At 47.7% G+C, this 65,904-nt stretch overlaps 27 protein-coding genes across 27 annotated transcripts; 12 read left to right on the forward strand and 15 right to left on the reverse strand.

Moving 5' to 3' along the window:
* Positions 1-921: 921 nt before the first annotated feature.
* Positions 922-1,776, reverse strand: LHYA1_G006689 (uncharacterized protein; the record flags this gene model as incomplete). The annotated part of the gene is made up of 1 exon (XM_031151624.1): positions 922-1,776. One exon carries the CDS (start codon positions 1,774-1,776, stop codon positions 922-924), a length of 855 nt encoding a protein of 284 aa, XP_031002522.1.
* Positions 1,777-3,024: 1,248 nt separating this feature from the next.
* On the forward strand, positions 3,025-3,444 carry LHYA1_G006690 (uncharacterized protein; the record flags this gene model as incomplete). The annotated part of the gene is made up of 3 exons (XM_031151625.1): positions 3,025-3,087; positions 3,192-3,279; positions 3,389-3,444. The coding sequence occupies 3 exons, from the start codon at positions 3,025-3,027 to the stop codon at positions 3,442-3,444; spliced, it is 207 nt and encodes a 68-aa protein (XP_031002540.1).
* A 978-nt stretch (positions 3,445-4,422) lies between these two features.
* Positions 4,423-6,291, forward strand: het-6_23 (Heterokaryon incompatibility protein 6,OR allele; the record flags this gene model as incomplete). Its single annotated transcript, XM_031151626.1, has 1 exon — positions 4,423-6,291. One exon carries the CDS (start codon positions 4,423-4,425, stop codon positions 6,289-6,291), a length of 1,869 nt encoding a protein of 622 aa, XP_031002539.1.
* A 1,068-nt stretch (positions 6,292-7,359) lies between these two features.
* On the reverse strand, positions 7,360-8,392 carry LHYA1_G006692 (putative GPI-anchored cupredoxin; the record flags this gene model as incomplete). The annotated part of the gene is made up of 3 exons (XM_031151627.1): positions 7,360-7,733; positions 7,784-8,021; positions 8,072-8,392. The coding sequence occupies 3 exons, from the start codon at positions 8,390-8,392 to the stop codon at positions 7,360-7,362; spliced, it is 933 nt and encodes a 310-aa protein (XP_031002538.1).
* Positions 8,393-9,712: 1,320 nt separating this feature from the next.
* LHYA1_G006693 (uncharacterized protein) lies at positions 9,713-10,487 on the reverse strand (the record flags this gene model as incomplete). The annotated part of the gene is made up of 4 exons (XM_031151628.1): positions 9,713-9,834; positions 9,898-9,997; positions 10,202-10,345; positions 10,401-10,487. The coding sequence occupies 4 exons, from the start codon at positions 10,485-10,487 to the stop codon at positions 9,713-9,715; spliced, it is 453 nt and encodes a 150-aa protein (XP_031002537.1).
* A 676-nt stretch (positions 10,488-11,163) lies between these two features.
* On the forward strand, positions 11,164-12,231 carry rrp4 (Exosome complex component; the record flags this gene model as incomplete). The annotated part of the gene is made up of 2 exons (XM_031151629.1): positions 11,164-11,351; positions 11,406-12,231. The coding sequence occupies 2 exons, from the start codon at positions 11,164-11,166 to the stop codon at positions 12,229-12,231; spliced, it is 1,014 nt and encodes a 337-aa protein (XP_031002536.1).
* Positions 12,232-13,492: 1,261 nt separating this feature from the next.
* Positions 13,493-14,546, forward strand: adh_0 (alcohol dehydrogenase; the record flags this gene model as incomplete). Its single annotated transcript, XM_031151630.1, has 2 exons — positions 13,493-13,675; positions 13,737-14,546. The coding sequence occupies 2 exons, from the start codon at positions 13,493-13,495 to the stop codon at positions 14,544-14,546; spliced, it is 993 nt and encodes a 330-aa protein (XP_031002535.1).
* A 663-nt stretch (positions 14,547-15,209) lies between these two features.
* ylo-1 (Beta-apo-4'-carotenal oxygenase) lies at positions 15,210-16,921 on the reverse strand (the record flags this gene model as incomplete). The annotated part of the gene is given in 3 exon segments (XM_031151631.1): positions 15,210-15,325; positions 15,345-15,647; positions 15,748-16,921. The coding sequence occupies 3 exon segments, from the start codon at positions 16,919-16,921 to the stop codon at positions 15,210-15,212; spliced, it is 1,593 nt and encodes a 530-aa protein (XP_031002534.1).
* A 1,218-nt stretch (positions 16,922-18,139) lies between these two features.
* Positions 18,140-19,309, reverse strand: RSM24 (37S ribosomal protein, mitochondrial; the record flags this gene model as incomplete). Its single annotated transcript, XM_031151632.1, has 3 exons — positions 18,140-18,448; positions 18,495-18,784; positions 18,844-19,309. The coding sequence occupies 3 exons, from the start codon at positions 19,307-19,309 to the stop codon at positions 18,140-18,142; spliced, it is 1,065 nt and encodes a 354-aa protein (XP_031002533.1).
* A 396-nt stretch (positions 19,310-19,705) lies between these two features.
* Positions 19,706-20,496, forward strand: alg13 (UDP-N-acetylglucosamine transferase subunit; the record flags this gene model as incomplete). Its single annotated transcript, XM_031151633.1, has 3 exons — positions 19,706-19,994; positions 20,045-20,183; positions 20,355-20,496. 3 exons carry the CDS (start codon positions 19,706-19,708, stop codon positions 20,494-20,496), a joined length of 570 nt encoding a protein of 189 aa, XP_031002532.1.
* A 2,583-nt stretch (positions 20,497-23,079) lies between these two features.
* Positions 23,080-24,622, reverse strand: LHYA1_G006699 (putative choline-phosphate cytidylyltransferase; the record flags this gene model as incomplete). Its single annotated transcript, XM_031151634.1, has 4 exons — positions 23,080-23,268; positions 23,324-23,711; positions 23,763-24,113; positions 24,168-24,622. The coding sequence occupies 4 exons, from the start codon at positions 24,620-24,622 to the stop codon at positions 23,080-23,082; spliced, it is 1,383 nt and encodes a 460-aa protein (XP_031002531.1).
* A 1,126-nt stretch (positions 24,623-25,748) lies between these two features.
* Positions 25,749-27,647, reverse strand: ptc2 (Protein phosphatase 2C-like protein; the record flags this gene model as incomplete). The annotated part of the gene is made up of 7 exons (XM_031151635.1): positions 25,749-26,142; positions 26,185-26,440; positions 26,495-26,701; positions 26,757-26,841; positions 26,893-26,966; positions 27,025-27,349; positions 27,612-27,647. The coding sequence occupies 7 exons, from the start codon at positions 27,645-27,647 to the stop codon at positions 25,749-25,751; spliced, it is 1,377 nt and encodes a 458-aa protein (XP_031002515.1).
* A 1,143-nt stretch (positions 27,648-28,790) lies between these two features.
* On the reverse strand, positions 28,791-32,081 carry AXL2 (Axial budding pattern protein; the record flags this gene model as incomplete). Its single annotated transcript, XM_031151636.1, has 1 exon — positions 28,791-32,081. The coding sequence occupies one exon, from the start codon at positions 32,079-32,081 to the stop codon at positions 28,791-28,793; it is 3,291 nt and encodes a 1,096-aa protein (XP_031002514.1).
* Positions 32,082-32,964: 883 nt separating this feature from the next.
* Positions 32,965-33,768, forward strand: EFM6 (Protein-lysine N-methyltransferase; the record flags this gene model as incomplete). Its single annotated transcript, XM_031151637.1, has 3 exons — positions 32,965-33,206; positions 33,257-33,424; positions 33,477-33,768. 3 exons carry the CDS (start codon positions 32,965-32,967, stop codon positions 33,766-33,768), a joined length of 702 nt encoding a protein of 233 aa, XP_031002517.1.
* Positions 33,769-33,872: 104 nt separating this feature from the next.
* On the reverse strand, positions 33,873-34,658 carry SHB17_1 (Sedoheptulose 1,7-bisphosphatase; the record flags this gene model as incomplete). Its single annotated transcript, XM_031151638.1, has 2 exons — positions 33,873-34,522; positions 34,610-34,658. The coding sequence occupies 2 exons, from the start codon at positions 34,656-34,658 to the stop codon at positions 33,873-33,875; spliced, it is 699 nt and encodes a 232-aa protein (XP_031002516.1).
* Positions 34,659-40,684: 6,026 nt separating this feature from the next.
* On the forward strand, positions 40,685-41,308 carry cwf18 (Pre-mRNA-splicing factor; the record flags this gene model as incomplete). Its single annotated transcript, XM_031151639.1, has 1 exon — positions 40,685-41,308. The coding sequence occupies one exon, from the start codon at positions 40,685-40,687 to the stop codon at positions 41,306-41,308; it is 624 nt and encodes a 207-aa protein (XP_031002519.1).
* Positions 41,309-41,513: 205 nt separating this feature from the next.
* Positions 41,514-42,758, reverse strand: LHYA1_G006705 (uncharacterized protein; the record flags this gene model as incomplete). The annotated part of the gene is made up of 3 exons (XM_031151640.1): positions 41,514-42,144; positions 42,301-42,635; positions 42,663-42,758. Coding segments are annotated over 3 exons (1,062 nt in total), but the record flags the coding sequence as incomplete, so codon positions are not given.
* A 933-nt stretch (positions 42,759-43,691) lies between these two features.
* Positions 43,692-46,564, forward strand: R3HDM2 (R3H domain-containing protein; the record flags this gene model as incomplete). The annotated part of the gene is made up of 7 exons (XM_031151641.1): positions 43,692-43,742; positions 43,813-44,657; positions 44,826-44,864; positions 44,939-45,259; positions 45,317-45,402; positions 45,451-45,782; positions 45,836-46,564. 7 exons carry the CDS (start codon positions 43,692-43,694, stop codon positions 46,562-46,564), a joined length of 2,403 nt encoding a protein of 800 aa, XP_031002520.1.
* Positions 46,565-46,862: 298 nt separating this feature from the next.
* Positions 46,863-47,990, reverse strand: LHYA1_G006707 (Eukaryotic translation initiation factor 3 subunit F; the record flags this gene model as incomplete). Its single annotated transcript, XM_031151642.1, has 2 exons — positions 46,863-47,831; positions 47,883-47,990. The coding sequence occupies 2 exons, from the start codon at positions 47,988-47,990 to the stop codon at positions 46,863-46,865; spliced, it is 1,077 nt and encodes a 358-aa protein (XP_031002521.1).
* Positions 47,991-48,435: 445 nt separating this feature from the next.
* utp25 (U3 small nucleolar RNA-associated protein) lies at positions 48,436-50,733 on the forward strand (the record flags this gene model as incomplete). The annotated part of the gene is made up of 3 exons (XM_031151643.1): positions 48,436-48,635; positions 48,684-49,388; positions 49,437-50,733. 3 exons carry the CDS (start codon positions 48,436-48,438, stop codon positions 50,731-50,733), a joined length of 2,202 nt encoding a protein of 733 aa, XP_031002513.1.
* Positions 50,734-50,844: 111 nt separating this feature from the next.
* On the reverse strand, positions 50,845-51,518 carry mrpl8 (54S ribosomal protein, mitochondrial; the record flags this gene model as incomplete). The annotated part of the gene is made up of 2 exons (XM_031151644.1): positions 50,845-51,219; positions 51,303-51,518. The coding sequence occupies 2 exons, from the start codon at positions 51,516-51,518 to the stop codon at positions 50,845-50,847; spliced, it is 591 nt and encodes a 196-aa protein (XP_031002512.1).
* Positions 51,519-51,899: 381 nt separating this feature from the next.
* Positions 51,900-53,021, forward strand: LHYA1_G006710 (uncharacterized protein; the record flags this gene model as incomplete). Its single annotated transcript, XM_031151645.1, has 3 exons — positions 51,900-51,920; positions 51,975-52,939; positions 52,976-53,021. 3 exons carry the CDS (start codon positions 51,900-51,902, stop codon positions 53,019-53,021), a joined length of 1,032 nt encoding a protein of 343 aa, XP_031002525.1.
* Positions 53,022-55,133: 2,112 nt separating this feature from the next.
* LHYA1_G006711 (NADH-ubiquinone oxidoreductase 19.3 kDa subunit, mitochondrial) lies at positions 55,134-56,129 on the forward strand (the record flags this gene model as incomplete). The annotated part of the gene is made up of 4 exons (XM_031151646.1): positions 55,134-55,176; positions 55,254-55,455; positions 55,565-55,988; positions 56,103-56,129. 4 exons carry the CDS (start codon positions 55,134-55,136, stop codon positions 56,127-56,129), a joined length of 696 nt encoding a protein of 231 aa, XP_031002526.1.
* A 3,146-nt stretch (positions 56,130-59,275) lies between these two features.
* Positions 59,276-60,088, reverse strand: LHYA1_G006712 (uncharacterized protein; the record flags this gene model as incomplete). Its single annotated transcript, XM_031151647.1, has 2 exons — positions 59,276-60,020; positions 60,078-60,088. The coding sequence occupies 2 exons, from the start codon at positions 60,086-60,088 to the stop codon at positions 59,276-59,278; spliced, it is 756 nt and encodes a 251-aa protein (XP_031002523.1).
* Positions 60,089-61,009: 921 nt separating this feature from the next.
* Positions 61,010-61,683, reverse strand: LHYA1_G006713 (uncharacterized protein; the record flags this gene model as incomplete). The annotated part of the gene is made up of 4 exons (XM_031151648.1): positions 61,010-61,372; positions 61,436-61,510; positions 61,567-61,605; positions 61,660-61,683. The coding sequence occupies 4 exons, from the start codon at positions 61,681-61,683 to the stop codon at positions 61,010-61,012; spliced, it is 501 nt and encodes a 166-aa protein (XP_031002524.1).
* A 671-nt stretch (positions 61,684-62,354) lies between these two features.
* On the forward strand, positions 62,355-62,827 carry nrf1 (Vacuolar transporter chaperone; the record flags this gene model as incomplete). The annotated part of the gene is made up of 2 exons (XM_031151649.1): positions 62,355-62,388; positions 62,469-62,827. 2 exons carry the CDS (start codon positions 62,355-62,357, stop codon positions 62,825-62,827), a joined length of 393 nt encoding a protein of 130 aa, XP_031002529.1.
* Positions 62,828-63,265: 438 nt separating this feature from the next.
* Positions 63,266-64,092, reverse strand: LHYA1_G006715 (uncharacterized protein; the record flags this gene model as incomplete). Its single annotated transcript, XM_031151650.1, has 2 exons — positions 63,266-63,317; positions 63,374-64,092. 2 exons carry the CDS (start codon positions 64,090-64,092, stop codon positions 63,266-63,268), a joined length of 771 nt encoding a protein of 256 aa, XP_031002530.1.
* Between the last annotated feature and the right edge of the window lie 1,812 nt (positions 64,093-65,904).

Genomic DNA, 65,904 nt, shown 5'->3' on the forward strand with positions numbered 1-65,904 from the left:
GTGAGTAGAGGGTTCCTTTGCCGACGCCTGAGGGGCCGGATATTACGACTGGGCGGAGGGAGGTGGGGACTGGTGGGAGGGGAGTTAGAAAGGGGTGGAGGAGGGGAGTGGGGTGGGGAGGAGCTGGGGAATGCTGGGGAGAAAGGGGGAGGAGAGGGATGGATGGGATGTACCTGGAGCCATTTTGTATGGGCGACGATGGGGTACGAAGTTTGGGATATGGGTGGGTATGAAGGAGGTAACGCGTTGTCTAAATAGAAGCATGTAGAGGGAGGTTTAGGTATTCCAAGAACTTAAAGATGCGGTGTGGTGGGGAGAAGACGTACTAATCTAGACCCCGCGTCGAAAGCTTGGGCCCGAAGCAGAGTGACTGATGTAACTTCATTCCTTCAACTCTCTCAATATTGTACATTTGGGGTTCTTGGAATGAATGAAGATCCGATACCAAAGTCTTTTAAGGTCTGGAGAATTGAATGAAATGACAAAGTGTGGAGAAAGAGAACGTAGAGGGGAAACCCTACTCTATAGGTTGAACCTACAAGAAGTATATTTTTCGTGGATTATTATTGAGTTGTTCTATCAAGGATACGAATCGAATCACAGTTCAGGTTCCAAAGGCATGGGGCATGTGTTCGCGGCTCTGCAGCCACTTCCGCCTGAATCATGCTGGGGAATTCGATACATCACATTTTACATCTCCACTTTAGGAACAATTCTTTTAGTTTATTATTTTTCATTGTAATACAGAATCATGTTACAATGTGTACAAAGCGCCACGCCTCCCATCCCATTCACGCCAGAAACTCCTCCCTTGAAATAAGAAACCAGTGCTTCGTAAGGAGCGGGTATTTTCAAGGAAAGACCAAAGCAAACTCCCAGAAACGCCTTCTAATGCAATACTCAATTGAAGTCTTGACCGCCTTAAAATCTCGTCATATTGCTGACCACGCTGTACCGTGATGACGGTGGTGGGCATGCTGGCCCTGCAGCGTGCATTGGGTGCAAGGCAGTAGGTGGACGTTGAACCTCTGGCACGACGGGCGAGCTTCGGTCATCCCATTTCGAGAACGGTTCGCTGCCCTGAGGTTCGTGCTGGGGCTTCCCGATCATGGACATGCGGATGGGAAGATGGAAGCCGAAGCGGGACTTTCGTCGTTCCTCTTGAGGTGGGCTCGGAGGTGGTTGGTACCTTGGTAGGGTAGTGCTCTCAGACTTGCGTGTTGAGCCACTAGACATGCTGAAGTTATCCTTGGCATTTTTCGGGAAGGTGGTTGCGCCATTGCCACGGACTTGACGGCCGGTGATGTTCAGCTTTGAGCTCGAGAAGATGTAGGTGGCAATGATGTTGAAGAAGCCGATCAGGGATGAGAGAATACCGGACGCGATGACTACGCGCCAAAGGGGCAAGCCGAGGTTTTCGACGCTGGTTGCTCCTTTGTTAAGATTCCCCAAGATGTTGAAACCGAGGACGATCATTGCGACTCCGAGACAGACAAAGCCAGAGTCAGGGCCCAGATTTGGCCAGTTCTTTGCAAAGTAGTTCGTCCAGACGTTAAGCTCGGAGACGACGAGAAAGAGTGCAACGACGCTTGTGATGAGATGTGATACTCCGTCGAAGAAGAAAAAGTTAGAGGTCTTGACTGTCATGACAAGCATGACCCAACTAGCGACGGCAACCAGCAGGAGAGAGATGATGTTGAGTACTCGAATGATGTTCAACGTAATGTAACCACCACCGGCCATTTTGTTTCCGGTATTAGGGGAGAACATCTTCATGGTGTATTATGATATGTGGACGTGGGTTCAAGTCTACACTGTCAGGATGATTCAGATGATGTTTCGAGGACTTGAAGACTTACGGTATTGGGAAGAAGTTTGTAGTAGTAGAATGAAGTTTACTGCCTGCAGTAGATAGGGGTTGAAGTCGATTCAAAAATGGTGGTACGGTGTCTAAGATGAAAGATCGTGGGAGGGAATAAAAGTTGTTAAAGTTATAGAAAATATGAGATTAGAAGAAATATAGAAGCCTGCTATTGTAGCGCGAACCTCATTGTTATGAATAGAACAACGAGGGAAAAGTCTTTTGTCGTGAATGGACAATGGGAAGACAATGAAAAGGTGGGCAGAACAGTGAATATGAAGAAACTGACAACGCCCATGCTTTGAGACCGAAGTCACGTCCGCTATTCTGGGAATCATTGTGGGGAATCATGCCTCTGTTCCAAAGTTCCTAGCGTGAATGTTGTATAAAGAAAGCTTCGAGGACATCCAATAACATTCTAGTGGAAGGGAGGTTCTTCGACCATACCATGCTTCAGAGCGCGAACAAAGGCACGGTGGGTAGAGCGAGTTTCGCAAGAAACAATTGGATGAAGCTGGCTGTAGCACGGACTGAGGGTGAACGTGTGTCTGGAACTCCAAAGGCCTCATCGCGAGGCTATTGACGCTGTCCTCAAATGTCCCAGAAGCAAGTCCAGGAGGTTTGCATGCGAGAAATGCGTGGACAGCCATCATCCAGGGAGTACATCGTCCATTCGCGCCCAATCAAGCCTGGGACAAGCGCTTGCATAGGTGCCAAGACAAGAGATCTTATGCGGCGAGCTCCCCTTGAAATGTTTCAACGACAGTGACTGCCGTGAAGTTATTGGATATGGGCGCTTCAAGAAAATGTTTCAAGTTGAAAGTCCAAGTCCAGCCTGATCTCTGTGGCAAAAGTCATGACTCCCGATGCCAGCACGGAAATAGCAAGTCCCTAAATTTGAAAGCTCTCACCTCGTGATTAAATTAAAAGTCGTTTGTTTGAACCTTCTAATGAAGAGCGAGAGTGCGCGCCAACAACATTGGCGGCAAGGCGCGGCTACGCTGCGCTACAAGATAAAGATGAACGACTAATCCCAAATTTCTATTTCGAGAGCCTGGCCTGGCCCACCCAACTTTTTCTCAGCCTTGACCGAATACCGAGCCACACCCACGCCGGCGCGCAAACAACCACGAACCTCTCTCACAGAATTGCAGACACTCAAGATGGCCAGAGGTAATCAGCGTGACAAGGCTCGTGAAGCCGAACTGAAAAGAAAGCTTAATGGGGTACGCAAGCCCCACCCCTTCTATCTATCTTAATGCCCCATGCGCGCGCATGAACGATAGGTAAGTCGGTGTGTTGTGCTGCGTTGTGCTGACTCGTTTTGTAGCCTAGACAAGGCAATTCCAAGACCGGCTCTGAGATGCAGCGCGAAAATGAAAGCAATGCTGAGAAGATGAGGAAGAAGCAAGCTGACGGTACATACATATTCCATCCCACCCTCACACGCCCAAAATCCCCATGTTTTCACGCCAACCAGCAATACATAAGCAACACATGTTCTAATAACCTTTTTTTTCTATCTAGCCGATGCAAAGAAAATCGCCGGCGGCGGCGCTGCTGGTGCACCCAAGAAGAAATAGACGACTGTCGAACGGAAGCGCCGACGATACGATGGGAGAATGTCATTACGAGACGGGTTGGACACGTTTTATGAATCAATATTGAGCGAGAAATTGGAGCATGGCGAGAGTTGGTTTGATACACTTTTAGAATGCGTGGTTTGGGAGAACGAATGTCTTTACCAAGGAATTTTCAATGCCCAATTTCTGCCTCTTGGTGAAAAAGGTCTATGGAACAAGGAATTCTAGCAAGCGCCGGCATTCTTGGACATAATACCTATAGACTCAGGAGTATTTTTCCCTTTTGCTAGTTCCGTTCTAGTCTCCGAACGTAAGCAACTGCTGTTTTGACCTGAGCTGGGGGTGAGCATGCTGGAGTAGAGCCTGAGCATCCCTGAGCCCGATAATACGGAACCACTTTTGGCTTCCTGTCTGCCTCGGCTGCAATTTCCTTACCAAACTTTGCTGGGAATCCGTTTCTGGTCTCCTGCTGGAGCAAATGTTGGATCCCTCATTTCTTGGAGCACGTGACTAATCATTTGACCAAAAACGCACCAAATAAGCTTAGACTCTATACTAGAGGATTGTTGGGTGGTGGTTATAATTGGTCAGTTCTATAGTGGCCCTATATTATATATTTTGGCAGGTAGGTATGTAAAGCTCCAGATGGAGTCTGATTTATAAAATGATGATGGATTGCTCTCCGTGCGAGTTACGACTCTATTAATCATATCCGTCTGCGTTGTTATCTCAGCTTCCTCAGACTCTACACTGGAAGAATTGGGGGGGCACTCGGGGGACCAATAAGAATCCGTGTAGGGCCAATTCTCCCAGAGACGTAGCTGTTGGTTGGTAGAGAATCGGCGCTTACTAAGCTAGTAAGCCGCTTTGTTGTCTACGACTACGTAGTGGAGAGCTACAAACTGTTCTGCTACACCGGTTACCAGTCGAGCCAGTCCAGCGCCCATACTGCGGAGCGGAGCTCGTATGAGTCATACCATGTACTCAACTCTGCCACGATCACTATCGGGCAAGTCAAATACTATTCGACTGCTAAAGCTCCGCGCTGCCCTCGAGCATACTATGATCGAGTGCGACCTTGAAGTTGTTGATCTTGAGACGCGTCCTCGGCTGGAGGCTTTATCATACGTGTGGGGCAATCCAAATCCACCCGAGGCCATACTATGCAATGGCCATCAGCACTCTGTGACACCGAACTTAGCGCTTGCGCTGAGGCGGATCCGATCGCCGTGTACCACTAGAACCGTTTGGGTTGATGCTATCTGTGTGAACCAAGAAGACCTCGAGGAGAGATCGCAACAAATTCAGTTGATGAGAGAGATCTATAGCCAGGCTTGGAGAGTGATTGTCTGGCTTGGAGAAGATAACGGGCTCGCTGAAACAGCAATTCAAACTATCAAATGGTTTGCAGCAGAATGCTGTGCCAAGATCGGGAAGTCGCTTGACGCGATTGATTTAGATATGAACTCTCCGATGGATCTGCAACTACGGAGTTATACCTCAACTACCGCAAGACTACAGCGCCCAACTCCAATACAAACTCCCAATGAATGGCAGGCAATAGAGTGGTTCTATGACCAACCTTGGTTTTCAAGGGCCTGGGTTGTCCAGGAAGTGGCATTTGCACCACCAGTATTCTATATTGGTCCGTTCGAAATTGGCTGGAAGGAGGTCGCTGTTACGGCCACTTGGATCGGTTGGAATGTGACTCACCCTTATAACACCAAGCTCGTGGATGTCTATGAGAGGGCGGAGGAGATATTTAAGCAAAGGGGAAATTACAGACCCTATTTGGAGAGTCTTATCGCTGGAGGCTTGATAATGTACTCAAAAGCGACTGATCCAAGAGACAAAATCTATGCCTTCCTGGGGCTGATGCATGAATCGGACCGTAAGGGTGTCTTGCTCCAGCCAGACTACTCAAAATCAGTCGTACATGTATATGGCGATGCTGTCCGCCATATGATCCAGCAGAATGAAGACGACGCTAAGTATAATTTGACCGAAGCCTTTGCTAGCATCGAAAGCTCTAATACTGGAACCGAGGGCTTTCCATCCTGGATACCTCGATGGGACAACCCATCGATGTTGAAAAATCCCTGGTACCGGCTTCGCACCGGATTCCTGGACCGAGGATGGAGTGCGAGTCGCGACAAAGTCCCCGAAGTACGAAATGTCTCAGATCGGGAAATTCTTGTTCTGAAGGGCCTAAAAGTAGCAAACATAAGTCGCGTGTTCCCATTGCAAAGGAAATCAGACGACGCTGACTGGCTGACGCATATCTGGAAAGAAATATCGGTTCTACTTGATGCTAGTCCGTGGGCAGAGACAAAGGAACTCGTCCTTCTCAAGGCCATAGGCTCTCTTTACTCGGATTTTAACGCGAATATTGAATCTGTACCCGTAGAGGGTTACAAGTTCCTCTTAGAGATGGTCCTTGTAAGTTGCTTTGTAAGTTGCGGTGGTGAGCGGGACGAGGAGGGTCACTATATCAGTGAGTCAAATATACAGGAAGATTTGGATGCATACGACACAGATCCTACGTTGTCAGGCATGATCATAGAAGCAAATTTGAGCGATTGTGGTGATCTTGCTCGTTTTATTAACGAGTGTCCCTTCTCTTTATTCATAACAGAGGATAATAACCTGGGGGCTGGTACCAGAGATGCAAGAGCTGGTGATCTCGTGTCCATCCTTTATGGTGGGGAGCCCCCTTTTCTTCTTCGCCAAGCTGGCGCTCAATGGAAATTCATGGAGGCGTGCTACATGAATGGTGCGATGTATGGAGAGGCTATTGAGGAATTGAAGAGAGGAAAACTAGGCGAAGAGTGGTTCGAGATTCGATGAAGCATGCCAGTAACAATGGCCCATTTAGTCTTCGAAGTTAATTTAAAGTGCTAGATTGCGCCTCACATATTCACAATACATCATGGTATCCACTTTAGATTTCTTAGTACATCAGAAATTTGACAAAAGTGAAAGAATAGACATTGGATTAAGTGCGGTTATTTAAAAGGTAGTAAATCAGAAAACTTGGTGATGTGGTAAATCATATGCGGTGTCTTCCTGGTCTTCCTATGCCTCCTTTCAGCACGACTAAGAATCAATCTACACCACTCCTCCCAGAAAACCTTCCTTCCACCTCCCCTCTTCACCTCATACAGTATCTTGTCGTTTTCAGGCCTCAGCATTGTATGAAACAGCCTCCCTTTCACCCGCATAACACGGACCACGCGTCCTTATATGCATGCCGTTCAATCGATATGCAAATCACGACTGGCCAGCCCGTCGCTGTCCCGAGTTTCTAGACCGAACTCTCGGATGTGAAAGTTGTGAATAATCAGAGAATTTAGTTCATATCGAAATTTAGTTCTTTGTGGATGCTTACAAAGGACGAGAGAATTGGGATGGGCTTGTCCCGATGGATCGATCATGGTAGGTGTTGAGACTGCAAATGGAATGATAGAAAGCAAGTATTCAAATCAAGAGATGTGGGAAGAGTCACAATTAATCATCGCTATCAAGTGCAGGCATGATGCTAATTGAAGATGTAAAAAATACTGAAGGGTTATACAAGCCGTCTATCTGCACCACACCACACCGTCAAGAAAACGCCGAAATGGAATGCAATAAAAGTTTCCATTCAATCATACTATTAAAGAGCACATCCACCCATTTCCCCAATCAAAAAATAATAACGAGCCAGTCGACTACCTATATATCAATAATAACACAGGCCGTCAATGCCACACCAACTCCAGGTTCCGCGATCAAGCCTCTCAACGGCGACACGTGAACCTTTTTCTGTCTCTTCGCTTCTATTCTTGAGATCTGGGACCTAAGGAAATATCACGGCTCTATATTGTCAGAGCGGCTAATGGCATAGCACCTGTGCAGACGTTAGTATCGAGATTTCTATGAAGCTGAACCGAAGAGGGGCAAGTAATTACCTGACATTCCGCCGAAAGCACCAACACCTTGAGCAGCGCTGGGGAAAGAAGCAACGCCACAGAGGCAAGCGCAAGTGCAAACACCGGCTGAGTTGGTGGTTCCCTGTGACGAGACCATGCTTCCAGAGCTTCCGGAAGATGAGCTGGACGAAGACGACGCGCTGGATGCTGCTGGGGCAGCAGCGGCGGCAGAACTACCTCCAGTGATGGCCGTGGCGGTTCCGGTTCCGTTCTGTGCAATGGCCATTTGCGCGAACATGGCTTGGGTCTTGTTGGCAGTGGGGTTGACGGAGAAAACCATGCCTTTTCCGCAGTGGCCCTTTTGCTTGCAGTAGAACCCTGCGAGGTGTTAGCGAGAGAAAGTAGCGAAGACTAATATGCCAACTTACAAATGGGAGTAGCCACAGTGACCTGCATAGCCATTTGTGGTGCTGGGACGACAGAGTTGTTGGTGTTGGGGATAAAGCCAGAATCGATACCCCCAGTAAGCGCTTCACAGGGAGTGGTGAAGGCGGATTGAGTGGCAGTGTGGTTAGCGCTCATGAAAGTAAAAAGAACGGTATCTCCAACGGCAGCTGCAACGCTGTCAGGTGAGTAGACAAGACCTGCAGTTCCACCGACAGTGACCTGAGCAAGTTAGCAAAGGGTTCCAGAAAGGTTGTTGTCCGAGAGCTTACCGTATGGGTTGCTGCTGCTGCCGTTCCAACTGCCTGTGCGCTGTTTACGGAGCTGGTCGTAGCGCTTCCACCGTTGTTGACCCAAAGAATAATCACTTCCGTTATTGACGTGCTTGACTGCTGACCCTTGGCAGCGTTGTTGTTGGCAGCGGCGTTGTTGTTGCTGCTCTTGCTATCGCTGCTGCTCTTCTGTGATCCTGAGCTACCACTTTGTTGGGAAACCTCAACATCGACTGCCCCTCGCTTCATCAAATCGACCTGAAGAGTACTGGCCAACGCCAATGGCGCGGCGCAAAGTGCTAATGCGGCGGAGAATTTCATATTGGTAAATTAGAATAGTCGACTAAGTATCGTTATTGGAGATAATGCAAAGACTGAAAGCCGCACTGCGGAATAGCTGAACTATCAAAGTTGTCTTGGCTTGTTCGTTGAGTAAAGATTGTAAGTCTGAAGCTTGGAATAAGTATAGCCAAATGGCGAGGGCCTGCTCGGGATAGTAGATAGAAAAGCTGCTGAAATAAAATAAGGGAGTGAATGAACGTGTTCACAGCAAGACGAATGGAGAAGAAGAGACGAAAGCAAATGTGGTGTCGGGGAACATGAGATAATAAACCAAGCATGAGATTAGGGCGCCAGGGCCAGCAGCGGAAAGCTTCTTGGGACGTTCTCCTGGCGACCCCTGGCACGAAACGAGGGACAAGCTTACTCGGAGTCCTCCTCGTCCGGACTGTATCCATGAAGGTTGCCTCCAAACGGCAATGCGTTTTTGGACGACTTGGTGGGTGAAGCGGGATGACATTCTCTTCAGATCCCCAGACAATGGACGGAAGCAGGATGCACGGAGCGCAATGTGGTCAGTTGCCATGTGTGCGGCGACTGTCCTTGACGTGGAGTGTTTTGAAGCTTGTCCCAGACTCGTCTCAGACCCAAATGCAGGCGAGAGCGACAGGGGGCTCGAACAGCACCCGCGTCTCGGAAGCAGGACGGATTATCTGAAGAATGCAAAGAAGAAAGGAGGTGACAAAAACAGAAACAAAACGGACAGCGGCAGCATCAGCATCAGCGGCACAGTTAGCTTAAGGATGGATTGTTCAATTAAAAGTTGGGATGTATTTGGGGTGAGCTGAAGTGAGTGAGGAAGAGGGAGGTTCAGAGAAGCATCTCGGCTGCAGCCAAGCTACAACGGGAGCCAATGCCAATCCAATCACGCACGTCCCGAGAACATCAACTCTCCATAATTTTGAAAGCCAAACCCAAAAATCAGCCGCTTCGATATTGCTTGATTGCTTAGGTGCTTGGGTGCTTGCAATCGCCGACAATTCTGAGTTTATTTTGACATTTGCATCATATGATAGGACGAAGCCCCCGGTGAAAGGCATTAAGACCGCGCCAAGGCCAAAACCTCCAGATAGGACTGCGCCTTGACGATCTGAACTTGAAACGAGACGTCTCTTGTCCGGCGCTTTGTTTCTACATCAGCCCACCCCATGTCTTTAGCACCCGTCAGTATACAGTACGGCATCCGTGGTCTCGGACGCTGAAGTCGGATAGCCACAACTTTTAGATGGTCCAAACTTTCTTCGTCACAGATGTCCCGCAACGAATCCAATTAGCCCCCTCCCTCCCCCTCAAAGTTCCATCTCAATTTCCAGGCTTGCCATGCGAGGTTTGGGTTCCCTGTTGTTGCTGTCCCTCGTAGAGACCAGTATAGTAGCCTGCATAGTACCACGACATCAAAAGGCTCTTCAGGTTGTTGTCATGAACTGCATTGAAAGATCCACATCAGTCCATCTCCATGAAGTCTCGATGCCGGATGTTTGTCTCACCTTGACCGATGAGATGTTGTGGCAGTGCTGGACCCTTCTTCACTCCGCTATCCGGTGCCTGCCCTGGCATTTCATTGGGGCCAGAGTACTTGTCTCTCACCTAAACGTTGATAAGGTTTAACTCGGATCGCATGAGGACTGTTTCAATGCCAAGAAATTCATCGTCGAGATCCATATTTGAATTTGCAGTTGAAGCTTACCTGAGAGCCATCCCCAAGAGATCTTGTATCGTGATCAGCTGTTTCTTCTGGCAGACTTTTCTTGGCTTCAAAATCATGGTCGAGATGCTCCTCGACCTGCATACCCTCATCCTCGCTGCTAAAACCCTGTAAGCTTTTTGCGCAAACTTACAGTACAAAAGGTGAACTGACACTCCATTACTCTGCTTCGTGTGTGCTCTCAGCAATTCCTCTACGTTCTCACCTCGAGCTTGTACCCCGTGATATTTCTATTCCAATATCAGTTGTTGTTGCCTGCCATTGAATGCATCGAGGAATACTGACCTTGTACTCATTAACCGCTTCGTCCCACGAATCCACCAGGGCAGAGTCGTCCCATACCTCGGCGTGAGCTTTGCCATGAGAATTCATCTTGTACAAAGATTTATGTCACAGCATTCTGTCGGCTCAATGAGTCTGATTTTGTCAAGACAAGTAGCGTAGCCTAAGCGAAAAGGTATATCTTCAAATCACGTGTGCAAACCGGAAGACAGGTTTTATTGCTCACTTTAGCTATAGTATTCCCGCATCCTTTCAACCATTCATTCATAAGGATTAGCTTCCAGAATAAGTGGCGGAGGGCAACGACAACAAGGATATTCCCGCGGACATGTTATCACGTGTTATTGAATTACTCGCTGTCCTTTGTAGTATGCTTTTACAGAGGCGCAAGAAACCATCTTGGGGTATTCGAAGTGTTTGAAGAAGATTATTCAATAGAAGTCCAATCTACGTAACCATTACAAGTCCCTGTGTACTCCTTAACTGCTACAGTGTCTTACACTTCATAAAGCAGAACCACAATAATTAATATACTGGAGTAGACTCAATAAGGCAAGTTATTCAATTACAAATTGACAGATACATGCACGTAAAACATATACCAAGCAGTTTTCTACTCTCGGCCTTGGGCACAGCAATATTTCCTCATTGGTGGTTGGTAAACCAATTTGAGACTAGACTAAGGAGAAAAGGCGGTACCAAGCGGCAGATAAATCTATCCCTACATCGAAAACCTCTCAGCCTTGTTGACACCAGCATAACAGCCATGGCAATTACGATACTTGCGCCAGCTCCAGCTGGAGTGCCCTACCTCAGAGAAAACTCCTCAGATTCCGAAGATGGTGGTGCTGATCTGGAAGGAGATCATGACATGCGCCCTGCCAAACGCGCGCGACACAAGAAAGACGTTGTAACTCCCGGCGAAATAGTCACTGATGATCCCCAATGGATGAGGTACGCTGCTCTATTTCTCAGACATTTCGAATATGCCTGCTAATAAACTTCCAGAGGCCACGGTACATACATCGCACCTGCCTCGACAGAAATCATAGCTACAGTAGCTGGCACCGTTCAAAAAACCAACAAGCTCCTCTCCGTCCGACCCCTACGCGCTCGATATACCCCCGAGATCGGTGACCTGGTCGTAGGTCGTATCGTCGAAGTACAGTCCAAGCGCTGGCGCGTCGATGTCGGCGCTCCTGTGCTGGCAGATCTACCACTCTCGGCCATTAACCTCCCCGGAGGCATTCTACGAAAGAGAACAGAGACAGACGAACTTCAAATCAGAACCTTCTTCAGTGAAGGCGATTTGCTGGTTGCTGAAGTACAGAGTTTACGTCAGGATGGAAGCGCTAGTTTACATACGAGGAGTTTGAAGTATGGGAAGTTGAGGAATGGGGTTTTTATGAGTGTCAGTGGGACGGGAGGCGGTGGTGGTGTGGTTAGGGCTAGGAGACAGGTCTGGACGATTGATACTGTCAATGCGGGCGGGAAGGTCGATGTGGTTCTGGGTGTCAATGGATACATATGGATCAGCAAGCACGTCGAAGTCGCTGGGGGTGATACAGCAATCACCAGAATGGAGGAGAGCGTCAGCAGTACTGTCTATTCCAGTCAGAACGACGAGATTGCCCGCGAGACCCGGAAGGAGATCTCGCGGATTAGGGGGGTTATAAATTTATTGGTGGAGGAGGGGTTGAGGGTTGATGAAGACATGGTTATGAAGGGATACGAGGCTGCAATCATGATTGATGGCGAAGAAGCTGGGGAAAGCAATACCTATCTTGGAGGCGAGAAGGGCAAGAAAGTCTTGGGCTTGTTGAGTGGCCCCTGAATTACACGAGTCAGGACGAAATCTCCAAAAATATCTTCAACCTGACGGCAGTGACGGCAGGAAAGTGAACATATCTGTTTCTTCCAAAGATATAGTTTTACACCGAGCAACTACCAAACCCGGGCAGGAATCCGAAATATATTTCTAGGGAGATATCAAATTGCAGCCAGCCGTTCAGAAGTCTGTTCAAAAGTCTTACCGGTTTTTACCGCGACCGCCTGAATCCTGTCAACACCAACCGAGTGTCCTCAATAGGTAGGTAGGGCATCCTTTATCACAGAAATATATCCTCATAGTGCGACAATGACGTTGGCAGGTCTAGACTCCATATCTCAGACATTCTATTTTGAGGCAATCAACAAAGGTCCAAACTTAAAATCATCGGAGATTTCTTCCTTGTTCTCTTAAAGCCATTCGGCGATAAAACTCCCTAGCTCGCTAAGCAAGCTCTTGGTGGACGAAAAAAGGGACCTAATAATGCACCAAAACTCGCCTATCTATTAGGACACTTTTTTACCCACGAAGAGGCAAGATACGATTGCCGGCTTTTTTTTTTTTTTTGCCCCCACATATGCGTTATGCTGAGAATCTTACATCATGATTTCCGACCATGTATCCATACGGAGTGCATTTTTCATTTATTGAACCAATCAATACTGCTTATGTCGATGTGGACTCCAAAAACGGGAAGCTAGGTATCCGTTCCTGAAAAGTAGGCCGGTACCTATATTTTTAAAGTTTCCGGCAGAGATATGAGGCTAGGGATCATTATATTTTCATTGATTAATTAACTTTCTACTTGGAATGACCATGACTCATGGGATTTCTACGCTTCCTACTACAATGCAACAGGCAGGAGCCAAGATCGGTCTTGGCTGGGGACTACTGGCAGTGTAAAGTCCTACTCGTACCTACCTTCCGAAGCCCCGATTATTGTTGTCTGCTCTGCATTGTTTCCACCTCAACACCGAAATTTTTACAAGCAAAAGCCGTCCATGACGGTCCTAACATGTTTCAATTCTTCGGGGCCTTTCGGGGGTATTCTACTAGCAGCCCACATCATAAACTTGCTTATCAACAATCTATTATGTTATGAATCGTTTCTTCATATAAGAGAGTGCCATTCTCACTATTATTGCCTTCTCCATTCTCAAACAATTCTCACACTTCTCTACCAATACCATCTAGAACTCTCTCTCTCACTATCTATACTTTCAGTTTCAAGTTTTAGATCAAAACATTAGAATATATTTTCGCAGCCATGGTTGACTTTACAGTTTTCAAAGGGTCGAAGGGAGGCAAGATCATCAAATCCCAGACCAAGAGGGAACTCGGCCACGATGAGGTCCTCATCAAAGTCACACATTCAGGCGTCTGCGGAACCGACGAGCATTTCAAGGAAGCAGATATGGTTCTCGGCCACGAAGGCGCTGGTATCATCGAAGTAAGTCCCCTCCCCCAACCATACTCTCATCTATCCTGTCCCATATCTAACCCCCCACCAGGAAGTCGGCTCCTCCGTAAAAGCCTACAGCAAAGGCGATTCCGTCGGCTGGGGTTACCAGCAAACCGCCTGCGGCCACTGCAAACAATGCATCACGGGCCGCGAAACCCTCTGTCCCGAGCGCACAATGTACGGCACCGCCAACTTCGACACGGGCTCCTTCGCACACTACTCTATCTGGAAAGCAGCCTTCATCTTCGCCATCCCCGCCTCCATCCCCCGCGAATTCGCAGCGCCGCTCATGTGCGGCGGCGCCACCGTCTTCAACGCACTGCACTCGTTCGGCGCTAGATCCACGGACCGTATCGGCGTCATCGGCGTCGGCGGATTAGGGCATCTGGCGATCCAGTTTGCGGCTAAGATGGGCAATGAGGTCGTTGTGTTTAGTACCACGGATAGCAAGAAAGCTGAGGCGCTCAAGCTGGGCGCTACGGAATTCGTCGCTACGAAAGGCGTGCAAGAGTTAAAAGTGTCCGGGAAGATCGACCACCTGCTCGTCACGACCTCGCAACAACCAGACTGGAAGCAAATCCTACCCATCATGGCGCCGGGGGGCACCATCTACCCGCTCAGCGTATCGAGCGAGGACCTCAAGATGCCGTATATGCCCATCATCGCGTCGGAGCTGACTGTGCAGGGGAGTCTGGTGGCAGCGCGGCAGGTGCAGCGGGATATGTTGGCGTTTGCGGCACTGCATCAGATCAGGCCTATTATTGAGACGTTTCCGTTGACGGCGGAGGGCATTGAAGAGAGTATGAAGAAGTTGGAGGAGGGGAAGATGAGGTATAGGGCTGTGCTTGTTGCGGAGTAGGGCAGTTTGTTGCGGGATAGAACAACACGTTGCGGAGTAAAGTGGTGTAAATGAAAGGAAGGCATAATTTAAAAAGCAGGGATTGGTATGGGGATGTTTTGTTTTGGCATAGCATTGCAACGGCGCAAACAGGGAGCGAATTATTTATAGAATGCCAGTGTAGCCAGCTACATTTGCTTTTGATAACATTAGAATAAGAATAAAATCAACATACATCCCCATCATTCCAAACTTATATGCATTGCTTCGTATTCGAATGTGGGAGCTACCTCGGGTACGTAAGGATTGCCATCATCCCAACAATTAACGGAACCAGGCCAAGGAACAGGACAGGCCTATCCGCTTCCAAATGCAACAAAATATGCACAATAAAATGTACGCGCTGATTAAGAATTGAGGCTTCTCAAGCACAGAAATTAAAGTAGCGTGTGGCATTTCGTCAAGGTCAAGTTCTGACATGATTGTGCAATGTACAAGTCGTAAAAGTTCACGTGGCAAGCTTGATGAGAAACTTGTTCTCATTCTGGATATCCCAGTAAAATCATTTTATATGCAAGTCGCCGTTCCGAGGTACTGTAAGCTCATAATATACATAACTGGTGCCGCACCATTACCATGAAGTCAATGCGATTGGGGCCCTTCAAGATATTCCTAGGCAACCGCCTATCTCAACCAAGATGGCAATCGACCAGCACCAGCAGTGGCATATCGATTAGCACCAAACGCAACGGCAGCGACCAACACCCACCTCACCAAGCCCGCCTTAAAACTAGGACCTCCTAGGGCAAAAAAAAAAACTCAACCAGTAACCAAGGCCCTTGATCTCCTTTCCGTTCCTGTCAAAGTTGGCCTTCTTACCGTTCATCTTCCGGAACTTCTCGAGTTTGCCGGCGTAAGGTGGATAGCGGATGTCGAGCATCTTCTCGATCCAGCCGGGTGTGGTGGTGATGGAGCGGCGGTGCGTGAATGTGTCGAAGGAGGCTTTACCTCTGTAGGCACCCTGGCCTGAGTCTCCCACCCCGCCGAAGGCGAGGGTTGGGATGGAGCCATGGTAAAAGGCATCGTTGATCGAAGCGCCACCGGATGTTACTTCGTTGAGGACTAGAGGATTGATGTTAGTTATGCTATTGAGAAACAGTAGTCATCCTTGGGCCGGATGCGAGGCTCGACGCCGCATTCAAGAGAGAATTAGGGAACTCACTTTTTGTCGTCTCGGCTTTTGATCCGAAAGCATATAAACCCAATGGTGTTGAATGGACGGAATTGGCAGTACGGATGGCCTCCTCGATATTATCCACAGCAAGCAGAGGCATCAAAGGGCCAAAAGATTCATCCACAATCATCGAATCGTTTTGATCCTGAACGAGAACGACCGTAATCTCAATGAAGTTGTCAGACTCGTCCATCTCTCCACCAATCAAGATCTTCCCCTTCGAATCGTCAACCATCTTCTTGATTCGCTGAAAGTGTCTATTATTGACGATTCGCGCAAAATCTTCGCTGTTCCTCTGACCTTTTGGATAAAACTCCTTAATCGCGACTTTCAGCTGCTCAATAAATGCTGGCAAGATGTCCTTTTCAACCATGATATAATTCTGACTGATACAAACTTGGCCTGCGTTATGTAGCTTTCCCCACAGCAGTCGGCGGGCTGCAAGGCGAGCATCAGCATGATTGGTGACAAAAGCTGGATTTTGTCCTCCAAGCTCTAGACAAACTGGAGTAAGAGTCTCGGCTGCCTTTTTGGCAATAATAGTCCCAACGTTACCGCTGCCAGTGTAGAAGATCTTATCCCACTTCTCGTTCAGCAAAGCAGTGCTTTCTGGGATACTACCATTAACGACTGCGTAAGCATTCGGGTCGAGGTATTCCTCAACTATTTTCTTGAGAACCATTGCGCTGGCGGGTGAGACCTCTGAGGGCTTCAGAACAGCGGTGCATCCTGCGGCAATAGCTCCAATAAGGGGGCCGAATGAAAGCTGGATTGGGAAGTTGAATGCGCCAATGATTAGGACTGTACCGAGGGGCTCCTTCTTGATCCTGGGACTGAATAGCTTGTTTTGTAGATCGATGTCTGGAGCAGACTCATCCTTCGCCCACTTCTCCAAATTCTTTGTCACGAATATAATGTCGTTCATACACCAGTCTATTTCCGAAATGCCTGTTTCAAATACTGGCTTTCCCAAATCTTTCTTGCATGCCTCTGTGAGGGCTTCCATGTTATCATGCAAGCCCCACCAGAGCTTGCGTAGCTGGACAAGTCGATAGGCAACCGGCTTCGATTTATGTGTTCGGAAAGTGGTCTTGCAGAGGTTGACTGTGCTTGGGATAGACTCGACGGCCGTGGCCTCGAAGGGTGCGATGACAGGTGCCATGTTGCAAATTCTATCCAAACGCAGGTCAGCAACGCTGTAAATTGGTTCTATGTAACGTTGGTAGAGTCTCTAGAAGCCATTGAAAGTAAAATGGAGACAGTTATAGACGACCATAGATATTGAGGCTCATGGGGGTGAATTGAGTACAATCTAAGCACTTGCTCTTGTTCGCATGGCGTGAACTTCAATTCGTCACTGACTTATCAATAATGAAGCTGTTTCTCTTTGAATCTCAAGACCTGGCAAGATACACGAAAAAAGCCTAAGCTTAAAGAGTTTGGTGGTACAATACCAAACAGCTGCACCTCATACATGTAGACAACGGCGGAAATCAGGATATGATCAGAGGAAAGCATTAAACTCAAATACTCACATGTTGGTCGTAGTATTAGTCTCTCGATAGAATCAGAATGGTAAGAAGCTCAGATGAGATTCATGTCAAGTTCAAAGGAAGTTTCACATGAATGCCTCCCTCAAAGCTTCTTGGATGGTGGCCGAAGCTTCGATTCACATGCGGGGAAAGCTCTCTCAAGTACCGAGACTATTTCGGCGTTAGGCGCAAAGGATCGCATTCCATACCCGAACAGGAGGAAAGATTGGACCGACTCGACGATAGCGCTTACTGCTTTGGGTCGCGATTTCATATTTTAGAATTGATACAATGCTAACATAGAGAATTAGAAGAATTGTATAGCTTTGAATGTAATCATTGAGATCGAATTAGCGCTGACAGTTCAGCGTGGGAGATAAGTGGTTCAAAGGCTCTCGGAAGCTCGTGTAGAGCTATGAGCGGGGCACTATTCCCATCATACCTTATTTCATATAGAAGCTAGCATAAGCTCCGATATATATTTAAATATGTTTTTGTTATAGAAAATAATTAGGCATTTTCGGATTTCTAATACTATTGCAAGTAGCGGTTTTATTCTATGTGAGATGAACGATTCTACGCCCCACTGCCAGCGCCAACTCCATATTAGCAATTACGACGGTAACGAGTTATAAAAGGTAGTAATAGGATTGTTCATGGTACTAGGTGGTTCTCTTGCCATACTTGTTTCTCGTGGCACCATAGTTGGTTTCCTTTCAGAGAGCTCATAGTAACCTCTCCTTTCCTCTACCGGTGCTATAGATATATGTTCTATAGTGTACAATCGAAATTACTCGGTGTATTTACAATATCTTACACAGTCATTAGATCGTATCTCCTTTCCGCTACTACCTCCTGACAGCTACTTTCTTCCCTTTAGCTTTCCCACCCGCCACTTTCCCACCCGCCGAGACCATTTCAGGTAGAGCTACTTCAGCAATAGGTCGAGAGACGACCTGCTCAATTTGCTTAAGACCATCCACTAATTGACCTTCCAACTCTAGTTTTTGATCCTTCTGCTCCATCTGTAACCTGTATTGGGCCAATTGTTCGCGTCGTTCGTCTGTTAAAACCCACTCCTTGGGGAATCGCAGCTTTGGCTTGAAGTGATGATGTCGAATATCCAAAGGTACATCCGCAAACGTATCCGTGGGGTCCTAAAATCATTAGACGGAATATATTTTAGAATAGTAGGATACTTACTCTTGCTTCTTTGAGAAGCGTATCAACCAAGTCACCTAGGTATCGCTTGTTCTGCGCCTGCGTCTCGTACATCTCACAGTTCATTCGAATAATATCCTCCTCCGGATTGTACCTCGTGCCAGCAAGCTTTTTCAACTTGTCCCTCTGAATCGATGTAAGGTTTGGCATATCCGCTGGAGAAAACTCAACCACAACTTTCTTCTCTGCTGGATGGCTCTCGCCCATATATGTGGTATATCTGAAGCGCAATGACATGTCTCCTGTGGGCGGTTCGAATGGCTTTGCTAATTCTGTGTTTGTCTATTAGTAACCGTCCTACAAATTGTGCTAGATATGCCAAACAACGTACTCGACAGGAGCGGCAGCTCCCACGCCGCCAATCTGGCATAATGTCTCCATTCCCTATGCTGTTCCAACTCCCCATGTGCCAGTGACGGAAGATCATCATGTCCATCTTCATCAAAGTCACCATCTTCAAAAGGCTCAGGGTCTCCCAAATTCAAGAACGTATCCTTAAGCTTCTGCCTCCTCTTCCACAGATCAGGCCCCACGGGACCGAACTCAATCTCCGCATCCAGGAGATTCTGCAGTTCTTTCTTGTCTGCTGCCAATTCCTCATCTAAGTTGTAGCCCACAGCTTTTTCGATCTTTTTTAGCACATCTTTCTGCTCGGGGCTGCGTTGCGTTTGAAGTCGTAAGGTGGTAGTTGCAAAAGCTCTCCGGCGAGCAATTGACTGAGCTGCACATCGACGTGATAATGGCGCACAGGCACAGCTTCGCGCTGTGAAGCGGAAACCTTGCAGAGCTGATGCCATGACTGGTGGTTTGAACAATTCGTTGTTTGGGTCTGGAACAAAATTGTACAAATCGAGGTCGGAATTTGCTAACCTTAATTGAGACTAAGTCAGATATCTGGCGTCACAAAATTGATATTGGAACACCTTAGGAAATAGAACCTATCATTACCGTTGAGATATCTTCAAATAACACAGAGACAATAGCATAAGATAATTTTTTTTCTGTGCCGTCTATCTTATCACCGCTGAGAATCCAAAGAGTCTCACACTATTGCTGCTCAAACAACGAGAAGCTCAAAAAGTATCTCTTGAGCGTGAAGCGGACCATCACAGCCGTGGCTGAATATTGGCCCCCCCAGCAGTATCTGATTCAGTTACCATCCTACCCTCCGAGTTCCTTTCACAGGAACAATCATGCATCGCGAGATTTTTGTCACAACAGGAGCAACAGCCGATTTCCAAGACCTACTGGCTAACGCCGTCTCGAATGAAACACTTCAAGCCCTATCTGATCTCTCCTTCACTCATCTGACAATCCAAGGAGGGAAACTGGGCGACTACTTCCAAGAGATCAAACCAGAAAATACTAGGGGAATTAATATCAGATTTTTTGATTTCAACAAGAATGGACTGCAGCAAGAGATGAAAGCTTGTCAGGCGAGGGAGGGTGTTTCTGAGGAAGGGTTGGTGGTTTGTCACGCTGGTAAGATTTTTATTATAGAAGAATATCAGAATGGTATTGATGCGATGTAGGAGCTGGTACGATACTCGATGCTATGCGTCTAGGGTTACCGTTGGTGGTTGTTCCAAATGTGTCGCTTTTGGACAATCATCAAGAGGAATTGGCGGATGAGCTAGAGAGACAAGGTTATGTGGTAAAATCCGATACCAAGTATGTTACTATATCCTTCGATCTAAGACGTCTAAATGCTTCATTTGGCACCTCTTTGTCCCTTCTTTCCCTTTTCCGTCAGGAAATGAGGAATGTCTTTCGCCTCATTCCATGTCCTTTCTCCTGAAATCTATTCCTGCTCTACTTTGCAGTTTACTGACGTTGAAATAGAGACCTGGCAGCTGCAATCAAGAAATCTACTCAGATATCGAGAAAGACATGGGGTACCTCCACAAACGAGAGGGGTGGCATTGCACCCATAGCCGACAAGTTAATTGGATATGAAGAGGAGGTGAAAGGACGATTGGATTGAGTTGCCTACGGACTTTGTAGGAGTTTCGGCGTTAATTTTAGGTACTGTAAAAGGGAAAGTGATACCCCTCTGTGAAAATAAATAACAAAAGTTTCATCGTTGAATCTCTACAATCTTGTACCAAGTGATCATGGCTACTTTTTCGTTTCTCGAGAGTTTTCCGTTTCTGCTTCCGGTACATTCATTATGCTTTATTTCCAAATGGTATTCTAAACCTAGATCTCATGTCAGCCATTAGCAAGTGATGGCCTAGGAATATGCCAATCATCCCTTCATACAACTCCTTTACCTTCCACTTATCCCCATATTACAAGACACAATGACTCTCAGCTACTTAGGCTTTCGGGTATGAATCTTAGATGAATCACTTAAGACTAACTCTCTTATCATACCCCCTATCTGCACAAATCCACAGACAGCATATATCCATTGATCTCAAAACATAATACCCCTCCGTCCATCCAAATTCCCAGAAAACATGCTTAAGAAATACATACATACACTCATAAACCACAATAATGAAATTACGGACAAGCCTGACCTGGTGTTAGAATCTAGATTTCCTATAAGGGCGTCCTCTTACAAAATATGCTTGAATATGAGCAAGACCCACGTTAATTAAGAGAAGTTATTCCGCATGGTATAATAGCTACAGGTTCAGAATCTTGAAAATTATGATACTGAGATCTATCTGTTAACTTAGTTTATTGCCCTTCACATACCATATCCATATCCATAAGCACAAACGGCATTTGAAGAAGAAAACCCGAGCTTTGTTATTTAGCTCTCATCTACATTCCTCCTATACCCTCACCATTACATCAACCCATCCCAGCCCCCAACCCCCAACCTCCCCCATCTCCATCTCTGATCCACCCCTCCAACCCCCAGCGCCAAAACCCTCAAATCCACCCTCGCATTCTCACTCCCCTCCAACACGCACCGCACCATCTCCCACTCTTTGCGCCGCATGGCCCGTCCCTGTACCTGCAGCAGAATCTGAACCGTATGTGCGTTTCGAAGGGGGCCTAGGATGCTGTATGCTAATGCTTCTGCTTCGGGTACGCTTTGTTCGTTTTCTTTCCCACCAGGGCCTTCTTCTAGTTGCTGTGGGGGGTGATAATGCTGCTGCTGCTGCTGATGCGTGTATTCCTCGTCGTGTTGTTCTTGATGTTTGAGACATCTTTGGGTATTAATTCTAGACTGTGCCTGTAGCTGTGGACGTAAAGGCGCAGGCTGATCTTCCAGCGGGCGCGGTGGTTTCTGATTCCCTGTTGCCTCCCAAGTCTGCGCTCGTTTCTGCGGTCTATAAAACGTCGTTTGCAAATACCCATCTTCTCTACACACTACCCGAAAAGTATCTGTCTCCGAACTCCCTCGTCTATCACCATCCAAGCGTTCCGAAACAGGTATATGCGTATTCCTCCTTCGTCTAGCACCTGATCTCTTCAACGGCGAAGCTTGGGAGGCAGGAGCGAGACTAGTTGTTGTACGCCTATGCTCAAAAACAGTACTTTGAGCTCTTTGTCGCCCGTGATCAGCTGCAGCTGTAGCTATATCTATATCTACCTTTTCCGTCAACGTAGATACTACCAGCCTCGCAGAACCAGAACTTGACGGTGCCCCTCCACTTCCTACTGCGTTTGAAACCCCATAAATGTGCTGTGGAATATGCTTGCATACATTGCCAGTACCATCACCAGTACCCATCGTATCTGCGCCACTTCGAAACCCCTCGAATGGGGTTTCCGGCCTCTTAATCTCATGCTCAAGCTCATGCTCATAGTCGCGCTCGCGCTCGGAATCGCGCTGTGAATACCAATCCAGCGGTCCGAAATCAACAGGCGGAAGAGGTTGGAATATCCCTGTCCCTATCCCGATCTCTGTCTCTCTAGGACCTCGTGAGTCGAGACGTAGCGTTTCTTCATTTATCACTACCAAATATAACTCGCATTAGCATCGCTCACTCGAAAATTGACTTGTGCGTGCATACGTGGATTAGACGTAACCGTACCATAGCTTTCGTATCTTTGCCTATGTTTTTGTTCTCGTTGTGCATTTGCATTTGCTTCAAACGTGGCAGGGGAGCGTGATCGCAGGCGAACCAGATGGATGAACTCGGGTGGGATCTGTTGGTAATATGGCCGTGGACCTTGCGTGCTAATGGAGGAACGACTCGAAATCTTGTTGCTGTTGCTGTTGCTGTTGCTGCCGCTGTTGATGCTCTCGCCATCCCCATCCCCATACTCATATCCCGAGTCTCTACTTGGCGCGGATGGAGTAGAGCGTTTCTGAAAGGAATTAATCATCATAGCGCGTATACTGGTACTGTATGTCTTGCAAAGATGATGAATGGGGATTTGTACGATGACTCGGAGTTGAACTACAGTACCTGCGGAAATCAACATGTTTTGAGATTGTGGGTGAATTGATATTCACAAAGACCTAGCTGTTCTACGCACGGCTAACAAGCTCTCAATATTAGAAGACGTTAACCCTCGAAAAATGAATTTCATTCTATAATAGGATTTACCAGAATGAAAGTCTAACGCAAGCAATTTTCATAAAACATCAATGCCTTCATTAAGCTCCAGAAGCCTTGGAGTTTTCATCCATCATGGCCGTAATCTGGGCGTCAACCTGTCTTTCTTCCTCGGTAGACCTTTCACCCTGCCCATTTCTGCCGTGAGCTGGGGATTTCTCATCGCTGTCTTCTTCGCTGCTATCACTTTCGTGAATACTATCACGATTGGTCTGGCGGCTCCTAGTCATCTAAACAGGTTGTCAGCTTCATACCCTACACACTGGAAGGGGGAAGACAACGTACCCATGATCTAACACCGCCAATCAAACCCAAGCTATATCCAGTGGCAAAATCGCTTCCGGGGCCTGGGCTATCAGGTCTAGGGACTTCCAGACGACGAGTGAGATGCGAAAGAGCAGATGGGCTGGAGAGCGAGCCACCTTTTGAGGAATCATCGTAGCTTGCCATTCTAGCAGGACTGCCAGGTCGGCTGGCTTGCCAGAATTGTTTGATCTCTTTGCCTAGTTCCTGGCCGGTAGTACTCCAATTGGACCGAATAGAATCTCTCATCTCTGTGACATGACGTTTGAGATCAAGCTCGTTCTTCTTCAGCCATGATACGTTGAGTTCTTGACGCGAAGTTCCGCGTTTGAATTGACGGGCAATGTACTTTTCATAATCACGAACAATCCTAATTAGATGATTAGCTTGAGTAAAATCACGAATAATTCACGGCACTTACTTGGTGATTATCCCAGTAGTACTCACGCCCTCCGTCCTTTGTGTGACCAAAAACTTCCCCGCTTCCTTAATCGGCTTGTAGATATCATCGCCCTCATCAGCACCATATGGAAGATCATCATGAGCAACGTAGTCGATCTTCTTCTCCTCCAGAAATTCAGGTGTAACAATCCATGGGCAGTCATCGATAACCTCGTCGACCCACTTGCAATGTCTGACTGTCTCAGCGCGCTCTTGTCCCGAGAGTACAGTAAGTCCTTTTCGCTTATGTGTCTCTTTATCGCCCGTCACACCAACGAGAAGATAAACGTCTGGGAAGGCCTTCTTGGCTTGTTCGAGCTGGCGCATGTGCCTGTCGGGGAACGATTAGCAGAAGCTCATGATCAAGAACGAAATTTGACCATACCCAAGATGAAACAAATCAAATACACCATCCGCATACACCCGAACCGGTCTGCCAACGGGAGGTTCGTTCGTCTTGTACCCAACAGGGTCCGTCAACTTGCCAATGGGCGGTGGCGCCATAATCTGCGACTTTTCCTCATCTTCTTTCGATATGCTCTTCCGCCCTTTCTTTGTGACTCGGTTTGCAATATCAGTGCTGCCTTCAGTTGTGTCGGAGGGCTCGCCAGGGTCTTGCAACCCGTTAGAGGTCTTCTCGTGAGTCGATGAACGCAATCGCTTCGCCGGCGGGTTGGACGCGTCGATTGAGGTGCCCTTTTTGTGTTTTAAGCTGGGCTCCGGGGCTGTGGATTCGCCATCCTCACCGGATGCGTCTCGGGATGAGGCTTGTAGTTGGACTGCTGGTACAGCTTCGTTTCTCTTCCGCTTTCCCGAACCGCCCGATAAAGGAGAAGACATTGCGTGTTTGGGAGTAAGGGGAGGGCGTCGAAAAATGGATGGAGAGGATGAAGAAGTAAAGAAGGATTTCGGGTTTGGGGTCGAAGTTTCCTTGACTTTTGTTGGTTTGTAGTTGCTGAGTGTAAGAAAGTAAATGGGGTTGGCAGGGGTTGGCGAGCTAGAAAGGGGAGATTAATTGTGATGCGATGCTGGGGAAGTTGGCCGGGTCGGATCGTCTCAGGACAATTTCCGGACGAAGAGAAAAGATGTATTGTTTGAATTCTGGGGGAAAGGGAAAGGGTGAGCGAGTATTGATCTGATTCCTCATGTCGACATCAATAATCTGGTCTGACCGTGTTTCTTAAACTACCTACGGAGTACATGTGGAGCTTGGCTTGGCTTGGGAACCGGAAACGTCAAGTCAAGAAACCTGGCAGCCAATCCTGGACCTCAAGCGTCATATATCACGTGGAAAATACACTAGGTGCACGGTCCATGCCGGACAAGGCTGAGACTCGGAAGATCTCTAAGTAGGTAGAGTACTTCCACCAAGATATTAGTAGCCTTCCCTTCCCTTCTCCAAATGTCGGTAAAATACTATAGCTATCGTCTCACACAAACATATGATATGATATGCTTTTGCGAGTATTTCTTAGGTATCAATTGGCTCCGCTTGATTCGATATAATGCAATGCAACTGCTGACCATCTTCTATGCATCATTCCTGTGAACATCTCCCGTGCAAAAGAAAAGCACTACGAGTATAAGGCAAGACAAAACAAAACAAACCCGCTGCGTGATGAAGATCGTGATTCAGGAAAACATGATGAAAACCGCCGCCACTGCGGATTTCGGGATAACTGCCTGTCGATCGAGAAAGTGTTCATGATTTGCCGCCCGTCTCCCTTTGGCCTATTCCCGTCGCCCACTCAGCCTCATAAAGCTGAAACATAATAAAGCAGGAAAGCGTCAAATTTTCATTCGCGCCCTGCTATAAAAGCACAAAACTTTGCCAATTCTAATCAAAGCCCATCCGTCTAGATAGCTAGATACCGCTTTTCAAAGAACGAGCAATCGCATCAGTAATATCTCCATTGAAAATGGTGTTATGAAGCCCATTCCGTGTAAACTCCTGAAATTGTTGGTCCTACTGGCCCTTGACCTCAGCTTTCTCCGCCGTGATTTCTTTCGAGCCTATAGAACTGGTAAGAAAGCTGTTCGCAGCAGAGTCATCTTTGATATATGTACCCTCTTTCTTTTCTGCATCGGTGGATGGCTTGGAGTCGGTCTCTCGGCCGCTGATTGTGCCTTTATGGACTTGGCTGTCAAGGTCTTTATCTTCGTCTTGGTGGTCAAACATCTCGGTGTCATCGGAATCTGTGAGGACTTCAGTTCCATCACCAAGAAGAATAATACGGCCGCGTTGGTTACCACCGAAAGTCTTCGATTTTTGGTCCATGTCAACATCGTACCCGCTATCACTGTCATCGAAGTTATGGTGGACACCTGGGCCTCTGAACTCAGCTGTTTTAATCATTAGCCTTGTTTCCCTTTTGAAGAGCTGGACAGGCTACTTGCCATACTCTGGAGGAGCACATGGGCCATCTCCATTCGCAACTCGCTTTGCAATTTCTTCGTACCACTCGTCCTGGGTTTTGCCGCGCAACAGACCAATAATGACTATAGTCATGTTGTCGCAACCAACTCCGCCCGTCTCGGAATTTGAAGCCAAGCAGTTGTCCATCATGTTTTCACAGATCTTCGTAAGGTCTTGCTTGGCGGCAATTCCGCGTCTAACAAATTCGACAACTGCTTGCGAAGACTGGCAATCCCAGATACCTGTAGGTAATGTTAATATGCTGCACCATGCTCGTTACCGTTTACTGAGCTCACCATCACATGCAACAACTAGAAACTCGTCGTCGTCAGAAATATCGTGAACAGTGACGTCTGGAAATGCGGTAACAATCTGCTGCTCAGGGGCAAGCTCGGCACTCTTCTTGAATTCAAAATCGCCAATAGCTCTTGACAAAGCGAGGTTTCCGTTCACACGCCCGAAGTCTACGAATCCTCCAGCAGCAGTAATACGTGCCTTCTCGCCTGTGCATATGTTAGGGTCATATTTCCATATGTAAGTCAGCATGTGCATGTTTACCTTCATTCTGGGGTTTGTGATCGAATGAGAGCGGCTTGGCACGCCCCTTCACTCCCAAAACGGTTCGGGAGTCACCAGCATTGCCCTACATAGTCAGTATAAATACCTCTTATGCCATCATCAAGATACCACATACCACATAGATCTTTGTTGCGGAGAGAATACCAACAGATGCGGTGCAGCCGGAAACTTCTTCCTCGTACCGTGGGTCTGCAGAGCACGAGTCAGTTTCCCATCAACCCGTGTTGTATTTATCGAGCATGCTGACCATTGAGAATTGCGCGATCCGTAGCGAGAAATCCATCCTTTAATGCCTGCTCGATATCCCCCTTCTTGAAAGCCTCCTGCTTTGCAATGATCTGGTGTATATGCTCCCCAGCGAACTGGGCGACCCGGTCACCTCCATGTCCATCATAAACTCCGAAGAACGACAGTCTTTTGTCAATACCAGTCGTGGGCTTCGCAGCCGCACCATCCTCAGCAGCAGTTTGTAAATCAAGCACCGCCGCATGTGCATCCTCCATACTGATACGCCATCCTTGCATAGACGATACACCAAATATCAAGCGCTCATCGCCACCGCTGTCTGAGGTCTAGCAAGACGAATATGTCAGCAATTTCCCCAGATTTAAAACGCAAAAGACTGTTGACAATAATGTACGCAACCGCTCATCAACGACAAAACATAATATAGCAAGCCTCTTCGCATACTATGAGAATTCAATCATTTCTGAGCGTTTGTTTGTACAGCCCTCGCACTACTAGCTGACCGAGGATCGGCCATCCCGCGGAGGCGGGACATCCAGTGACATCCAGTGACAACGGCATTGTAGCAGAAAGAAAATGATTGCATACCTTCTCTACGACCGGCTCGGACAAGGTCTGACCCATATTGACGGTTCGAAAGCTCTCAATCTACGACTGAAAGCAATTTGGGATCCTAGCTGGCTCTGGCTCAAAAGTTTTGCCTTCGAAAGCGCGAGGAAGAAAGAGGTGCGGGGTCAATCGCGTGGAAGGCGAGGGTCGAGGGGTATGTGGAGGGACTATCTGTCCATGTGTAGTAAGAATGAGGGCGTATGTACTGGAATCGTCGCGGGGAGGGGATAGCTTTCTGGAAGGGTCGCGTGTGGGGGAGAGGAGGAAAATATGACGGATTTGCGAGGCCTTCTCTCTTTGCTTTGGGGAGATGTTCTGACTAGGGCCTTTTCGGCTAGGCAGGTCGTTCGTTTTTAAGGCAGCGGCGTGGGTTATGTACAAGCAGCGACGGATATTATAATTAGGAGGAGGGAGGGCATTCGAAAATAGATTCATGTGGTTCTTGATTGTGAATAACCTCTTACTTTTAATGCGGGCAGCTTAGGACTTCGTCAGGAAGATTCACGCTCATCATATCTGTGGTTGGTTGCTCTTGGGGCGGATGGAAATGTGTTGGCCTCTGGAAATAATGGCTTCATCTTCCTGAGCGATCATGAGCCAGATTCATGGTGGCGTGCCGTGCATAGATGGGGTGGGCAGGGCAGGCAACGGCGCACTGATCAGGGCACGATGGTGCATGCACCCTGATGCGTCATTAAGTTAGGGGTTGGGGTTGGGGTCTAAGCCATCCTTGCAATCATTGTTTGGATTGCCCATCGTACTTATGCAATTTACGCCTGGGGATTGTTATTACTATTTATTGTACAAGGTTTCAATACGAGTAGACAGATAAATAAGGCAAGAGAGACGAAATAACTTCAACTACCTAGGTACAAAGCAAAGCTTCAGCAGCTCTAGAGAAGATATACTTCAGTATAACGAAAATCAGCGTCTAACTTCCCTTGTGGTACCATAACGAATGTCCCAAGCCAGGTAGGACAATAGACTTTCAATCACTCGTATCGAGTCTAGGTATATCCTTGATCTATATGAACTTCAACCAGTGATGAGAAGAATGCTGCGAAATAAGACCTGCTCATAAAGCTTTGCATTCTCTATTTATCTATAAATCCAAACACTTATTCAAAAAGACCATGCACACCCCTCCACATTACGCCCCTATATATACGCCGAATAATCATCTGGATCTTCTCCACCTCCTTCATCGGCTTGTCTTTCCACCCTCGCCCTCACACTCCCCGTCGTCGCCGTCGCATCAACACTAATGGGCCTCCTCCCTACCCCCTCCACCATTCTTACACCAACGCCCATCTCCGTCATCGGGTCAACCAACAACTTCGACTTGTGTCTCCCCGTCGGCACAAAGCTCATTCTGCTTTTCGCCTGCGCTGCTTTGGCTGCTGTAGAGACTTTAGGGGATTCGTCTTCGCTGTATTCTATTATATTGCCTTGACTATCGCGGCTAGGTGGGTGCGTTTCCCAGCTTCCTTCGGAGTAATAGTCTTCATATTCATCGTCATCGTCGGCGTTTTGGGTTGGGATGGCTGGATGTTGAGATTGGTGTAATGATTGCATGGACGGTTCAGCCGACTCGAACCGGCTATCTGTAGATTGAGTAGAGCGGACACTCTCTCTGGTTTTTGTGCGGTGTAGTTCGCCTATGTATGTCTTCAGCTGGCGCGTTCCTTCGCGGGCTAGGCCGTAGGTACCATATTTGATGCCCAAAGAGTCACGCGGAGGTGTGTCTTCTTCTCGGAGGCCGTGTAGAACTACGTTCTGTAGGCTTTCCATGCGGGATTCTTCTGGGACGGTAGGGGAATCAGCGTAGGATCTGCGGGCACGCTTGGGAGACCTCAGGGAGTCTCGAACTAAAGAGCCACCGAAGAAGGGCGAGGAGCCAACGCGTCTACTAACAGGTCGAGAGCTGTGAGATGCATGGCTACTCTGTGAACCTCGTTTTGCAACAGCTATGGGCGGGCTTTTGGCGACTGCTCGAATGCTCATGCGCATGCTGCTTCTTGGGTATGTGTCTGAGTATGCGGATGTGGCGCTGACGTTACTGTGTCGATTTGAATCGGCGACTGTTAACCATGTTCTCGAGTTTCTTACAAGGGCAGTGGGCTGGCTAGAGCTTGACATCCATTCCTGACCGTTCCATACGCTCCTTCCTTTCACGCTTCTGCTGGATAGAGATGATATCGATGCTCGACCGCCATGTCCAATACCACTCTGCTTCCTATCAAACGCAGCGGGAAGCCTTGGCTGTCGCCTTTTTGACCTTCTGTTGGCTGGTCTATCCATTACATTTGAGACTTCGGGCTTCTTGCTCACACTTTCATTCCTAGAAAGCGCAGTAAAGTTCTCCAATGGTGTGAAAGAGAAGGTGCTATCCGTCAAATTCAGTATTGACCTTTCGGACTGTTGACCTGACGACGTGTTACAGCTCTCTCTAATGTTTCCAACAAGATTCGAAGACAAGACTCGAGCCGAGCGTCGCGTATGACCTTTCCTTGAGAAGTTGGAATACGTCCGTGTCAACCGGTACGAAGAATTCGTTATAGAAGACGAATCCCCCGTTGGGTGCGAGCTGTCCTGCGTAGATCTCCAACTCTTGTCCGTTTTGGACAACGCATTTTCCGAATAGGAACGTATTCTATTGCCCGAGCTCTCCAGCCCCGAACTCGTTCGCTTACTCATATCTGATTCCCGCGCTCCAAACATGGAAGTTGTAGTTCGAGACCGTCTTAAAATTCGATCAGGGATCTTACTAGGGCTCATTCGCTTTTCGTTTGTAGTGAGGGCATGGTGTGTATTATCACTCAGAAATCCAGACGTATCTAAGTGGAGGGGATCAGGGGGCGCAACCCGTGGTGGTAGTACTATTTCTTCCACGCTCGAAATGGATCCTGCTTCAAGATTTTCGTGAGGAGCTGATGTTTCACTCTTGTCAGGGCTCCTTGATCGCTTTCTTGTTGAACGCCTGCGCTTTCGGTAGCAGAAGAGCGCAAACAGGACTGCTGCAAACACCACAAGTATTGGAGTGACGATAACTGCAACATGTCTGCTCAATTGATGGCTTGCGTGGGCTGGTGCTGGGGCTGGAGTAGAGATTCCAGTTCGAGAAGTAGTAGGTGAAGTTCGAGATGACGAGGGTGTTATTGACGAAATTGATTTGGTCGCCAAGATCACCGACAGTTCGAAGGACTGAGAACTGGACATCTGTGATGATTTCGAGATCGCATTCAAGGTGATTGTATTCATGGAAGGGTTCGCGCTTGTTGGGACTTGGCCAGACAGAACGAATGTCGAGGTATCGAAGGATAGCCATGATTCAGGTGGAGTAAAGTTGGCACTCATGTATATATCAGATGGATTGGTGAGGTAAGTACTTAAATTGTACGAAAATCCGGCACCTATTGTAGCATTCAGTATGGGAACTGACATACTAAACATCGAGGTGCCTGCAGCCAGTGATATTGTTGCATTTGCTGCGTCTCCATATATATCTGTTGCGAGTACTGAGATGTTGGCAGAACGAATATTTGGCGGAGCAGTTCCAGTCAACGCCATCGTCAAATTATCAAACACTAACCAAGGTGGCGTCTGCACATCCATTGAGGTGATTTCGGATGCATTTGCAGGTCGGCCATCTATTTGGAGGTTGTTCGAAAGCCCTAAAAAACTGATGTTGCTTCCTGCAGTGGTATTGATGAACATATCTGCATTGTTGAAGGCCAAAATATGTACTCCAACCTCGATATAGAAGACAATGGACGCCCCAGCAAACCCTTCAATATCAGATACGATAAGTCGTAATCCAAAAGTCTGCGGCGGTTGAATGAGAGAAGCATAGTCTGGAGACTGGCCGCTGAACGAGAGTGAGGTCTCGTCGAAAAGTACCCAAGATGGCAAGGGGGTATTATTGGCGGTGACAGCATAGTAGCTAAGGTTCGAGCTTCCACCATTAGCGGAAAATGTTTCGGGGTCAAATTTGAATTTGAATGGTGTCGATGGATGAAAGAGAATGGTCGATGGCCCGGAAAATGCACCGAAAGAAGGTAGTTGCAAAGATGGCGGTATGCTTACGACCGGTGCAGGATTCTTTGAGACCACCAGAGTTGCACTGAGAGTAATCGACCCAGAGGAATCAGTAGCCGTCAGACCGATAGCTACTCCAGTTACACTGTCTGTTCCAACATCAGCGGTGGATGGCGTTCCAGACAGTGTGCGAGTGGTACTATCTAGTGACAGCCAACTTGGTCCGCTGGATAAATTGTAGGTTATGGCGGAGGCCGAGGAGAAGGTCGAGCTCGGAAAGGTATATGCGAAGGGTTGTGATACACGCGCAATTGTAGGTACTTGAGAGTTGAGAGGGTAGTCAATTGTCGGAGCGGCATTCGTAATATTTGATATGATGGCAGCAGCAGCGACTATCTTCCACAGTGCCATTTTTACGAGGGAGTAATTGGTTGTGTAGATTAGTTATCCACCTCCGTCGTCCAACTTGTGCAAAACTAGACGGACGAGAACAGCAGAGTTGACATGGTTTAAAATCCACAGAAGAGTTTACAATAAGACGGATACAGACAGAATGAAACGGACATAATCGAGGGTGCCATCACGACCCAAAAATTTGGAGGCGCAGGCGGAGAATAGGGAGACCCGCTTATCGATGTGTATCGCCTTGCTTAAGGAATTTAACAGCAATGGAAAAGACAGTAAGGGCTACCAGGGCTGGGGACCAACCTTCCGATACTATCGAAGCCGAGTTCCTGGGGAGGCGAAAGGCTAGCATATTGTTTGAAGGCATTCCCATGCCACATTCCAGCCCCCGCCCGCAACTTCTAAATGCCCAGTAAACTGCGGCAACTGTTCAAAATCGCTCAGACATGACGGAAAATAAATGGAAGGCAGGCTTCTGGAGTTGAATGTGACCCATCATAAAGGAGAAGACAATTTGAGTTTTGGTCTCCGGCCGGAAGTGTCGAGTGGCGGATCGGTGGTCGAGGGCAATTCGAGGCATTTTGAAGGCTGCCAAATCGGTGCATGATCCTGGATTACCTGCATGAAACGAAGATCTTGAGTAGCTCATTCATGGGAATATTGGATGTGGCATAACCACAGCCCTTGACTTGTGAACAAGCAAAGGGTTGCATTTGACTGTTCACGAAGGGGACATTTGAAGGGGTAAAAAGGACGTCACGCTAGCGCAAAAAGTGGTGAACCAACTTACGGTAAGCGAGAAAAAGGAGGCATCGGTACGTACAGTATCGATAGATATCTTTCTGATCCAGCCCCCACCTTTCTCAAACACCTCAAGAGAACGCAAGCCATGCTATCCCGGTCTCCCTCTCCAGAGTTCTCGCCTCTATCAATCGGAGAAGACTTCACTCCTGTACCTACCTATAAAGCTGCATCAACCACTTTTATCGATCTCTCAAACTTGCTTGAACCTCCGCTACAACTCCACGAGGATCTAAAATCTGGTTGTGGCGGTCAATTATGGCCGGCCGGTATGGTTCTGGCGAAGCAGATGTTACGGTATCACAGAAACTCCTTGAGAAATGCTAGAATGTAAGCCACTCCCTTTCCCGATCATCTAGCAGTCACTTAGAGTCATATAGTCTTGAATTAGGCGCAGGCGGCGGACTGGTCGGCTTAGGCGTTGCTCTTGGCTGTTCTATTGATACGCCTATCTACATCACAGATCAGGAGAATATGCTCTCTCTAATGGGAAAAAATGTTACTCTCAATTCACTGCAGTCACGTGTACTGCCCCTAGTGCTGAACTGGTATGGACCCTGAGCTATGTATTGAAAGAGCCATTTATTAAAGAGATGATAGGGGTAATCCATTGCCGAAGGACATCATTGAACAGAAGCCCAACGTTATCCTAGCAGCCGATTGCGTGTACTTCGAGCCGGCTTTCCCATTGCTTCTCGCCACGCTAGAAGAGCTTCTTGAACTGAGCAAGGATGCGGTCATTTTTTTCTGTTTCAAGAAGCGCAGGAGAGCAGACATGCAGTTTATGAAGAATGCCAAGAAGAGATTTGTCGTTGAGGAAATCGAGGATGAGGAAAGGGGGACATTCTCTAGGGAGGGCTTGTTCTTATACACCTTTAAACGAAGGCCATGATTATTGCGAACAGGAAATGAAATGAAATGAATGATACGATGTGCCATAGTCTTTCATTATATGTGCAAGCTCTTAGTTTGATACATACTTACGAGCCTTCCTCTTTACCGACTTCCACCCATGTTTACACCTAGTAGGAAAGCAGGCTCATCTACCTTGTGGTGCTCGTAGCTCAGAACTCCTACGGCACCAGGTTCTAGCATCATAGGCAGGCTCGTGCTGAGAGGAAAGCCAATCCACCTTTTCGCAAACGCTCTCAAGATATGCCCATGGGCAATCAAGACCACGTCTGCGCCTTTCTCCCCGTGCATATATGGCCCTTGTATCTCCCTGATCTTCGCAATAATGCTATCAAGACGATTCGAGACCTCATCCGCTGATTCCCCTTCCTCGCACCCATCAACCCATATATTCCATGGTCTTTCCTTATCCAACCCACGCTCTTTACGAGCCGCTCTGATATGAGCAGTCAACAGCCCTTCATACGCACCATATTCCCATTCACGAATATCCTCAGTAGTCTCCGATTTCCCTTCGATCATCTTTTGTGCAGATTCATCAAACAGAAGCTCGTACGTTCGGCGTGCTCGCGTTCGAGGGCTGATGAACAGATGGGTTATTTTGGAGGGGTCGATGATCCTTCCTGGTCCAACGATGACTCCTGCAGAGGAGGATACTTGGTGTTCACCATCGGGGGTCAATGGGATGTCACTCCTGCCGGTATAGCGTCCTGAAATAGTCCATTCGGTCTCTCCTGTGTCGAGGTTAGACAAGGTTGTTTGAGAAGTCAAGTTTGGTATACCTCTCGAATTTATTCAAGAGAATGGAGGGTGATTCTCACCATGTCGGACGAGGAAGACTCGAGGTGTACCAGCGTCTTTGTCGGGCATTTTAGCTGTTCCTGCAAAGTCTGGAATGAAGTCGGGAAAATACCTATAAACCTGGCCTGGCCTGGGCATGGATCTTCATCACGCTAGGCTAAGATAAGATAAAGGAAGATAACTACTATCAACAGCTGTACAACTCACTCGCCCGAGGCTGAAGTTTTATGGTAATTTTGAGCATTCTTTCCAGATTTGAGGTCTCATTATAAAGAGTTAGTTTTTCGTTTACCTTGGAGTCATTCAAACGGGAGGCATAATGGCTTCCCTTCCTGCGGCGGCTATCGATAATAGACGTTGGGGTCAATCGACTTCAAAGTTCAGACGAGGCTGAAGTATATGTCGAGGAAGGAACGAGAAGAGCTCACATATTTACTCGAGTCTCCGCAGACGCCATCTTTTCCCTTTACTTTCATTAACATAGAGCCACTCGTATATTATTAAAGTCACAAATATAGATACCGCACATCGGTAAAGCATCGCTTACAGGTCTCAGGCTTCAATTCCTCCTGATTCGATTCATTATTTTGACCAAGCAGCACCCGACAGCCTTAGCTTTACTTACCTCCCTAGGTACTTACAGTACGGAAAAAGTCCGAAATGAGTTCACACCGGATATCAGGTCAACAGGCTCGTAGGCATTCTTGGCCCATGGACATGCCTTACCAGGAGTGGGAAGAGCCGGAACCAAGCCCACCAATTCAAGGCATCTCAAGACAAGAGAGTCGACAAAGTCGACTTTCTCAAATTCGAATCCAAATGCTGACTAGAGATACGCCACGTTCACGTTCACTAGTTCCACTCGTTCCAACCCCACCCCGGTGCATGTTCTGCCTCGAGAACATCAATCCGGATGGCTTGTCCTACAAGTGCTCGATGTGCACGTCTAATCATGTCTGTTCGCATTGCCTGAAAGAATGGTTTATGGATGCTTGCAAGAATGAGAGCAAAATGCCCCCAATGTGCTGCTCTGTTATTCCTCTTTCAAGTGTCTCAAAGCTCCTAACTCAAACACAAGTGAGTTCTGCAGAATATCTCAGATAGTCCGGATCATTATACTAATCTTCATCAGATAGACCTCTACAAATCAAAGCACGAAGAGTGGCTTACCTCTGATAGACTGTACTGCCCCCGGCTCTCTTGTTCAGCATTTATATCACCACGCTTATATGTCTCCGAGAGAGCGTTTTCAGGATCATCGAATTCTGTATCTGGAGACAACAATAATGTCCAGCCTATTTCTGGAGGATCACCACGCAGTATCAATAGTCAACTATCATTCAGTTAGACCGTATCACCAATAGGATCCCCGCTTTGGTTAGAACAAGACAACGGACTTCCAGACTCAGCACCCAGCAATCCCTGTGTCACCTGTCCTAGATGCTCTACTTTAATATGTTCCAAATGCCATTCTTTTAGGCACGACGACGAATGCCCAAAGACGGACCTCGATCTTGAATTGGAAACGCAACTGAGGAAGTGGAAAATCAAGCGTTGTCCGAAATGCCGCACCGGGGTAAAGAAAGTTTATGGTTGTCCTCATATGCTCTGCCGATGCGGGGCACAATTCTGTTTCAAATGTCTGGCGCCGATGCTGGAATGTAATGGATGCGTTGTCGACGAAGGTTCAGACAATGAACTAGAACAAGACGACTTTGTGGAAGATGATTTAGATGGGAGAGCGGGTTTCTATGATGGCGATGGTCGTGAATTTGGTGCCGAGCCTTCTCATTATGGTAGTCATTACATTTGGCAATGCGATCACAAATTTTCCGAAGTCTGGTTTGATACAGACGTACCAGATGCCCCGCGAACATTAGAATGCCAGCTATGCCTTCGAGAAGCAAAGGTTCGAGAGCTTCCAGTATTCGGCCAGGAACACCGAGGGGAGGGCAGAGAGGATGAAATCGCTTGGGAGTGTACGCGGAACTGCGGCATGGTTATTTGCGGTGGTTGCCTGTTAATCCGTTGGTTCTCATGAGTTTCCCGGAACCAGGACGTGTTTCTTCAATGGGCGTTGGTAACGGATGGGGGATAATGTTGAACAGGGCTCACTATTCGAATTTGCGAAACAGGGTTGAGGCCCTTGTACAAAGAGCGACACCTACTAGTATCATAACTTTAAGCTTCTACAGCGTCTAGGAATAACATTACAGTATCCAGCGAATTACCTCGTTCTCATTACAAAAAATGTCCTACCAATGTCTGTATGCTTCCCCCCCCTCCAAAAAAAAACATGTCATCCGATATATCGCACCATCTCTATCGCACTCTCACAGTGGCATGCTAATGTAGCAAGTAAGATTCTATCTACGTGCGATTTAGAGACTTACAAGAATTTTTTCCATGACTAGGTCATAGATAATTATCGAGCTGAACATGATTCATGAAAATCTCCCTCCATCCTCGACATAATCCTAGCCAATCTAGGGAGAAACGTCGCAAGGCCGCACGCCTGCAGAACTCTTGTTTGCATTCTTTAGAAAGATCGGCAAGGAGTGAGGGTGCAGTGCCCTTCTTGCTTCTCCTCCAAACTCAGATGATACTCTTAAGAACATGATAGATAGATATATCAAATCGTCGCTCGGGCGGTACAGGCTTTGAAAAGAGTGCTGGGGTATAATTAGATTGGAACAGTATGTACGAGTGTTTGGCAAGCGCTTAAGCAAGGTGAAGGTACGGAGTAAAGCAATGAATGAATGATGGAAGAGCCGTTTCGAAATTCGAACCCCGTCGGAGTTTGGGATCTTTTGAAAGCTCCTTGCTACTATATATTTCTCTGGTGGCTTATCATGCAGCAAACAAAGAACCTCTCATGTACACTCAAGGTTGTGTTACCTAATAGCTAGGGTAAGAGGGAGGGTCGGGGGAGACTGAGTGTAGTAGTTTGGTTTATTTGTTATACAAGAAAATCTATGAATTACATACACTATGTACAGGTCATTATTACAAAACCAACAAGTATTTAAACATCGGCATTCCTCACAGCGCCATCAGGAGCCTTCCCTGGTATCGTCTCGGGCGATGGTGTTGCTCGGCGAGGGACAGACTTGAGGCCATCGTGGTCATTGTGATCAATCTTTTGAAAGAGCTTGATGATCCGCCATTGCGTGTTTCTCTTATTCACGTCAATGTAGGCTTCCCTAGTAGCCAAATCCTTCACCACGAGCTCGGCCCCATCCAGATCACCATCACTATCATCTTCAACACTTTCTTCTGTCTCATCAACCATTTCCTCTACCTCTCTCTGTAGATTTTCCACCGCTGCAATCTCTCTCTCTTTACGCTCCTCTTCTAACCTCTGCATACCCTCAACCAGCGCCCTGCGATCACGCAGATGGCGTAGTGTAGAAATAATTTCTTGATCGGGTGTATAGCCAGCCTTTTCCATGCGAGCTATTACATTGATCGCCATGCGCGGCTCCTGCATCTGGGCGTAGCCATTCATCAAGGTGGTCCATGTAACTTGATTAGGCTCGACGCCTCGCTCCTTCATCATCACCAGAATCTTCTCAGCCGCGCGGCTCTGGCGGTGCTTTTGAAAGATGTGGACGAGGATGGACCAGGTGGAGACGTCTGGCTTGGGTGGATGCAGAGGTGGAGGCTCGTAGATATCTGGGTCTCCTGTGTCTGGTGGACCAGGAGGTTTCGCAGACATGTCTTCGATGATCTGGAGACAGTCTTGTATCCTAGATGCGTGCTGTCCGAGTGCTAGAAGAGTGAGATTGTAGATATGACGAAAACCGTAGTCTTCTTTTCGATCTGACATCTGAGTCACGATTGGATCGTTGTTCTCCACCAGCTGTTTCCAGTGCTTGTAGAAGATCTTTGGCGTCTCTGAGTCATTAAAGCTTCTCAGGAGGGCACCAAGCATGATGACGAGAACGGGCATTTGCGGATCGACTAATTCTTTTTGGTTGGGGATTGAGTCCGAATTGGTGATGCTTTTGTAAAGTCCCTCCAACCCAGGAACCAGATGGGCTAAGGGTTCGAAACGGAAGTATCCGCAATATACTGGGAGCATCTGCTCAAAATACGTTGTTTCAAGGACTGGCGGACTTTCCCACCTTCGGGCTGCCTCTTTTGTATCTAGGCGATGCTGACGAATGCTGAAAATGAACATTGAGTGAAGGGCATCTGCAATAATGTGCGGGGCCCACAAAGATCTCTCCTTGACAGCTTCGGTGATATGGGTAATGTCAGCTTTGTCCACCCGACTCTTCGCGTCGTTCATTAGAATTGAGTATGTGTAAGCATCTGGCTGGATACCATGTTGCTTCATCATCTCATAAATTTGCCACCCCCTTTCGGACAATCCAGCTTTCAAAGTTTTATATATCAAGACGTTATATAAGATAGTATCCGGCTTTAGTCCACATTTGAGCATGTATTCGAATACTTCATTGTAGTGAAATTGTGTGTTGTCACCAGCAGCCATGAGCAAAGTCGTGCAAAGACTCGCCATTTGTTTGCTGTTGAAATCAACGCCTTGTAAATCGCCAATGATCTCCATGATCTCATATGCAACGTTTGTATAACGGCCACCTGATTTGGCTAAATGATCCGCAAACTGCATCAGGCTGTTGTGATGAAGGGGATTATTGATATTGTTCAAAGTCCTGTAGAGATTTTCAACCAGTTCTGGGGTCCGTAAGTGTTTCATCAACAGAAATATCGAAGTCTGAGATAGATATACGTGATCCGAAGGACCCTTTGAAAGTAGACGGCTGACTATCTGGAAGATCTCCAGGGCTGGAGTGTCATCCGTAAGGTGTGCGTACCGGAGGTAGTACCAAATTATATAGTCCAGGCATCCAGACAAGGCTCTGCCATCAGGATATGGTTCAATGTAGGTAGCACTCAAAACCTTCATTGCCTTTTCTGGACAATCCTTCAAAGCTGTCAACATAAGCTCTGGCCAAAGACGCACTCGCTGGATTTCGGGAATGTCTTCCCAGGCTTTACGTAACGAATACGAAGTCTCTTCGTTGATGTACTCCTGTATGAGTTCGATTGGAAATGTCCACGAGCGGTACACGGCTAGTTTTGGCTGCCTGTAGGAGAATCCAGGATTATTGTTTCGGATGATTAGGTAAAATCTCCTATGCCACTCTCCGGAGTGACAAGGGAAGCTGCGAAGCATTGAATCAATTGGGGGCCTCTGCTGGTACCAGAGAAAATTCCCGTACAATTTTGGGACTGGGAAGCGGTATCTTGAGAGGAATTTCCACTCGAATTTAGACCCTCCATTCGCCGGTTTCTTTGTCTTTGTCGCACCAAATCCAAATAATACCGCCCCCCTTGGTCGCTTTCGTAGTTGGGGTTTCAAAGGCAATGCGCCATCCTTTGGTTTTTGAAGTTGAGCCCTCCGCAGTTGTCTCGATGTCTGATATTTTGGATGCCGCGCCGACATAACTCTAATGTACTTCTGATTGAACGTTTCTGTCTGGACTGATGATCTAAGGCAACCCTCAGCTTCTTCAGATAGAGTCGGTTCGGCGCCATCTCCTGTTGTATGAGAGTGATCCGTCTTGATCTCGTGCGCCTCGTTTGAAGGCTGTTCGGCCTCAAGGTTGTCTTGCAAACTTTCCGCCTTCTCTGGCCTGGGAATGTCTTGCATTGTGCCCCATAGTCGCGACTTTGATTCTCCTGCATGCTGCCCTGTATCGCCAGTAACTTCCTTCACTTTATTGCCGACAGAATAGTTCTGGGGCGTTTTCGAACTGAAATTCCGGTTGCCCCTGGAAGGCCATGGCTGAAAAACTCTTGGAGCTAGGAAAGGAAGAATCGGTAGGTCGAATGTTGACAAACGTCTTGCAAGTAAATCCGGACGTAGAGGCATCGATATAAGGCATCAGGATGTCGTAGGAAATGTTGCCCTGCCCATAGTATTGGTGATGTGAAAAGGTGTAAATTTCTGGCCAGCATACTATAAAAATTTGAGGCTAGTGCACAAGGCTGAGAGCCGAAGTCTCGCGGCAAGGTTTACATGCAACATTCAAGAAAAATTCAACTCTCTTGACATCTCTAAAAACATGTCTACTACACATGCATCTCTAGGCGCCGCAGCAGATGAGCGGAAGGCGCGTCTCGCAAAACTCAAGTCCCTAAAGCGCAAACAGCCCAGCGATGAAATCGTGGCCCCGGAATCGACGCGCTCCCCCTCTCCCCCTGCCGAACCGGACGTGACAAAACTACACCTCTCGGGACGCAATTATGATCCAGAAGCTAAGGGACCGAAGCTGGGGTTTGAGGCGCCGCCGATGTTAGCCTTCGATAAGACATTGGAGCAGCAAGCAAGGGAGGTCGAAGAGGAAATCAGGAGGAAGGCCGAGGAGGAAGAGCAAGATGACAAGGGCGTCGATCTGTTCAAGTTGCAGCCAAAGAAACCTAATTGGGACTTGAAGAGGGATCTAGACAAGAAGCTGGAGATCCTCAACGTCCGGACGGAGAACGCAATTGCGAAGATGGTACGGGAGAGGATCGAAGGAGCGCAACAGGCAGCGACAGCCAAGTCAGGGAAGGGGGCAGTTTCTGCAAGTGAAGGCGGAGATGAGGTGGGCATGGAAGGTGTTGCTTTGGTTGAAAGCGTTAAGTTGAGGGAACGAGAGGAGGTAGAAGACGAGCGGCGGGAGAAGGAAGATGAAGAAATGCAATGATGCAGGATTTCACAGGAAGTCAGCAATGCCATAGAAGGAAAAGCATAAGGTATGGCGTATGGAGTTGGGTTCGTTGTGCAGAGAAGCGAATATTTTGGGGTATTTATCTACTCTAAAAGCAATCATCGCCAATTCAAAAAGTGACCCTTCCAAATCCTCTTTGAGGAAAGTCATCCGTGACTATAGCTAGTCTCCACCTGGTAATCTATCTCCCCATGTTCATCGATTGCGTTAACGCCAACCTTTTACTAAAAGGACTCAAACTTTTCTCTCTTGGTGGGCGTTTATTCTCATCATTGAAGTTATTTTGGTTGAGACCACCGTTCCTGCTGTCTCGACCAGGCTCGCGATCATCTGAAAATCTTCTCCTCCTTTGTGGACTTCTAATTTCAGCCTTTCTACCTCTTGCAGGAGGACTATCGTGTCGATATCTCCGTCTGGTGCTGCGACTACTTCCTCGTTCTCTAGAATGTGGCACATGATCCCCCGTATTGGACATAGGTGAGTCCACAGACGAATAAGAATCCCTTCTTCGCTTCTTCTCATGCGTCGCCTTTGGACGAGATGGCGGCGACCGTGAAATACTGGAATATCTACGGTTCTGACGACCTAATCCTGTTCGAGACGGTGACCGTGACAGGCTTGTTGGTCTTGCTTGTTGAGGTGATGGCGATTTTGATACAGTTGTAGATATGGTTGAGACGGAAGACGCAGAAGCCGATCGCATTCTTTTGGGCTTCCCGGCGCTCTCAGGTTCCTTACTTTCCCTCTCCCTCTTCCGGCCCCTTTCCCGCTCTGCCTCTGCCTTGGCAAGTTGTTTGTCGGCGACACCTTTCCTGAAAGCACAAGCATGTTAGCTTTGGTGGTACTCATTATCTTTGGGTGTTGGTTGAAAAATAGTGTGACAGAGTATGGCACAATATCCTTCAGCGCCCGTGGCTTGAGCCCAAAAAGCCCTGGACAGAGCAGGCTATTTGAACTTGAGCAAGTACTCCTTGAGTGCTCGATGACTATCGAACAAAGTCTTGCTAGCAGTTTCCACCCGACTGGAAGTCACAGCCGCAAGGGATAAACAGAACGTGCAGGAGGTGGATTCTGGTGCACGAGAAAGAGCTTGAGAAAGACATGAGAAAATGAGGACGAACTTTCTCAACAGATCATTCGGGACATCGCTTGTCAACTTCGGCACCAGCTTAGGGTTCAGGAGCTGCTGAGTCCGAGATGGGCGGGGAACGTAGGGTCTCTCTTGGGCGATAGCCTTGCATTCGTAGGAGTAGTGGCGTAATGGCAAGTCAGCGTTTGGTATATAAACCAGGGAAATATAAACCTATCTTTCTTCAGGCATTTCTGGCACAAGGTAGCAGCTGTAGCTCTGGAGGCGCCGCCGCTCATGGGAGGTCTGGGATATCGATTCATTGTCGCATGCAGGTGGTATACGCTGGCGCAGGATCTCTAAGATTTGTTGTATATAGATAGAATGGAAGTGATTTGGCACTGGCCCAGTATGGAGGGGGGAGAATGAGATGCAATTCGTCGGTAGAGCAGTGATTTTGTAAAGAGTGCCTATAGTTAAGATGTACCTATGTTGTTGTGGTTGGTTCTGCCTTCAAAAAAGGGCAAGGGCAAGCACATAGGGAGAGACCTCTGCGGGACAGATACAGACTTGTAGTGATACTGGTACTGTACAGTGGCTCGGGTGGGTGAGGTGAAGTTAAAAAAACTGCAGGGATGTGTCTCTAGCGCCAGGCTTACTCGTACCTTCGGGGGTCTAACTAGCAGGGCAAGACGCCCGGCTACTGTACTGGTTTGTACTTTGAATTTAATTCTGACCTGAGCGAGCGAGCAGAACAAGAGGGGAGCTGAACACCATGCTCTGAATCTGAATACCTACAGCTATTCCACCACCTCAAAAACTCCACTCGCACCCATCACCTCGTCCGCACGAGGGTGAACACACCACACCGCCATCACGAACGGTTTCTCGTGTTGTACGACTGCGGCGGCCGATTAAACAACTACCCACTTCCACTTCAACAGGCGTCCAAGTTCTTCCACCCCCGTCCTACAGTACAGTACGGTAGTAGGTACAGTACACCCTCTCGTGGGATCAATCAAACGCATCGTCAAAACACTTTCAATTTCCCCGCCATACAACAATACCAACTCCACCTCCAGCTTGTCTGCGACGACAATGACCAGATGTCACGTCTCTGCATCGGGCGCCCTTAACATTCTCCCTTAATTTTCCATTTCAAACTCAACATTTGGTTTCTACAGGCTGCTCTCTGGTCGCCTGGCTGCGAATCTTACCTCTTGTCCTGTCTGAACCACTACACTCATTTCTGGCGACTGGACTTTGTTTCCACCTAATATATTCTCCAATATGGCTACCGCACCAATGTCGGCAGATACTTCCAGACTCTCCTTTGCAAAGGTACGCCCAATTCTACTTCATGTGGTCAGCCGCAACTCCTTTCAATTTACACTGCTAACTCCATGTAAAGGTAGCTGCATCTGCAGGAAAAGATAGTGTATCCTTTAGTTCGTTTACCAATACTTCGAAATCTGGGCCTGCGCGAGCTTCGGCGCAAGAGAATGCTTTGTCACAAGACCAACTAGAGAAGCGGTCGATGGAAGGCTCTAATGAGCATACTCCGCTGTCAGACACCACGAATTCTGCTTCAGGAGATACATCTACGCCGGGAGAGGATAGTTCGACAAGGGGAACATCTTCACCAGCCGTGGAGACCAATCTTGTCGAAGCTGTCAAAGCGCTGAGCGTCAATTCTCCAATGCCTAGTCTTGTTGTAAACGGGTCACGAGGCGCGGTTCCCAGGAAAAGTGATGGAGTTGATGGGTTTTCCGACGACCCATTTCAACGCACAGATTCTGGATCTGAACTCGGGACGAAGCCACCCAGTCTAGACGGGAAGAGCATCACATCGGGGACAACCTTTGCTTTAGACGAAAAAGAATCTTTACGGCCTGATGATAGTGCCAGTGTAAAGGCTTCTGAAGATGATGATACCTTTTCGGGGCGAGGATCTATTGTTGCGGGATCAAGGATCGGATCTGAAGCAGCGGCCAGGGCCTATCGTGCAGAGTTCTATGAAGCTCCCGTCCGTCGTAGCATGCAGCCAATGCCGGAGCGACCGAATCAAGGAATGATTACTCCTCAAAGCGGTTCCTCTGGGCAGGAGACCACAGACGATGGAAAGCCTAAGCCTCTGATGGGTCTCTCTGGGCCCTCTGATGCTTCTGATGCCTTCAGTAGGTTCTACCGCCAGACGCCCGATGAAAAATTGTTGGAGGCCCTGGAATCCCCTAAAGATCGCATTTTCCTCCTTCGGTAAGTAATATTCTTAATCGATCCTCCTGCAAGTCCGAAGTTCAATTTGGGCCAGCAATACTTCTTGTTTTAAAAGTCGGCCATGCCAAACTTCACGGCCCAGGGACTTCCTAGCAGGAAGCAGAATCGTCTAAAGATCAACCATCACTAACTTTTGAAATATCAAAGGCTTGAGAAAGATGTCATAGAGTTTGTAAAAGACTCCAAGTGAGTAGCCACCAATAACCGCTACGCCTTTAGGCTCTACTATCTCGTGTAAATTTGACTAATAACGTATACAGAGACCCTTTCATCGATCTACCACCGTGTAACTCATTTTGCCGAATGTTAACCCATAAACTCGCGGATTACTATCACATGACCCATCAGGTTGACGCTGTCGCTGGCGCTGTTCGCATATTTCGAACACCTTTTTGCCGATTACCTCCCTCGTTGACTAGTATATCAAATCCTCCAACTTCGGGGAATACCCCGCCGCCCACGATGCCAGCTATGAAGATTATGCGAAGGGGTGGCGATGGTGATGCTGGCCAAAGCCCGTCCAAGGCGACTTCGGAAACAGGCAGTGACGGTAAAGAAAAGGCGCTTTCAGCCAAGGAAAAGTACGTAAAATACTCTGTGTGTTTCATGACATTGTAGACTAACGTGCTGTGAAATAGGCTGTCCAGAGAAGAGCGAGAGGCTGCCTATAATAGGGCTAGAGAGCGTATATTTGGCAAGGATGACAAAGGAGATGCTACACCTGGTACGTATTCGCCCGCTCTTGTCTTTGCTTCTGCTGATTAACTTGAAGATACAGAAGATGCCAATGACATGTCTCGTTCGAGTTCTGTATCGACCAAAGATAGAAGCCAAAGCAAAAAGCCGAAGCCTTTAAAACAACGGAGAGATGACTCTGAGAGTTTCGACGTTCGATCTCAGTACACACCGTTCTTTCCTCAACCTCAAATGCCAACATGGACCCCAACACCGCAGTACTCGCCGGTTGGCCCTCAATCATTCAATGGTTCGGTTCAGGGTAGTTATCAACAGTCGATGCCTCCCCAATTTGGGCCGCCAACCCCGCAATTTAACCCAGGGCAGATGAATAATGGTAACATGCAGGTATATAGCAATGGACCTCAGGTAGGAAATTTTTCTCTTCCCGCCTCGAGGATTTAGAAGCTGATAATGTATAGCAATATCCTCAACCAGCTCAACCACGGTATCAGCCAAATAGTGCTCCAATCACTACATATGGATCCCCTATTCAGCCCCAGCCCGCTGCTCCACAACAACAGTGGCAGCAACAGCAGCCAATGTATCAGAATCAGACTCAATATCAAACTCGAGGCCCCATGGGCACTGGGCCACAAAACTCCATCCCGTATGCTTTCGGCCAGTTGCCAAGCACCGCCAATCTTGCTGATCCCAAGAGTCAACACCCAATTCCTGGAAGTTTCAATCGACACGCATTCAACCCAAAGACTCAGTCATTTGTACCGGGAAACGGCAATATGCCAGTACCTCAGTCTATGTCACATCACGGGTCCCCTCACCTCCCTTACAATGCCTACGCTCCTCCTCCTCAACAACAATTTGGAACCGGCATGGGGTATAACATGGCAAGACAGGGTTCAAATAACTCTTTGCCTTCGTATCATGCATCGCCTCATATGGCTCAAAGACCTGTGATGATGCATCAGGGTATGCAACAAGGCATGCCCCCAAATCTTCCTCAGGGCATGTCTCAAGGAATGATTCAGGGTATGTCGCAAGGTATGCCACAAGGTTTACCACAGGGATTACCACAGGGATTACCTCAAGGTATGCATGGTATGACACAGAATGGGCAGGTTGGAAATACTCATCTCCCACATTATGGCAATCCATCGACGCTCCCTCCCAAGCCACCCACTGGGGTTTAATGGCACGCGCTTATGTGATTGAAAGAAAAGTGGCGTATGGTAGCATTGGTGGAGTTAGGGAATTGCCTTCATCAAAAATGGATTTTTTGACTGGACTATAACAATTGTGCTAATAGACCATAAATACAACAACTTATAAAACACTATCTTGATGCAAATGAACACAATGCATTTAATGGAAAATGGTATTTCTATGTGAATGAAAGGCTCTATAGCCCACCGTAAACGCCGTACTTTTCCATCCTACAATGCAAAGTAATGCATGGCTGAGTTCTATGGAAACGATCAATCATCATAATTACTCGGTAGGTTCTCTAGGTTCCCTTTGCTGTCCTCCACCTCTGCCACCTCTGCCGCCACGCTTTCCGCCTCTTTGGCCACCTCGCTCTCCCTTCTCGCCACCTTCTCCACCACCTGTAGCTGCAAGAGCGTCTGAACCACCCATGGTCAGAGTAGCGGTTGCCAATCTTTGAGACAAATCGATCTGCGTCCGGATAGTGTTTGCAAGATACGAAACAACAAGCACATCTTGGATATGGTTGTTGAAATCGCGCTCGATATCCTGGGGGTCGACTTTCGGTGCCAGCGACAATGCATTCATCAAGAACTGTCCCAACGCATTCGAAGGCTCTCTCTCCTCATCTATCACGGAGCTAACGTACTCAGCAACCCGATCCAACAGATCTAGTGTCTGGTCAACAGCCCGCTCCAGCCCTTCGATATCTGAAACGACTGGTGCAGCACGGTTCTCGCTGTCCTTCGCTCCAGAAATTAACTCGAGTCCACTCTTCTCAGCCTCCCCATATCGGATCTCATACGGGACCGGGATAAAGAGACAGCTCTCCGCAGCCCGTTCAGCATTAACTCCCACGGGTGCACTGATATATGCCTTGGCTTCAATCTCCTTCCCTGGCTCCGTCGAAACTGTAACATGGACCGCGGGATGCGGGAACGTGCCCGTCTCTGGGCTAGCAAAGAAGTTCTGGATCAGCGCGCTGAAGTTGTTGAGCTCGAGACTCGTCGTGTACCAGCCCAGCAGGACTTCGCGCGGGTTGGCTTTGAGTTGTAGGGCGAGCATATTCTTTTGGTATTCGACGTCGACCTCGACTTGGTCTTCGTTCTCGGTGTGCGGGATGGCGAAGCAGTTGCGTACTTCGACTTCCATGCCATCTTCTGAGCGTACGCCTAAGAGGGCCCCGATCACACGTGTAGATTGCGTGTCCCGGATGTCGCGGCGGATCGCATGGTCGAGGATGGAGAAGACTGCCTGATATTTCGTAAGCGGGATTCAAGGAGATTTATGTCTTGGGGGGCATACTTGGGGTTGAATTATGACATTTACTGGTGCGGTTGTGGGCTGGACACCGATTACTGCGGGCGCAAGAGGGCGCGCGAGATGTAGGAATGAGGGGATTTCGACCGCCATGCTGGGCAATAGAATGAGGAGATCTAAGGGGTCAGGAGGTCGTGGGTGAGGTTGTAGACGTCGTTAATCTAGTTCGAAAATTCCCCTCCTCCGTTGTCGATTTACCCGCGTGGTGGGATTTGTGGGCGATCTTCGGACGGCACGTGCTTTGCACTCAAAATATTCATTTGCTCTGTAGACCTTAATTTTTGCTTTATTCTATGTTTCAGGGATTTAAACCCGCAGATGCCTCCTAAACAGATTTTTCTTTACGCCGATTTAAGAGACCATCCAATATCATTTTCGTCCTCATTCGCCCCCTCCATTCTTTCAGTCTTTTTATATCCCTGGCTCGCGCTAAGATAAGAATTCTTATCGCCAGAAATTCTTATTTTTTTTGAGACATCGACATCCTGCCTTCAACAGTAACATACATACATATTGATTCGCCCAGATATACGTAAAAATGGCATTTCACGGTACCAGAGGTGGATCTCGTGGCAGAGGCTCTGGATCAGGAGCGCCCAGAGGCCGAGGGGGGGCACGTGGAGGTTCACGTGGAGGTGCTCGAGGGGGACCTCGTGGTGGTGCTCGTGGACGCGGTGGATTTAGAGGCGGAAAAAGACCTATTTTTGACAGTGCAAGAGTTGCTCAGCAAAAAGAACGGTATGGGAACTTCCAATTAAACCGAAATATTCCAGCTAACCATTTTAGGGACGATCAAAAGTCGGACTCTGAAAGTCCATCTGAGGTGGAGGAAGATATTGAAAGTGAAGATGATTCCAGCGATGAGGACGACACGGAGCCTGCGCCCACTGTACGCTCTTATTCAGTTCTCATGCAAAGTCTTACGGCGGATTCTGCACCCCAGGCCAAGAGAAGAAAATTAGAGCATCCTACTGATGTCAAAGAATTATCTGGAAGCGATTCTGAGGATCTTGAAGACCAAGCAGAGGACGCTGATGTTGTCGTGGAAGCGGAGGAAGGGCCGGAAACTGCCACCGACGGGCTCCTGGAAGAAGAGAACGACGATGAAGATGCTTCAGATCCCTTTGAATCACACTTTGCGGACCCAGAGGATAATGCCTTGTCAAAAAGATTGAAGGCATTACAGTTGAACCAGTTGACCACTCAGAAGACCCTGCTGCCCAACTTTGGAAAGGCTGTGATCAGTCTGCCTCAGACGGATGATGCTGAACCCGGTATAATCCCTACAGTATCTGGGCCTGGTGATTTGAAATTGAAGCAAAAGCTGGCGGGTGTCATCTCAAAGCAAAGGCCAACTTTCCACCCTTTGGAGAAATCTATTGCTACGTATATGTTCAATTACCAAGATGTCTTGTATTGCGAGCGGAGCCCCGTTAACTCGGAAAGCCTACGGCGATTGGCATGCTTACATGCTGTCAATCATGTTTTCAAGTAAGTCTCGAGCCTTCAAATTCGTTTGAATCCAACTAATGGTTTTAGAACTCGAGATCGTGTAATTAAGAACAACGCCCGTCTTGCTAAAGAAGAAAAGGAAGATCTCGAATTGAGAGACCAAGGCTTCACTCGCCCTAAAGTCCTCATGATCCTCCCAACGCGGGAATCGTGCGTTCGAATGGTCAATTCAATCACATCTTTATGTGAACCGGACCAACAAGAGAACCGGAAACGTTTCGATGATTCATACGTTGAGAAGGGGGAGAAGTTCTCGGAAGACAAGCCTGCCGATTTCCGAGAACTCTTCGGAGGCAATGATGATGATATGTTCAGACTTGGACTCAAATTTACTCGAAAGACCATCAAGTACTTCTCTCAATTCTATAACTCGGATATTATATTTGCCAGCCCTCTAGGCTTGCGGATGGCCCTCGAGGGAAAAGAGGAGAACAAGGGTGATTACGACTTCTTGAGTTCAATTGAGATAGTCATAGTCGACCAAGCCGATGCTCTACTGATGCAAAATTGGGAGCATGTCGAATACATCTTCGAGCGCCTCAATCTTCAACCAAAGGAGGCGCATGGCTGCGATTTCAGCCGAGTCCGAAGCTGGTATTTAGACGACAACGCCAAATACTTCCGCCAGACCATTGCACTGGCAGGTTTCAACACCCCTGAACTCAACACTTTGTTCTTCAATCAGTCGAAGAATTGGGCAGGGAAGGTCAAGATCAATGATAATTACCAGGGTGCTATCCAAGAGCTAGGATTGAAGGTCAAACAGACCTTCTCGCGACTCGACTCGCCTTCTTTCTCCACGGATCCAGATGCTAGATTTACTTACTTCACATCAGCCATCATTCCATCTTTGACTCGTCGCTCAAAAGACAGTGCTGGGACTGTCATATTCATCCCTTCATACCTGGACTTTGTTCGAGTAAGAAACTACTTCTCAACATCTCCTTCTACGAGCAACTTGTCTTTTGGCAGTATCTCGGAATACACAACTGTTCGAGACGTAGCAAGAGCTCGATCGCATTTCTTCAGCGGGAGACATAATGTACTTCTCTATACGGAGCGCGCGCATCATTTCAGGAGATATCAGTTGAGGGGCGTGAGAAAAGTGATTATGTACGGATTACCTGACAATCCAATCTTCTACAAAGAGATAGTGGGCGGTTACTTAGGAAGAAGTGTACAAGAGGGGAAACTAGCACCTGGAGATGGGACAGCCAGAGCCATATTTTCGAAATGGGACGTGCTAAAGCTTGAGAGGATAGTTGGGACTGAGAGGGTTGGGAAAATGATTATGGAGAAGGGAGATACCTTCGATTTCCTGTAGTACTTTCGGTCGCTATACTGCAAACATAGTTTTTGATACCCCAGAAAAACGCCCTCACACGCAATATTGTTCCTAAATACATTTACATATACAATTCCCTGGCTACTGCTTTCATATATTCCCACCCCACCTCTTCTCCTCACTCGCAGAATTATCTCTCTCCTTAGCAACCCCAAATTCCGCAAAGCTCTCCACCAGCTCGTCAAGCGCGTCCATCCCACCCCTCCTATACCTCGTCACTTTCTCAATATTCTTCGCTGTCATCTTGCGCGGCTGTTCCCTACCATCCGCCCGTTCCTTCGCAAGTGTCCGCGCCGTCATCTGGAACCGCATATCGTATTTCGAATCAACGAGTTCGAGAATCGCAGAGGGCGCCATGTCAGGCTTCAATGGCTCGATACGGAGGACCCGCGTGTAGCCTCCTGGGCGTAATTCGTAGCGTTTGCGAATTTCGCCGAAGAGTTTGGGGACTAGTTCGTGGGGCGTCTGTTCTGATATCAGTTTTCTCTTCTTGCTTGAACCTCTAGCAAATAACAGAAGTGATAGGCTTTGAAATACGCAAAACGTACATAGAAAATCTCGAAAGCTTTCCTCTTGCTAGCCTCCGTATTCTTCTTGCCTAACGTGACCAGCTTCTCCGCCAACCGCTGTGCTTCCTTTGCTTTATGCCATGTTGTTGCTATGGATTCGTGGGTGAAGAGAGAGGTCACAAGGTTTCGGAGCATTGCTTGTCTATGGGCAGATGAGCGGTTGAAATGCCGGTATTTCATGCGGCCTCCTGCCATCGTGGAGGATTTTTAGGAAATAGACCCAGTCAGAGGGAGGGTTGAGTAGCCTTAGTAGATATCGAGGTAGAATTAGGCCCCGAATAAGACTTGAACGAATGGGACGGAGTGTCGTTGTTGGATTTTGTCGTTGAGCTTGAGCCGCAAGAGATCGGGAGAGGTCGAAGTCCCGCGATTTTTCTTGGGCTCAAAATTTGGCGAGCCGCAAAGCTCGGAATCAACGACCTACACATCCTCCAACCCTGGTCAACAACCCCCCTAAAAGCTCTTTGGAGCTCTTTTCATATCAATTGGGGTGTTTTAATCACTGTGGTGCCATCGTAAACCTCTACAAAGCATAGCAGCGCTCCTGGCGCATTCCAGCAAGCTATTATCGGCAACATGGGCTTCACAACCGGCTTCGTAAGTCACGCAAAAATAAGGATGAAGCTTCATCATAGCTAACTTGTTATACAGACTGGCGGAGTGACTCTCACTCTCGGCCTCGCATACCTCACAGTCGCCGCCCACGAGCGCAACCGCAAATCCCAAGCCTTAGCCCTACGCTCCCAATCCCAAGTCCTCACCAGCCTGCTGGACCCAACCCCCCTTCCACCCCCTCAAACCCGCGCCGAGCTCGCCCGAGAAGAACGTAGCACCCTGGTAGAAGCCGCTAAAGACCGGTGGAATAACGAGATCGAAAATGCTGTGCGGTGGGTGCAAAGGACGGATTGGACTGGAGTGAGGGAGGGGATGGAGGGAAGTTTGTCGCGGTTACTCGGGGGCGGACTACAAAAGTCGAGGGAGGGCATTGAGGAGGTGGAGAAGGCAGCTGGTCCTCAGGTCCAGGAGGCCGTTGATAGAAGTAAGGCTGCGGCGAAGAAGGCGGCGGGTCAAGCTGCCGTTGGTATCGACAGCGCTGCTGCGGCTACGATTTCTGGTGCTGAGAGAGTCGGCGCCGAGGTGAAAGAGGGTGCGAGTAAGCTTGCTGCTTCTACGAAGACGAAGACGGAGCAGGTAGTTGGATCGAGTAAAGAGCAGCTCAGAAGCACCGAGGAGAAGTCTGGGGAGATACTGGATGCAGCAAAGGCCAAGTCTGGGAGAGTTGCAACCAATGCGAAGTCCGCAGCTCAAGATGCAGCTGAGTCTGTTCGGAGTGGAGGAACTGTCGATGCAGTGCGCGGTGCGGTAAGGGAGACTTTTTCTAAGGGGGTGGAAAAGGGCAAAGAAGCTATTGGTAAAGCGTCAGCAGCCATCGGTCTAGCAGAGGAGAGGCTCGAGTCAAAGACCCAGTATGCTACTCTGAGCCACTCGTCAGCTGTGGAGAAGGCTCTTCATGAGAGATACGAGAAGCCAGCTCCTCTTAAAAAGACGCCGGAGGAGGTTTTGGAGGAACGGTACAAGCCTATTGAGAAGAGGGACAACACCGTTTTACGGGGGTTGTAAGTATGTACAGAAGATCACCTATATTGTACTAGTACCATGGACTATGTTCAAAACTCCCAAGCGCTTCATACTGTTTGATTGCTTCGCTTCTTGCTATATCTGAGCTTTACAGCATGGCTTTCTTTATCAGTGAAATTCGTCTCCCACCTGTAATATCGTTGACACTATATGACTATTGAGCTTTAGTGCCGTGCCAGTCAAGTGGGTGGTTTTACTGCGTTCAGGGGAAGTTCCTATTGAACCGTGAGCTACCTGAATACCGTACACAGATTGAAAGACTTGTTTGGAAATGTCCTCTTCATCAATGATACATACTTGAATTCCGTGGTCGTTTATGTCTTAGGTGCCGAGTGCCTAAGTTCGCATTACATTATTGCTCTGCTATACCGCCATTAACCTCACCGCCGCCTCCCCGGCACAGCACAGCCCCGGCCCATCTCCTACCATTCACCATATCTACCTCATGGTGTCCATATACCTAATTAGCATTTCTACCTCACAAATCAAGCATACAGGCGGCCACTTGGCTAAGTGGTTTGGATCAAATATGCTTGGTGTGTGGATCGACTGGGTTCAACATTCCGCCAACTGGTAGGGACCCACTACCTCGAATAAAAATCCAACCCTTCTTCAACTGGGTTTGGGTTCTTCATAACGAGATTAATCCCCTGGGGGGGTTTATCTCTAGAAGTTTTACTATTCTTTTCTGCTATTTTTGGTGGAGAAGAGTGGTGTGTTGTTTCTATTGTTTTTGTATTTATTTTGCCCCCTTTTGGATAAGCGAGCGATAGAGTTGCACGAAGGAGTTGGCTTAATTGAGGTCCATTCGGTTGCTAAATACCACAAAGAAAATCTTCTGCGCCGTTATACTTGCAGAGGAGGGATAGAAGAGTCACAAGGCACCCTCGAAATGCATCTGGTATCTATGTACAACGTGGTCATACAGTCTCTATCTCGCAAACACTTGATCGAGTATCTTAAACGCACCAGACCTACACACTTCCTTCTCTTAGAAAGATGTGCATCTGTAGGTAGTCACCACACTAGAATATATTACCAACTCTTCCTGCTTATTGAGGAGGACTTCTCCTTCGAATTGGCTTTCCAGACGGAGCCACCAAACATTCGGTGTTGCGCCATAAAACCACAGATGGAAGGATGTTAAAATATGATTCAAGAATTAATATCATTGTGGATGGGTCTATAAGCAAAATAATGTGAAATCATGATAAAAGAACATTGCAGGCTCATCTTAGTTGCTCAAGATCTCTCACACACGGCCAAACGATATACGAAATATGAGACCGAAACCTTGCACATCTCTCTAGCCTTTCTCGAAGACATCTACTTCTTCTACCGTCTAAAAAACCTCGCCCCCTTACTAGAAACTATCACTATACAATCTAAATAGATATGGTACTCCCAGGCTTCTTATGTTCTGGCCTGATTGTATTCGTCCTCAAAAGTGATGGGGGCAATGAGCTTTGAAACCGTTCGATCCAAAGCCATGCTAGCGACATTGTCAATGCAAAAGCCTCTATAGCATTGGCATGCGGTTTGATATATACACCCAATCAATAGATATACTCTTGTCTGTTTACTGTGACTTTGAGCACAATAAGCTTGAAGATTTCGTCAAACGATATCAAAACAGGGGTTAAGCTTGGGGGGCTTTTGCTGTTGACAATTGCAAGCGTCGCAATGAGAATCGAGTGTGATGGACCTCAGCCCGAGACTTTACTTTCCGCTCCCTAGCAATTCATTCCTCTTGCAACTTGGAATCATCTTTTTACAAAATAGCAGTTTTTCTGTAGTTGTTGCATTAGACAGAGGCGTAAGAAGATACTTCGGGGAAGTTCGGAAGAAGCGAAACACAGGCTATCAATGTCTTAGGAATGATGGATAGAGGTTCTTTGGATGGCAGAGATCTTTCACGCCCGAAATATTATTCACATAGTAGCAAAAGGTTGCGATGATACAAAGATAGAAGAACAGAAGTTCTCATTAGCTTTGCTACGTGCACGTGACTTTGAATTGCCCAATCACAGCAACGCAGATACCGGTTGCTTAAGCATTGAAATGTATTGACGACGACCATTTTAAAACTTTGAAAGCTCACGATCAACGTCGCACCCCACTCTCCCTCCTCCTTTTCTTTGCAGTTTCTCTTGTTGTCTCAAGATTGACAAGATGCTATCTTCCACAAGAAGATCAGCCGCGCTGGCGCTGCGAGGTAAGTCCAGCTCTTCATACATACATGAAGCTGCCCCCCTCTCTTGCCACCAATTGCTAATCCTCATCTCCGCACAGCCAGGCCAGCTTCATCCATGATTTCCTACCGATCAATTGCTGCCATCTCATCCTCTGCTTCGAAGCCTGCGGTCGCAGTTTCACCACACAATGTGCACGGCAATCCGGGTACGCCACCGCCGATGAGCGTTACGGGCAAGGAGAGGCGCGAGGTGCCATTGCCAAGTCAGGAAGGGAAGAAGGGTGTTATGCAATACGCATTGTACGTGTTTCCTTCCCATACTACAGATTTGATTTTATTCAGAGCTTTTTGAAGCTTCAATGTGGGGAAGCGGCGATCCTTTTAAAATACTATCTAACACTCTTCTCAGAACAACCCTCGATCAAATCGCCAATTGGGCCCGTCAAGGCTCCCTCTGGCCCATGACCTTCGGCCTCGCCTGCTGCGCCGTCGAAATGATGCATCTCTCCACGCCCCGCTACGATCAAGATCGCCTCGGTATAATCTTCCGCGCTTCGCCACGTCAATCTGATGTTATGATCGTAGCCGGCACATTGACAAACAAGATGGCACCGGCCCTGAGACAGGTGTATGATCAGATGCCCGAGCCGAGATGGGTTGTGAGCATGGGTAGTTGTGCGAACGGCGGTGGCTACTATCATTATAGCTATAGTGTAACGAGAGGGTGCGATCGTATTGTGCCCGTGGATGTGTATGTGCCGGGTTGCCCGCCTACTTCGGAGGCGCTGATGTATGGCATCTTCCAACTGCAGAAGAAGATGAGGCATACAAAGGTATGTATTCTTCCATCCTGCGGCTTTTTGCCACAGGCGCATTATTGTGCCGTCTGAACGGAGCGCGGATCTTCTGCTTAGGATGAAGATGAATGAAGCTAACTATTTTTACAGATTACGAGAATGTGGTACAGAAAGTAGACGGATCAATGGAAGATCCTTGGGTAGATGGGAAGAATGGGGCTCTCTTTTTGTACAAAGTTAAAGACTGCATATAGTTGGGATGCACAGGCGTTCGTTGCTGCAGAATACAATACATTTCAACCTATACTTACCTTGTCATCTTTTCATGACAAGGCCTATTGATGTTGTACTTTTTACAACTCTACCTAGATTTGGGTTTTCCTGTGTCCAAAGGCGCTAAAGCTGAGCATGGAGGCCTTTCAAATCATAAAACGAAGCAATGGAAGCGCCAATACACTCTAATTTGCGATTTATCTAGGAGAATGTCATCACATATGGTTACTTTCAAATTCTTGGTATCTTCACTCTCAGTTGTTGCGAGTTGATTACCCGTTCTGGTCTGGCTGAGTGGCTGCTGGGGTGCGCTTTCATTAAAAGCAAATGGGCAGAGAAGAAGCAAGTGCTTACTTGAAGCTATGAGTTGATCGTTGGGTAAAAAGAGTATTGCAGCAATAAATGACAGGAAAAGGGAGAAAGAAAAGGAAACTAAATAGGCCAAGTATATATTTCATCAGATTCATATCAAAGTGGAGATTGAGCAAATAGCAAGCAGACAATCAACATATTCAGCTTCAATATCTAAGAGCGATTGTGTAAATAAATTTGTGCTTATCAGGCCTCCCTCAAAGCAAGAGTTGCTGTCAAGGTACTTTGGGGGGCGGTTGAAACTCTATGTAGTATCCGCTATTTCCCTGACTCATACGTCTACTTTGAAATTTCCAGCAGATGATAACTGATCAATTTGCGAATCCAGGGGTCGGACACGGCGTTTGAATATGAAGCAGTGAGTGATTAGGTGAAGCCACGCACGTCTATGTGCCTGCCCGCAACTTACCTTCTCTAGAATAATCCACCCACGCCTTTCTGAAACTTTATATCACATATCCCAGGCCTTTTATTCGTATCTATCTACTTGGTATACGGCCACCAGGCTTCATTCAAGCAACCCCCAGAGTAATTACACATCCAGGCTCCCACAATTCGTACACAACTAACCCAGTACCCTAATCCAACCTAACACTTCTTCCAAGTCACGGCACATTCACTGTCCGCAAGTAATTGTGTACGTATAGATACTTCTCATACTTATGATTTCAATAGATGTGGAAATTATTATTTACCATATCTTTATCCCCTTACTTATCCTTCCCCAAGATGCACATACCGCAACCAGCAGCGCTTTAAATAGCCCAAGTGCTCCTTTGCCTCTCCTGCCTCGCTCAGCCTTAGCTTAGCTTCTGTCTGCTACGACCTACCTTTAGTACTTAGCCTTAACTTTCTACAGTCTTGCCAGAGCACTTATTTAGTCTAGGCTTAGCTAAAGGTGTTGAATACGCGGACTTGGGCTATTTAATGTGCTGGGAATTGGTCTTTAGTGAACCATGGTTGGAAAGGGAGGCTAGACTTAGTATCCCAACCACAACGTCAAGGTAGGGCAATGATGTATGAATCATATGCACAAAAGGAAATTTGCATTCACCGTAGTGAATATATCTCTGTGCCTCCTCCCTTCTCAGTGAAAATAAGTAAGTATCAATCTGCTGCTGTGCACCGGAGTAAGCTATCGGCGGGGACAAATACGGCATTCTTGAGTGATACTTGAAACTCATTCGTACTACAAAGAGGATTTGGGAGTAGAGAGAAGCTTTTCAGAAAAAAAGAGCAAGGAACAAACTGGCACAAGAAAAGGGATTTGCAACGAAAGTGTTCAACTCGCCGTCCTGACGCAACATGTCCGAACCACATCGGGAGCATCTCCCTCTAGGCACCACCGCGTGAGTCACTCAATCTCTTACTCCCCACTTCAACGTCCACTAACAAGGTATATTTCCAGGCCCCCAAATAAGCCTTGTATCCCTCGAGACGCAAACGAAGCAGTAGAGGTACAATGCACATCACCATGCGCGCCACCTTCCTAGCCATCCCCACAGAACTCCACACAAACATCCTAGCACACCTGGATCCCGTCTCTCAAATGTGCCTCGGGCTCACCTCCAGCTACTTCCATCGCATCTTCCACTTCATACACGGTTCCGGGGAGCAATACAACATCCGAAGGAACCCCTTTGACTTGCGCATGCAGGTTAGTGTCTGTGGTACGCATTTTTTGAATTACAAGTATGAGGACTGGTTCTTGCGGGACAGTAAGGATATTACATGGGACCGCAGTCTGGGGGAATTGTTAGCGGATGAGAAGACGTTATGGGGGGGTTTGTCGTGCTGTGAGCGGTGCTGGCGGTATAAACCTGAGGGTGCTTATGCAGAATGTGCGTTCGAGGAAGACATGTTTCGTAAACACAGAAGATATATTGGGGATCTTGAAGCAGCGGGTGTGGACTGGTATGAGAGGGGGTATCGGAAGTGTAGGGGTTGTAGGGTTAAAGTCTTGACGGTGGTTATGGAGGGAAAGAAGGAGTTTTTTGAGGAGCCCGAGTGGGTGTGTAGGAGGCAGAGCTTGGGGTTGGTGAGAGAGAACAGAGGTGAGGATCAGAGGGAGAGGGAGCTGGAGAATGCGAGGACGGATGAGGAGCTCCATGCTGCACGGTTCAACTATGAGAGCTGGGAGAGCATTTTTCAAAGGTTGTGTATTTGATGGCAAGGAGGCGCTGGCCACGAATCGCACGCAGGTCTACTAGATATGCAAATTTGTTTTCTCGGGACATAGTAAGAACTTTCTTAGATTCGGAAAGAGAGACAAAATGGAAACGCCCGACCAGATAATTGGATCGCAAGTCGTAGGCTGCACTTAGAACTTGGAAGAGATCCCGTCTACATTTACTATGTATCTTCAAAACCAGCTTTTGGCCCCACTCTGACTTTCATGATATCGATTGGTATTAAGTCATGAATAAATGGCTCCCAACAAGACTGGCCCGCCTCGGGATATACCGGCTACCACACCCGTAACTTCTTAATGACGACCGGAAGAAGATTCGTAATGTTCCCAGGAAACACGCCAGATAATTCAACGCCCTAAATGTCATGCATATCCATCAATGATAGAAATGCCTTCAACTTTCCCAAAACCACGCTAACTTCCTTGCCCACGCTAATTGACTCGTTCTGATGCGACTCGGAAAAGTAAGATTTTATCATCACGACTTTCAAACTGCATTATCGTCCTGATGCATGGAAGTAGTTCTCAACGGATGGCGACCACAACGATGAGGCTTACTGGGCTTTCCACGAAAGCATGATGGCTTGGCCCCTGTGTCGGCCGGCAATCCAAAGTTCTGCTTCATGCTGCAGTACTCGAGCTCTTTTGGCATCCATGATTTGATATGCTGGTGAAGTTCGCACCTGTAGATGCCGCACTGTTTGCACTCTCGCTTCCCTACTACTTCCCAGGCAGCTTCAAAGGAGTTTGGGCCAACTCGGCGTTGGTTGAGAGGCATCTTGGTGCCGTGAATAGCTCTGAAAATTCCGTAGGCTCTCGTTGAAGAAAGACCGAGACAACAAGCATCTATCTTTTCAAGGTAGCCGAAAATCTCGAGTTGTAGCTCTGTTGGGAGATTGGGGAGAGATGCACTGTCTTTGTATTGCGGAAGTAGAGCGAGACGGTTCAGGAGTTCTGGGGTTTGTTTGAAGACCCATCCTTCTTCTTCTGGGGAAGGACTGATTTCTGTGTCGGTACTTGCGAGGGTGTCGTCATCACAATCGCTCGAGTGAGATGAATAGCTGTCTGACTCGAATGTAACATGTGCCGTGACAACTGTAGGTCTCCGATTTGAGGCTGGTGACACAAATAGGCTGTTTGGTTCCGGCTCCATAACTGAGGCAAGTGCTGACCGAGACTGTGTGTCCAGATACGAGATGATCTCGTGCTGAAGCTCTTCCCTCAAGTTGAATCTGTAGGCTAAAATCAGTTCCGGTTGTTCCATGGGAGAGCTGTAGGGAAATGCTTACAAACCGGCCATTTTTTTGACTTTAGGTGGATATTTTTGTTGTTGTGGGGATGATCCTGTCAATAGTAGAATCGGTGTTGTTAAGAGCAGAGGGAGGTGTATATCGCCGTATATGTTTCGCAATCAGACCAATTTGACAGGAGACATGCAGGTATCGTGTTTTTTAGCGCCCGCACTTAGGACCCAACCCAACTTCCAAGTGAGGAATGCTTAAACAAGCGGTCAGCATCTTGCCGAGGTACTTCCACGAGACAAAGCTGGCTGGAACTTTCCACCAAGATCGACTTGAGCAGGTTCATCAAAATAAGTCAGGAATGTCACTCGATGTAACTTTGGGTAAGTGACATACTGCACACGTGAAGGAACATCGCGCTCAAAATGAGGCTCTAGAACGCCAACAGGGATTACCTACTATACAATTAAAGAAAATTGTTTGCTGTCTCTTGTGAATTAACAACCTTGTGGCTTATAATTGTATAGACGATCGACTTTCTTCTCACTCGATGTGAGATGCTCAGGTTGATTGAGGTTTGGTATCCAATTCTCCTGACTAGTCCTAGCTAGCCCCTGGCCACTCGAGACGGAAATTGTATATATTACGGCTCGGGGAAACGCCCCCGTGAAAAGCAATTTGATCTATAGTGACGATCCTTGTGATGATAGTTGTGAATTCGGAGGTGATTGTTGATTGATGTTCGCAACAAAGTCAATTGTAAAGCAATAAAGCAGAACCTGAAACGCATACTTCGCGGTGAAACTAATGCTGCGCATAAATTCATAGCACTAACACTGATTAGACTGATCGCTGATGTACAAAGACAACTAATCAAGGCTTTCTACTTGATGTATCGACTGGAAAACACACCCTGCACCCTCGTCCCATGCAAAATGCAACCACCAATGCTCATGATTCATCGAACGTCTGCCTCGAGCTTATATCGCGATCCAAATCACACTAATAACAACATCCAAACCTTTGCTCTCCCCTCCCTCATATTTAAAGCTCCACATGCCATCTGTCTTCTCGTTCCAGTATGCCCCCGCCGCACTATGCATTCCTCTCCTGCCGACGTGGGGTTTGCCATCGGTTCCGGTAGCCTCAGTCTTCATATCGCTCGTTGAGATCCTCGCATCGCTCTCTTCTGTCTTCACCGATGGCTCTGGGATTGCTTTCGATTTGTTCAGGGTCGAGGTTGGGACGAGGTGTTGGATGATGGTGCTGTTGACTGCATACTTGAACGATGGGGTCCCGCCGGTAGGAGATGATTCGGATATCAAGGAGCGGAGGATAGAATTCTTTGATGGGGTTGCGTGTTAGATGGACTGTTAAGTTGATGGAGAGAAGCGGGGCAAACAAACAATTATTGTGGTATTCCAGGCCTCGGTCTTGTTGTGCTCGTAGTATTCGGTGGCCCCTAGAGCATTTTGGCAAGCCTGCAAAATTCTCAGTAGAGTTCTGTAAAGCTGGGAGTGATGTGTAGGGAGCTTACATCGTTTGCTATTTGCTTCAGCCTCGTGAAGGAGATGGGCTATCCTTCATCAGCTTGATTCAGTAAACGCGGGCATGGTAGTTGACTACTTACTGGAGAGGCAGATGACGAGGCCATGATTCTATAAATTCGAAGTCGGTCAAAACCAGAAGCAGTTGAAGAGGGGTGTGTAAAAGAGAGTTTGTACGATTGGAGTTGGGCAAAATCAAAACACGCCTCACCCCTGCTTCAAGTCTGGACTTCAGATTCTGGGGAAGACCCGATCTGGGAATAGCGTGGCTGCCTCGTTCGTGCCTGAAGTCAGATGTATGAAGTAATGAAGGAGGGGGGTTGAGAAGCATAGAAACGCCACAAAACTAATTCGGGGACTGATTGCAGGTTGCAACTAGATACTTAATAAGTAAATATTACTATTGCTAGAGAATATGATAAAAACACATCAGTTGGAGGTTTTACAGAAAAACTTCCAATATATGATGTTACCTAGCCAGTCAGCTAGCGAGAAGCCAGCACGTTTTATCGCGAGGCGTCGTGGGGGCTTGACTTGGTTTTCTTGAAAAGGTGAGCTTTGCAGAGTTTAAATCTAACAAATCGTGCAACGAAATTTCCCCTCATCTTTCCTCAGACATCGCACAAGACCCAAACCTCCAATCTTCGTCACTGATTACCTATCCCCGCCCAAATCTCTCTCATCGCCTTCAATCCTTGCCAATTCAGGACATTCAGACACAGCCAATCGATCACTCGTTCAGTGCCAGCCTCGGGTCCCGCCTCTCGTTTGTTTGACAATGTCGAGCCAGCCCTTGCTTCAAGCCACGCCTGGTACGTCTCTGGAATTCATCAATTGTCCCACCCGGCAGTCGAATTGTTCAGTTCATGCTAACATAGAATTTTTCAACAAGGCAAGCGAATCGCCCTCCCAACCCGAGTCGAGCCCAAGGTCTTCTTCGCAAACGAACGGACCTTCCTATCATGGCTGAGCTTAGGCGTAGTCATCGCAGCTCTTGCCATTGGCATGTTGAACTTCGGTGACAAGCCAGCCTTCATCTCGGCTTTTCTCTTCACGCTCGCAGCGGTACTCACAATGATATATGCGCTGGTGACATTCCACTGGAGGGCGAGGTCGATTAGACAGAGGGGTCAGGCTGGATTCGATGATAAACTTGGTCCTACGCTCTTGACTCTTGTTATTCTGATTGCTATGATTGTCAATTTTGTCCTGAGGTTTTCATATGATCACAAGGATGATGTGAAGCATTGACAGGAGCTCGGGATGCCCGGGCTGGAGGTGTACTATATATGTGGCAAGGAATATAGCTGCATAGCTGGAGTAGGGACATTGAGCCCGTACGGTGCACAGTCAATTGCCGGCTCGGTTGTTTATTGCATAGCAGATGGCGGAGGGTTGAGAAGCAACCCGCGGCGTTTTGGGGCATTTTCTGTAATCTTGGCGTTTATCACATCTATGAATCTGTGAGGTTTAAAACAACTGTAGCTTACAGTGTGCAGACTCGACGGTTGGTGTGGTGTGATATACTTTTATTTTCTTCACAGATCTGATTTATAAACCCTCCAGCTCCTGACGCTGCCATTCAGACGTATTTTGGTCATGAGAGTATCCCTACCTCTTGGTCCTCTGCAGACCAGATGATACTCAGCTTTTCCATCCCTTGAAACATGATAGTTGAAAGCCACTCCATCACTTCTTCGACCGATCCGCCAGATCAGTCTCTAATCCATTCGTTTGCTCTCTATAAACCCATTAGTCCTCATGCAAAACAGTAGTCTAGTCGCAGGGCAAACTCACCCATACTTCTTCCCAAGCCTGTCAATTCTAACCCTCGAAAGATACGTAGTCATGCCCGGCACAGCTCTAACCTTAGGCTTCCCCTCAATAGCCCTCTCAAAGGGTGTTTTCATAGTCTCAAAACTCTCCTCCTCTTCTTCCTCATCTTCAACATCTATATTATCTACTTCTCCAATCTTCACACCACCTTCATCTTCCCCATGCTCCCCCTCTGACTTTTCCTCCAAAACCCCCTCAACAACATTATACTGAAACCACTTCCCGCCCCCCGCCGCAATCTCCCTCTTAGCAATCTCTACGATGCTAATAAGCTTCGACGCAACTTTCGCCTTGGAGTGCAGCATCACTACGGCTGCTTTCTCCGGGGTATCCAGGTACTTGAGAATCGCCGTGACTTTTTTCTCCATCTGAGTCGAGGAAATAATAGACATGCGCAAGACGTCATGAGTACTTGCTAGATCGCCTAATGATTCTGTGTCTGCTGAAGAAGTTGCTGGAGTGGAAGTCGATGCCGGTGGATCGATGGACATCTCTGTGGGCTCTGATCCCGTGATTGGGGGGTCGCTTGGTCCGGCTTGAGCAGAGGTGTCTTGCTTCTTGTTGTTCTTCTTGTTGTGTTTGGATTTCTTGACTTCTTGCTTCTCCTTGCTATGCTCTTTGATCGTCTCGCGGGAATAATTGGAGGCTTGTTTTCTGGCTGCTTTTTTGGTTCGTGCCATGGTTGTGGATGGGAGCTAGAAGCTGTTGTAAAGGGACCGGGGTGGGGTGGAAGTATATCTGGAGCAGAGGTGCTTGATTGAAGGTTAATCTACCATTGTGGATGTGTAATGTTAAAGCAAAGTGGTTTGCATCCAGAGGAGGAGGAGAAAGGGAAGGACCCCATTCACATAAGCGAGTTTTCAACGACGATGCTGTACAAGTAGATCATCTCAAAAATCGAAGTGTTGTTTGGGAATTGCGAGCACGCCTAATTATCTGCATTCAATACCACTTGAATGCTTTTTGTTTTGTGAGAGATACATATCAAGACGTAACTTACAGTACTGTACCATTGCTTAGGCAACTTCGCCTTTATATCCCAATTGGGTGGGAGGAGAGCCGTGTCTCACAACACAATGCGATAACTCACTGTCTTCGCACCGTTTTTTCTTTGTTCTGGTTTCTGTGGGCTTCCTCGTATTTATGGTATTTCAAGCATTTATTCCTTAGCAGCCATTCCATTCCATTCTGCTTCAGCTCAGACGAGGCTGCAACGTAGAGTAAGGTTCTATATCCCATTGGACACAACTCTCAGATCATTATTTTCCCTGTCAACACAAGCGGTATGATAGGCAGAGGTTTCAGAGGTTGCCCGGGGTGTTCCCGTCACACATTCCCCTCATTTTTCATGCGCGTGGGGTATCTGTGGCGTGGCAGCGTCTCGTCTGGTGTTTTGGTTTCAAGTCTTGGCCTGAGAAACAGACATTTACTCTTCTAACATGACCACTCAGAGCCCTTTCGGCAATATGCACAAATGCAAGTACTTCGTAAGTGCATGTATACGGGAATAATGCCTCACGCTTCTCGCTCCAAGCCAGCCTTCTTAGTGCTCACTGCTCACACGTCAAGCCCGAGCCAAGATGGGGCCGGGGATAGTCTTAGATGGCAGCCAGGACGGGAGGCTCTTCTTTTGCACAGCACATGCGGAAAGTGAAGTGATTGAAAGGTTTTATAAGTTATTTTAGTCTGCATGGCTTTGTGTAAAGTTTATTGGCGAGTAGTTCTCCGTATTTGCTTTGATAGTACTGAAGCCTAAGCAAGGCAAGTTGTTCGTGATAAGCCGACTATCTGATGATATCCAGCCGTCCAACCTATTGGAGGCCTTCCCGAGAACTTCCTCTGCAGAAGGGAAGGTTTATGCGTCAGTCAGTCAGCACTTTAAAGCACGATGCGAGTCAAGCCGTTTTTGAGAGGAGGGATCAGAGGAACGACCTGAGAAAGAGGTCCAGGTTGTGTCAATAGTCGGACTATACTGGAGGTCTATGTACTACTGTACTGTAGCATTACATTATATCACACCTTGAAAAAGTGTCACTCTCGTGTGAGAGAGCAAAAGCAAATCAACGGTGGTGGAGTATGCATACAGTAGGTATGCACCGCAGGACAAGGAACAGGCAGCGACTGGACGCCAAGTAATACAAAGGCCAGGCCTGGTACCCATGTTTTTTCTCCGTGCCTCCAATCATATGCGGCCAACAGCATGTCGCCCTGTACTGTACGGCTCCATAATCCATTCCTCTAAATTTATAATCCTAGTCGGTCCGCCAACCCACGCACCCACCCACACGGCCCTTACGTAGCGGAGCTAGACGCGCGAGCCTTTCCCAGCTTCCGTTTCCATTTGGGGGGCGATCGCATCGCATCTTCTTGCGCTCGCTCTCTCTCTCGCTCGCTCTCCTGCTTCTTTATTATTTCACGACTTCAAACTGCACCAACTCTGTATCAACGACTATTTCTCCCTTTTAATAACCTCTTACTTCGTCCCACGACCT

The sequence above is a fragment of the Lachnellula hyalina genome (assembly GCF_007821495.1).
Source record: "Lachnellula hyalina strain CBS 185.66 chromosome Unknown contig00164, whole genome shotgun sequence".
Classification (NCBI taxonomy): Eukaryota; Fungi; Ascomycota; class Leotiomycetes; order Helotiales; family Lachnaceae; genus Lachnellula; species Lachnellula hyalina.